Genomic DNA, 72,089 nt, shown 5'->3' with positions numbered 1-72,089 from the left:
TTTTTCATGTTACAAAAATATTTCTGTTGACAATTTGTAGAGTTTAAAACTTCTGTGCTTAACTTAGTCTCATATTTTAAGAGAAATGCTCAACACCTTGCACTTCCACTCACTCCAAGAAGCATACAATTCTACACAATGAAAGGCATTGTATTACTAATGGAGATAATCTCTAATCCACATCTATTGAACCTGAATCAGGAGATAATGTATGGCTGTCTTTGTTGTACAGAATATACAATCAGGGGACCATCTTGGTCCTTCCATTTTTTTGTTTTGTTTTGGGTTTTCTTTTTAACTCTATAGCTACATATTTCATCAGCTGAATTGGAAGAATTACCTGTATTTATGTAATGATATAATTTTCCAAGATACAGGAAGTAAATATTATAACAGAGACGGCATTCAAGAACTGACAGCACATAGAAGTATCATACTCGATCAAATTAAAGGTCCATCTATCTCAATACCCTACGGCAAGTGGTAGATGGGAAGGCAAGGTCTGCCAAGCAGCTGGTCCTTTGGGTTTCTGTAGAATCCCATTATAGGTGGATACCCAGCTATTCACTTGACTGTCTGTAAGATAGTACTAAAGGAAGAAGAATTAAATCAAACCCGAACCAAAGCAACCAATCAGCCAAACAAGCAAACAAAACCCCCAAGCCCCACAGTACCAGAAAAGGGAGGATGAGAAAAGTTTATTTTTTTCCCAAATGAAATGAAAAACAGTTTAGGAGTGTTAATTTCAATTTTGGCTAGTTCTGGCTCAGATCTTAACACTTTTCACAGGCCATCCCTACAGAAGTAGGAAGGTTGAATATTTCAAGTTAGGAGATCTGTCTAGACTTTATGTAAAGAAACGTTAGAGTTTACAATTTTTCCTCTATTTACCCCAAACAGAAGTAAAACAGTAGAGTTGTAGAAAATACAATCTGTTAAAGTCTAGTCTAGTTATGATATAATATTTAATCTGCTATAAAATTTGACATAAAGACACACAGACAAACCTGCATGTGCTTGCAAAATTTCAAAGGAACAGTGATACACTTTGTAAAGAACCAATAGTGCAGTAGGCCCATCCTCAAAATCCAGTAGCTCGTACATAAGAATACACAGACTATAAATGAAAGTTCATTTTGAATGTGACCTCAATAAATGCAGAGTGACAGCAGCAGATTAGCCTTCCAGACCCGTAAAGTATTGTTTAAAAGACTTTACAGTGTCAGTGAGGAAAATCTGCACATATAGTTTCCCCAACTGTCAACTTTTTAATTTAGTATGTAGTTTAACATCAATTCTATGTTTAAATGACCCAGTTTCCACTAAGTGTTTCAATTAAGTCATCCATAAGGTGATGCTGAAAGGGATGCATTTTTTAATAAATGCAGGTTTATATGCTCTTATGAATTTATATTTGTCCCCTAACTATTACAACAACAATAAAATCTTCAGGTTTACTGTTCATGAAATGTACAATCCTTTATATCAGATATGCTGTTATTTACTTTATTGGGTTTATGACCCCAAATGATGAAATTATATTTTTCATCCATATAAAGGCTCAGAGATTAAAATGTTGCACATCTGAAGACAGGCAAAAAGCTTTTTCAAATGCTGTGAAGAAATATATGTGAGCAGTATAAAGAATCTGATCAATAGGAAACAGAAGAGAGGACAGAAAATTAAAATTAGAGATGAAAGAGCTAATCTGGGAGCAGGAAACAGTTAAAGTTTGCTTCGCTGTGCATCAGAAACACAGGATCGATAAGGCCATTGCTTAAACTGAAAATAAAAATTACTTCTCTAAATGTGCTTTATTATTCTGGGCCTTTGTGGTTATGTGGTTTCAAGACTTCTCTGCTGCTGTTAAGTTCTGCGTTGCTTATTTTTTTCTTCTGCAACTCATTGGTGGTGTTTTTTTTTTTCTGGAAAGCTGTCTTCTGCAGGCTAAACCTGCTTGTCTATCTATATACATTTATCTATACTATTTTATAGAAATACAAAATATGATAACCAAGCATGGGAAAAAACTAATATTCACTCTGTGTTTTAGTTCAATGTATCAGGAAACAAGAAAACAAAGATAACTTTGAGACAGGATACAAGCCAGATATTGACTAGAGTTAAATCAGAGAGATCCATAAATTCATGTAGTCTCAGCCTCTGATTTGAGCTTTCACACTTTGTAGAAGGCTTACTGAACTTAGAGGGCAGCAGGACCTGCTGATGCTTTCAGTTCTCCTTAATGATTCATATTAGATGGATTGTATCACTTATAGATGTGTAAACTAACAAAAGTCAGCAGTAGGCTATAGTTCAGTCTTTTTCACCCAAGAAGCTGGGAAACCTTGAACTGAATGCTAACTCATGGAAAAAGCCATTGCATGCCAATCATACTGTAATCATAGTGGTGAAGAGAATGCAAGCACTTCTGTAAGATTTATTTTGATCAAAAACAGGTCAAAAATGCTACTTGTGAGGTGCAGGAACAAGTGGATTATGTATTCTATTTTTATTCTTCCCAGGATTGAAACAATACATAAAATTTTGTGTTTGATAATGGCGTGTTCCTGAAGAGCTCAGAAAAGAGAACTGAAAGAATCAAGCTCACATCCTTCTGTTGTGCAAAAATTAAGATTTAGAAGAGAAAGGTCTTTGGATTTATTAATATACCCAAGAATCTAGGAAACAGATGCGAAAAAATAATGAAACAAAGGCTGCAGATCAAAATGAGAAAAAGTCTACTGAATCAGAGCAAAGTTCTGCCCGTCTAGAAAATCACAAGGTTGATCTTTACAGGTGGTCAGGGTTGATCAAAAGACTGTGTCCCTCTAGGAGTAAATCTGGTGAAATGATGACCTCTGATTTTGACAGAAAACATCTGTGTGGTTCTTTGCAAGAGAGCAGGAATTAGAAAAAGGGCATCTTCTGTACTAAAAGCTTTTTCCATGTGTGCAGATAACTGGTCAGCTGTAGAGTGACTTTGACTGGGTGATTGCTCATGTTAATGACGTGTTGTCTGGAACCTCCTTTTTAAGTATGACATGAAAAATTTGTGTTATGTCTGATAGTAAAATATTACTTTGTGTTGGTCTTCGAAACATTTTCTCCAGTGTATTTTCACGGAATAAGATTTTTTGCATGGTTTTGCTCTAGAAGCAATTTAGAATTTATTAATAACTTTGAGATAGATCACAAAATTAGGTTCTGTAATTCTTAAGCATTAGCCAATTTAACAGTGATTCAATGGAATTTGTTACAGCCAAAACAGTGACCTTGTTAAAGATTCAGCAATAGCAAGGATCACCTGAAACTTACACCAGGGTTGTACATACAGGTGGGGTTTAAATCAAATCACACACATACACAGACAGACTGACAAACAGCTCTAAATCAAAAGCACACATACAGACAGGCAGATAAACACTTCAAATTGTGCACGTGCACACACACACCGAGGTTAACCTGTGATTAAAATTTCCCTTCTTGTGAGTTTCATTAATTACTCACTATTATGTGCCAGCGTTCATCAATGGATGAATTCATCAACCTTGCAAAGTCAGGCCTTTGAGTCCTCATGAAATTGTCGATGGATGATCCTTCAGGCCTCACAAGTTCTACCCTGAGAGGTGTCCCAGCCCAGGGGGAGACACGGGGTCACACAGCCCGCTGCAGTCCTGGAGAGCTCAGAAGGTCTCATTTTTGGATCACTATTTATAGGTTCTCAAGAGGACTGGATTTGGTCAGATTTCCCATTCTGGCCTCAATTTGTGCTGAGTTATTCTGGTAAACAACTCAGGCAGCAGATGGCCCAGGTATGGCCAGGGGGTGCCTGACACTCAAGTCACTGCACTTGTGACCAAGATAACAGCACAGTGGGAGTTTTCCCAAAACATGTATGTCTTATCCTGATATCCCTGGGTGGCCTGAACCGCCACATGTATCCAGCAAGAGAAACACCAAAATGATTTAAAAGGACAAAGCCAGTCTTAGAAAACTTCTGATGAGAAAGACCAGACACGAACATTTTCAAATGACATTCTAAGGAAATACCTTTTGAAAGATTAGAGGCCATGTCAAACTGTTGAACTCAGTGGTGTAAATCTGCTGTTGGCATTAGTTTTTTCACCACATTTCATATAATGAAAGTATTTGTAGAGGCACTGAGGAGAAGGGAAGGGAACCTTGCACACCTATAGAAACAATGAGAATGAAGATGATAATTCTGTCTCTTTTGCTTACACATGCCTATTACCTTTCCCTTGAGTTAATGAGCCAGATTCATTTGTCTTATTCCAGCTTCTTCAAGTGATCAGTAATGCTTTCTTTTTTTAATTCCCCTCAGTCTGCAAAGAAATACTTTGCTTAAATTAATGGTAGAGAGAAACAAGAGAAAGGAATGGTCTCCTTTATTCTGGGTCCATTTTTAAATGGATCAGTCACCCTGGCTTTTCTATCAGCAGGTTTCACAGTGTGGTAGCTTTAGCCTTTAATAGATAACCAAGAATTGATTATCTTAGAAGACCACAAGTATTTTAAATTTAGGAATGACTGATCTTTGGGGATTAAATTCAGGTAGTGATATTGGACAGAAAGTACTTATGCTTTTCAGAGTTGGGATTTTTTTCCCCCCTCAATTTAAATCTTTTTCCCTTTCCCCTTAAAAGCATGTTAGAGTTCCTTTAATTTAAATAAATGAGAATATAAGTGAGTAAGTGTCATGTTTTAACCCCAGCCGGCAAATAAGCACCATGCAGCTGCTCGCTTACTTCCCCCTGCCTTGGTGGGATGGGGGAGAGAATCAGAAGAGTAAAAGTGAGAAAACTCGTTGCTTGAGATAAGAACAGTTTAATAACTGCAATAATAACTGTAATGAAAAGGAAAATAATAAAAAGAGAGAGAAATAAAGCCCAAGAAAGACAAGTGATGCAAATGAAAACAGTTGCTCACCACCAACCAACCAACGCCCAGCCTGTCCCCGAGCAGCAGCCCCCAGCCAGCTTTCCTTCTCCTTTATATGCTGAGCATGACACCATATGGTGTGGGACATCCCTTTGTCAGTTGGGGTCAGCTGTCCCAGCTTTGTCCCCTCCCAGCTTGTTGCCCGCCCCCAGCCTGCTCGCTGGTGGGGCAGGGTGAGAACCTGAAAAGGCCTTGACTCTTTGTAAGCCCTGCTCAGCAATGACTAAAACATCCCTGTATTATCAACACTGTTTTCAGCACAAACATAGCCCCATCCTAGCTGCAATAAAGAAAATTAACTCTATCCCAGCCAAAACCAGCATGTTAAGGAAAACATGAGAAAGTTAAGTATGGTTCACTGCAGTAGATTGAAGTCTGTTCTGCTTAGCTTTTATAGTTAAGATCTGAATGGCATTTTGTAGCTATTTTTATTTTTCTGTTCATATTATACAAAAGATGATTTTCAAACGGGATTTTTTTGTGTTACATGAGTATTTGAATTAAAAGATTGCTGGAATGTCATGTGCATTAAATGTAGTGACTCCAGCTGTGGAAGCAGAATGTCTGAGGTACTGAAGCTCAAGAGCAAATGTAAATAAGGGGACCCTTAACCTAACTAGCCAACCTGTCAGAAAGTGGCTGCAATGCAGAATCTCTTAATGTTGGATAGTTGCCCTTGAAAATGTTTCTGAAATATTAAAGCATGTATGTGAGCAACCATGGGAATTATTGAAGCAGAGGATAAATATCAGTAAACAGTGGAGGGTTTAAAAAAAAGAACACAAAGGTTTTATTCTTTCCCCTGTAATCCATGGGGTAAATTTGAAGTTCTTTTTCAACAAGAGTCAGTCCTTGCAAAAATAGAGGGAAGAGGATTTTCTCTGCTTCAAAAGGTTTTCTAATGTTTTCCCAAGTTAACACTTAAAAGTGCTTCTGAGGCTTGAGGAGAATTTTAAAATTGGAGAGACTGAACATCTGTCCCTTGTTCTAGAATTTGAAATTTAACCCAATGGACTAAAGGCACCATAACTCACTTCTCTGGTAGAAATGTGTACCAACAGCTCAAGAAGGTCAAACTTTTTAATTAGTCTAATTACTTCAGAAGTTTCACTGGCTTTTAATCAGAGGTGAGCTGTGAAAGTGTGTTTAAAGAGCTACATTTGCACTTTAAAATTACTAAATCACCTTTGAATGCATAGTTCATACCTATAATACAGCAGAAAGCAAATAAAAATTGAACTGTTAGGATAAAGCAAATTTGTCAAGTGTCAGCTCTCAGAAAATTCAGAGCACAGACATCACAGGATATATTATGCTGTATGAGGCAGAAAGAAATGTAAAAGAAATCTAAGTGTGAATGGTATTTTAGAATTATTAAGAAACATAATTTTCATAGGCATTGATCAATAGAGGATGCATTTAGTTGTCTGGGAAAGTTTATTAACTGAATGTAAAAATTCCACAGCTACATTTTACAAAGGTAAAATTACACTTGTGCTCTCAATCTTATACATAGGGTACCATCTTGAAAGCAGTACTTACAGGAAATCAGGTCTCAGAGGAGCTTTGTTCTCTTTTTTGATCTATCTTTGCTATAATAAGGAAAAAGTTTCCAGCATTTCCCAGTCTACAGTAAATTACTTTGTGTGTCGATTAGCCATTTGGAAAGGCACGCTCATGTATAAGGAAACTGTTACTTGAAATAGGTAGACATCTCCAATGACCGTGCAAGACAATTTTAGAAAACCAACAGGAATATAAAACTGAAAAATGTCCTGGACAAGGGAGGTATATTAGGACAACAGCTATAGAATTGAAGCCAACAAGAAAGAAATGGAATCAGTATGTTTTTTTTCTGAAATATTTTTAGATGTGCTAAATACTCCTTGCCTTTCCGCATTTTTTGGGGCAGAATACTAAATTATTGTAACTGAAACGTCAGAAATTGTGAAGTTCACATCAGTTGTGAAGTTGTCCCTTTACATCACACCCAGTGAAAATTTCAGTAGCTGTGTATGGTTTTCTTATATGAAATGATACTATTAGGATAAAAAATAATATGAATTATCTTTCAGGAAACTCATATTGCAGGACTGAGAACATATAGTATCAAACATATCAACGATTAAAGCCAGCAATAAAATGTAGCTAAACATGGAGCTAAAATTAGGAATTTCTCTATGAGGAAAACAGAATAGGAAAGCAAAGTTTAAATGTAAAGGATGTAAAATGTGAAGAACTTTGATACAATTTTGCTTATTTTCTGAAAAACATAAAAAAGGGAGAACAGCGATGATTTAAGACAAATAATCACATTCAAAATAGGTGTCAGGAGCACTTTTTCTCATGTGGAGAGTGATGAATGTGTGAAACAGGCTGTCAGGCATAGTTGCTCAGGCAAAACACAGGGGTCGTATGAGAAAAATGAGAAGCCTTCCACAGGGGAGTGGAGGACTAAGAACGGAAGAACTTGGACAGGCTGAATAACCTTTCATCCCCCATGCGATGTTATGTTATCCTCTCAGTTGTCTTTTCTGTAATTGTTTTATTGAAAAAATCATTCTGGTTGCGGCTTTATAACTTTGTCAGAGTACTTCTGAATTCTGGCCGAGAATTTGCATTATGGTAGTGTATTTTGAAGGCTGAACATTAGTGTAGTGTTCAGCAATGCTGATCCTTTGAGCCTTATTCCTTGCAGTATTCAGGTGAATTAGTGTTCACATGTGTGAGGATGTCAGGCCAATCTATGTTATGGTTAAGTGTCATTTAAATGGTATGGTTTGCGTTCTACTGTGTCCTTTTAGTAGGAGAACTGGGTGCAGAGCAGTGAGGTTTTCAGCTGAACTGTGATGGAGGAAAATGTTGATACTGAGTTATGGTGACATTTTATAAAACTTTTCTTATTTTTTTGACAGTGTTCTTTTTTTAACCACAAGGACTTAATGACCTTGCAATCACTACTAATTCCAAGGTATTTTTAATACTTCACAGGAAAAAAAAAAAAAGATTATCTAGATTATAATCAACTTCATATGATTGAATAGCATTTAGTAGCTGTTTGCATATGACACCAAAGTAGGTCAGGGTGGATAGCAGTAGATACTCTTGACGGCAGTGCTGCTGTTCAGAGCAACCTAGACAGTTTGAAGTAGCGGGCCACTGGCAACCTTCTGAAATCCAACTGGGACGAATGCAAAGTTTTTCTCATGGGAAGGGGGAAACCCCTGCAACAACTCTAGCTGGAGCCTGGCTGGCTGGGGAACAGCTCTCCTGGCAAGGACCTGGGGAGGTGCTGGTAGCTGGCAAGCTGGGCAGAAGCCAGCAGCGTGCCCTGGCAGCAAAGCACGCTGAGAGCAACCAAGTGTGTGCTAACAGGCGCGTGGCCAGGAGATCCAGGGCAGTGGCTGTCCCTTTCTCGTCAGCTCTTGTGAGACTACATCTCACAAGAGATGGATTTTGGGGGACCTAACAACAGCCCCCTGTACGTACCAGGTCACCAAGAAGGCAGTGCCAGGCCCCTCACAGAGGGCCACTGTGGGAGAGTAAGAGTCAACAGCCATAACTGGAAACGAGAGGGTCCACCTGGATGTAACAAAAACCCACTGGACTCTCTGTTGTGATACTGTTACTATCTTCAATTTAGGGCCTCTCTGGAAGATGCTGTGAATTCAGAAAGCTTTTGTCTTTGAGTGTGAATTACCTCTCACACTTGTACCTAGGAATAATATTGATTGTAGTTTTCCCCAAGTCACTTCTTAAAGGAGGCTCTTTATAACTTTCTAATACCTGAAATTCTTTGTATGTTGTTTTCTGCTTAATTTCTTGCTTTTTCAGTTCTTTGGTTGAGATTCTAGGATCTCTGGAATGGGATTTTTTTTGAGGATATTTTGATTTAGTTAATATTTTCACTAGCAATATTTAAATATTATTTAAGTAAAAAATGTATCATGTAAGAATGCGTAACAAGGAGGGATTGAATGCCAATTATGAAATGTTTTTGTAGTGCCATGTTGCAACTGCAGCTACTTTCAAAGCACATGCAGTGTCTCCAACTTCTGTATATTTTTCTACATTTTTTCATTCCAATTTTTTTGATACAGCCTTGATACAGAAATTGTCGAAGAACAAATTTTTTCTTTTCTTTTTTACATAAATGCTATGCAGTGGATCAACTGAGCAGTGTAACGGTCACTTTTGTCTTTTGTAATAAAAATGTAAGAAAAACAACAAAAAGCTCAGCATGAAATCTTTGGGTCATTTTGATTATTGCAAAGAATGTGGTTCTTTCAAATCTGGGAATTAAATTTACAGTCTCTAATCCTGGACTTCAAATAATACTATTTAAAGTCCTGAGCCTCTTCTGTGTAAGCTAGTTCTGGAACTGAAGTGGCAAATGGGAGCACGTTGCAAAGATTTTGAAACTGGCTGTTCATAAGATAGGATGTTAACACTAGGAACAGGATTTCTGCAGCACAACTAACACACAGCTTGCAGAGTTAAATGTTTCTGAGTGATTCTGTGCTGAGCTGTGCAAAAATAACAGCTTAGAGATCGTTGCACCATGGTCCGTATCCTAATTAGACATGTAGTCATCTTAACTGAAATTTGTTACTTGTAAAAATTGCATTTAACCTGGCTGTGCCAGAGAAACACACAGTTACTTTAACATACTAAATGGCCAAACACTGTTATAAAACGGAAGGGCTGATGGAAAGCTGGCTATACAATATTCTGTTATTACATGACAGGTAGGAGAGGAATGGAAGTTTTACTAAATCTTCAATATCAAATTAATTTTAGTCTCTACTTGGCCTAGGAGGATTCATTTAGTAGATGTACTGGCATGTTTTCACAAGGCCTTCAAAATGAAGTCTTTTGAAAAGAGTTACTTAATGCAAATTAAATATAAACACAAAATGATACAGAATTATGCACAAAACTTACTTTATTCCACTGTTATAGTTCACTAATGCTGTCATCCACAGCGCTATGGGCAGTGAGCCTTCGTACCAAGCTGCAGGTGGCCTGAGTCACAGTTTTATAACTTTTCAGGATTTGATTTCTAAAAAAGCTGATTTTAATCTAAGCATAAATCAGGTACACTGACAGTTCAAAATAGTGTAAAACCACAAACAAACAAGGTGCACAGAGGAAAAACCCACAAACCAAGAACATCCCCACACTGAAGAAAAGGCATGTAGTTCTGAAGGTGAAGTGAACTTTCAGAGCTGAACCCCAGGTGGTAGCACAGAGTTGACCTTAGCGATCTTGCCTCCTGGTAAACTGAAATGTTTCCTTTTGACTATTTTGCACTTCATGATAGCTTATACTAGTTATCCTGAGGTAAGAAGAACAACTTTCTTAACAGAAGGAGAGAAGGGTGAAAGTGCAGAAAACATTGCTAAGGTAAAAAAAAAGAGAATTGTTAAGGAAGGGCTTAAGGGCAGCCTGTACAACAGTCAAGCATTGAAAATATCAGTAATTTGCATTGAGCTATTATATAGTCTTGACATAAAAAGACAATATATGATTCTACTTCGTAGTTTCAGTACAAGGGGCAGAGTTAGGTAATGATCAAGAGGAAAAGAAAATATGTAGCACAATATGACATGCAAGGCTTAGGCGTGTTGATTGTGACATGGCTTAATGCTGGAGAATCTGATCGTGCTTTCATCAGTCAGTAGTCAAATTATTATAAACTTCAGAATGAACAAGATGAAATATTTCATCGTGAGTTGAAGGTAGCATGCATTAGCTTGACCTCTTTCCTCTCTCTTAGCTTTAAAAACTGCACAGTTTTAAACAAAGCATTCACAATTTCATTATTATTTTAGGGATTAATCATGTAGTTCGACACCCTGTATACTGTTGTGCTTTTCTTTTCCTTAAGTATGAATTTCAAATCTGAACATCACCATTAACGTAATGTTTAGTTGTGAGCATCTGAATATGAGCAGTGAATTGCCATGTTTCAAATCTATCAGGGAAAAAAAAATTGGTATTGATGAGCAAAAGTGATTAGCTCCAAAGATGCAAAGGGGAGGCAGGGACAGTTTTTTCTTGAATCTGCATAGATATAGACTAAATGGCATCAAATCAGCCGTGGCAGTTACTATTAGCCTGCAGCTATAGCAACACCTTTTCCCCAGCAGGAACAGTTGTAGAGCAAGGAGTCTTAGCAGTAGTAGCCACAGGAGTATACCTGGAGAGAATATTAAATATGTCTGTATGCAGCATTGTCATTTGATGGTGAGCGCTGAAATGTAGAATGATTTCTCCAGCACAAAAAAAATCTATTAAAATTAATTCAGAAATACCTCTGGGATAGATTTGGTGTTGAAGAATTCTGCAAGATGTGCAAATACTTTCAGCTTCCATAAGGGAATTTATTAAAATCCAAGGGAAAGTGGGTAACCAGAAAATTGAAACTGCCACAAATTTCTACCATAGTCCAAGACAGTGTGAAAATATATTTACCTTATCCTTTTCATAAACATTTTTAATAAGGAAAACCTCATAACAATTACCAGTTTTCAGGTTCAGTTTTATGGACATCTAACTGTTTTACAACTAACAGACTGTCCAATGCACTCTTCTAACAATCTAATGAATGACTTGGGGATAGTCTGTATAATCATTACAGTTAACAGTGAAACAGATAGTGTTAACACTAGGGTTACTCCTCAGTGCTCTTAAATCCACATCAAGCCTTCTCTGTGTATTTAAGAGAAATCTTACTAAGAAAAAAATACATATTTTATTTCACTGATGTGTGTCAGGGAAAAGACTATGCATACTGTACTGTTAACTTCTAGAACCAGCGATGTCTGTGTAATTATTTAGGTCTGCATCTCATGTGGACAGAAGTATGCAAAGTAAGACCTACATATTGTTTGTCATGGTCTCAGTGGTCTAATGTGCAACAGTGTGCAAGAGTTTGCATGTGGTGGGTTAACACTGCTTGGATGTCAGGTGCCCACTGAAGCTGCTCTAAAGCTCCCCTTCTCAGCTGGATGGGAGAGAAATGGAATGAAAGGCTCGTGGGTTGGGATAAGGATGGGGAGAGATCACTCACCAGTTACCTTCACAGGCAAAACAGACTCAACTTGGGGAAAATTAATTTTATTTATTACCAATCATATCAGAGTAGGGTAATGAGAAATAAAAACTAAATCTTAAAGCATGTTCCCCCACCCCTCCCTTCTTCCTGGGCTTAACTTTAATCCTGATTTCTCTCCCTACTCCCCCCACCAAGCGGTGAAGGGGGACGAGGAATGGGGGTTGTGGTCAGTCCATCACGCGTTGTTTCTGCCGCTCCTTCCTCCTCAGAGGGAGGACTCCTCATATTCTTCCCCTGCTCCAGCGTGGGGTCCCTCCCACAGGAGGCAGCCCTCCATGAACTGCTCCCACACGAGTCCTTCCCACAGGCTGCAGTTCTTCGCAAACTGCTCCAGTGAGGGTCCCTTCCATGGGTTTCACTCCTTCAGGAACAGCCTGCTCCAGCGTGGGTCCCCCACGGGGTCACAAGTCCTGCCAGCAAACCTGCTCCAGCGTGGGCTCCTCTCTCCACGGGACCCCAGGGCCTGCCAGGAGCCTGCTCCAGCACAAGTTTCCCACAGGGTCACAGCCTCCTTCAGGCACATCCACCTGCTCCGGCATGGGGTCTTCTACTGGCTGCAGGTGGATATCTGCTCCATCGTTACCCTCCCTGGGCTGCAGGGGGACAGCCTGCCTCACCACTGTCTTCACCACAGGCTCCAGGGGAATCTCTGCTCTGGAGCCTTGAGCACCTCCTCCCCCTCCTTCTTCACTGACCTGGGTGTCTGCAGGGTTGTTTCTCTCACATGTTCTCAGTCTTCTCTCCTGGCTGAAATTGCTCTTGTGCAGTTTTTTTCCCCTTCCTAAATATGTTATCACTGATGAGCTCAGCTTTGGCCAGCAGCAGTTCTGTCTTGGTCGGCTGGCACTGGCTCTATAGGTGAAGCTTCTAGCAGCTTCTCACAGAAGCCACCCGTTGCTCCCCCGCTACCAAAACCTTGCGACGCAAACCCAGTATATCGCGTTACTAGTTTATCACTGGTACAGCTTCCTTTGTACTTTCTTTTACAGTCAACTTTTTTTTTTTGCGTCACTTATCAGAAATTTTCTGCGTGGTCCTAACTTCCATCAACCTCAAATAATGTTATTAAGATGGTGTAGTCAAACAGTCCACAGTGAAGATATGATCAAATTAGGATTTTAATCTTAATTTGGTTTACTTGTGTGAGCAGTCCTTAACTACATGATTATTTTGCACATCACCTTGCCTTATTAATCATGGGTTTGTAGAAGCAGCTAGCCAGTATTTTGTGTTCTCTCACTATTGAGTATGTTCCAAAGACCTCATTTACTGCACACAATTAAAATTCTACTCAGAAATAATTGATGTATGAGATTTTTTGGGGTGTTCGCCTCTGTAGTATGGAGTGCTTCAGGAACATTAATCTATCCTCACAATATGCTTTTACCTTAAACCTGTTTTTACAGATAAGGCTCAGGGACACACAGAGGTACAGGGAAATAGTATCCACTAGTTTTCAATGTCCTCTTTGGTACCTCTCAACTCTTTAGGATGAGTTAGTGTTTTAGAGCAGATATTCATTGTGCTGAGCTGTGATTTGCAGAAGTGCTGGCCACTTAGTTGACCATTCAAGGATAGAGAAATATCAAGTTAGTGATGAACTGTGGAAAAATGTGTGTGTGATTTACTATATATTTCATAAGAACACTGTGAAAAAATAGTGCAGTTTCAGGCATGCACATTTTTCAGGGTAACATTCTATTCCTTCATCTTTGTGAAGAGTATTTCTTTCCTCGTAATTTCCTGTTTCAGGTGTTGTGTAATTTCCAGCTACTGAAACAGAAAGTGGAGGGGAACCTACAAGTAATTTACACTTCTGTTTCACACCCTGAATATTTACCAAAATATTATCCATCCTGTATAAAGAATAAGGCAATACTGTAATATTGCAGTCTTCCTGTGTGCAGATCTCTCAACTATTTCACTTTCCTGCCTCTGTAATTTAGGGCTCTGGTCTCTTTAGTCTCAGAATCCCTTCCCACTCATGATCTCCAGGTTTGGTATTCTTGTCCAGCTGTTTTCAGCATCTTTACATATACCCCTCTAGTCTTACGCTTAATGTTTTCCTGGTCACAGTCTACTTTTTTCTCTCAGCCTCTCTTCTGCATATAGATCAAATACCGTCATTTCACAGACTGTTGGTACATGAGTCAATCAAAATTAGATTAAGATCCCATCCAGGATGAGAAAAGCTTTGAGCAGTTGTTAGAAGGCAAGTTGACATTTTTCCTGTTGTGTTCCTGTGTTCATCCCCAAAAACTGCTCTCCAAGTACTGCCATGAAATCTGGTCACCACTAGAAGGTGTGGAAAAGTACAAACATAGATCTTTGGGAATTTAACTCTGTGCTGAGCACATTGGAGTAGTTTGAAAGTTGCCTTAAAAGGCAGCGTGTGGCAATTCTGACTGAAAGGACATAGTACCATTCTCTGCTGGGCCTTTGTCAGCATAAGGTGGTCCAGCACCCAGATGCAGGCTTTCACCTATTAAATAATTAAAGTATGAAAGTCTTTCAGTTGGAACAGCAGCATCATTTTTCATTCTGGACCAAGACATAGTTCTCCTTGTTCTGCTTTCAGAAATAGGTACGATTTTGCTGTAAAATAAGATAAATAAATGTGTAAATTATAGCAGAATGATACAGTCTGTGTGAATAAAATTGAATTCAAATGATTAAAGCCTGATGAAATTAGGAAGGGTGAAAATGAGACCTCACAACAGGCAGAGTTGGGCAAACTTAATAAAATGAGCGGCAGCATTCCTCAGTTGCTGCAGTTGCAAATGGCTGTTGCAAACAGTACTTATGTTTAGGGTTTATATAGCTACCTTTGGACTTCTCAGTATTGTATTCAAAAGAAGATGACTAGGTAAAATTTGATTAAACTGCTTAACCGCTACCACTTTGGGAATGTACATTCTAAAAAAGATTGAAGTTATATAATTATCTTAAATTTCTTTCTTAACACAAGTCATGCTATGCAACTTCAGACATCTACACATAGTAAACACAGCAATTATTTTGCTTTTAGAAATATCTCTTACATTTTACTAGTAAAATTACTGCAGAATTCTGTTATCCTAATATGCCTCATTTTTTAGGTGGTTATCGTGATGGTATTTATTTTTGAAGTATTCTAATATTAAGACATTACTTTCACATAGTTGGGTGGTACAGTAAAATGCTGTTACATTTGAAAACACCAAATACACAGCGAATCACTGTTTTTCATTAAGTTAAGTAATACAAATCTTCATATGTGTTAACAAACCGAAAATACAACTATTTTAATTGCAAATAGAAGTAGAAGTGGTGTTCATTTATGTGAATATACACATATGTACAGTTTTTATAGATTTTAAAGTTTTTGCAGCTGTAGCAAGTTTCCATGTTTTCAGATAAGGAATTAAAATAGTCCTCTATAAAATTACTGTAAGTACAGGTAGGATCATGTCCTTGCATTAATGAAAAATGGCTGGTAGTGACATCTAGTTGTTGCATTAATGGTAGGAGTCTGAGGAGTGGCTAGGGGGAGACCCTACAGTTGAGTCATGAGGTTCAGACAGGACCCCTTTGCTTTCTAAACTCCTTCTTCGACAGTCTAGCTGTGGCTAAGCCCAGTCCTAGTCTCAGACTTGGTCAACATTTTATTTTCTAAGGGTTGTAGATGTAACCACCCATCAGAGTATTTGTTGATAGTAACTAATTTGGCAGCTTCCCCAGCCAGTAGCGTTCAATGAAAATGATCATGGCTAGATTAATGTATAGTATGATTTATTAAAGCAACAGATACACAGGTTCTTTGGATTACTGGTGATAAGATTGCTGGTTACAAGACACACAAATACTAAGAAGATGAGTAACACTGCTAGGCTACAAATGCATTAAGCAAATATGAAGCATTGGAGATGTAAAGTGAAGCTATAGAGAGGTTTCTAAGTTTTCCTGGGGAAACAGTTGGTATAGCCAGATGTTTTGATCTTACCCAAAGATGTCCCAGTGGGGTGGGAAGGAGGCTCAGCCCGTCAACTGGTCCCAGAAGTCAGAGTGGTACGTGATGGTATCTTCCCCAACACCCTCTTTCTCTTCACACATTTTATACTATTTTTTATCTTTCAGGTGGAGCTTGTGTGACTCTAGCCATACATACCTTTATTATGATTGGTGTAAAATTTCCTTGCTTTACTTTTAAAAGCATAGGCTAGAAGAAATTCAAAGCCCAGTGAGGGGTGGTCGCACCTTAGAGGCAGGTGGCTTTTGGGATGGAGGTGTGTTTTGGTACTATAATGATAATATAATGAGCAAAGCTCACCAGAAGGACAGCATTTTGCAAAAGCATGACGGACTGTTGGCTCAGGTTAGCAAATGTGCCGTGTACCAGCTCCATGGTACTGCGAGTTCCCATTTATCACAGAGCCTGGCCGTGATGCTCCACACTGCTCTATCCTCCAGACAACTCCTCTTAGAGTCAGTACGCCAAGTTCTCCTGACATTGCTGACATCTATGGTTACTAGGGAACTTCTGTGGAATGGATTCCTCACATATCAGCTGCGCTTCACCCTGACAGCTTCTTCCATGCTGTACCTTTTCTAAAAACATAAGTTTAATTTCTAAGTCACCTCCAGCGATTATTCCACAGTAGTACCTATAGACAGCTGGTGCGGCCTCACCTTGAGTACTGTGTGCAGTTTTGGGTGCCACAGTATATTAAGGATATAAAGCTACTAGAGAGTGTCCAGAGGAGGGCAGTGAAGTTAGTGAAGGGTTTAGAGGGGAAACTGTATGAGGAGCAGCTAAAGTCACTTGGTTTGTTCAGCCTGGAGAAGAGGAGACTGAGGGGAGACCTCATCACGGTCTACAGCTTCCTCACAAGGGGAGGAGGTTGGGCAGGCGCTGATCTCTTCTCTCTGGTGACCAATGACAGGACCCAAGGGAATGGCAGGGTGATGTGCCAGGGGAGGTTTAGGTTGGATATTAGGAAAAGGCTCTTCACCTAGAGTTTGGTGGAGCACTGGAAGAGGCTCCCCAGGGAGGCAGTCACAGCACCAAGCCTAACATTATTCAAGAAGCACTTGGACAACCACCTCAGAGACATGGTGTGACTTTGGGGTTGTCCTGTGCAGGGACAGGAGTTGGACTTGATGTTCCTTGTGGGTCCCTTCCAACTCAGGACATTCTGTGATTCTGTGATTCTGTGTGAGAAGTCCAACTAACTGACAGGTTTTTCTCCAAAAGTGACTAAATATTTCAGTTTAGGTGTCAATGTCAGAAAAAGGGGCAATTTTCAAAATCTTTGATTGTACTTTCTGTAAAAATTAAATTCATGTATGTCTTTAATGTTAGCCATACAGAATAGAGACATCTAAATTCATTAGTCGTATTTGAAATTGTTGGCTGTAATTCATTAAGATTTGTAAAAACCACTAACAATTTCACTTCAATTATTCTTTTTATCTAATCTGTTACATTCTCTATCCTCAATCTCTTATTTTACTGTGTTTATGAAGCAGTTTGATGTGATTTAAAGTTATTCCTTTGGATGAAAGGGACTGTATTATTAAAACATCTCTAAAGTTACTGAGACATAAAACATCCCATTTCAGTTGTCCTCATTTCCTTGTCTGCCTATGCATACAGGGAAGAAACATAAATTGCTACTCATGGATGTCTTTTCCAAACCACTGCTAAATTTGGGATTTCAGATCATTGCTCAGAACAGTGGCTGTATGAACTGTTCTGATTTGAAACCAACCCCGTATCCTTTTATAGTAGATACAGCAATTGCAATTTTAGGGAAGCTGATTAAAGGTGTCTCACCAAAACCTTTGTAGTTCTAGAATCCGTACTGAAATTTACTGAGTTTTGTCACAGCACTGTGGAGGGAGGTTAATGACATCTGAACACCTTTAAAAAGGGTTAATTTTTTAATCATAGGGTAGGAAACCTTTATTCATCTTTGTCATCAGCTCCACAAATAAATTCTCCAAAATGAAGTTGTTATCATGAGAGCTCTTCGCTGAGGGCGTATGTTGAGTACTGATTTCCCTTTCCAGTAAGGATCATACTATTTCATTATTTCATGTAAAACTACATGAAAATTTGCTTGAAATATGAACTAAGAAAGTATTTGAAACAGGGAAAAGAAAATTGCAGCGAAGATGTAATTAAAATCTCATTTGGGCCATTGTTTTCTGCATGTAGGCATGGGTAGAGAACTCCATGCTTAAAACTTGAGCTCCTCCAGTTTACATGGATGTTGTAAGGAAGATAAATATGACAATCTGTTTCTGCTTTCCAGAGAAGCTTAACTGCTTTAGCACCCAAGAATATTACTGTTCACAATGACCATGATGTTTAAACCAAGTCATTAAAGCCTTGCTAAGTTGTTAAAAAAGTAGCACAAAGGATTGAAATATTTACATTTTCTTTACTGGGACAAATTGTTTTCAGTTATAGCTGAGTAACTATGTGAAAAAGAACACACCAGGTTTGTGTATGTGTAGTCAACAGCAACAAGGATACTTGATTGTAATTCTGAGGACAAATTACGGTGACAATCATTTTGGTTCAAATCAGAGCAAGTCCTTTATTGCTCCTCTAGAAGTCCTTGGGAGCGAAAAACCTACATACTTGACATCTTGGTGAATTATGGTTCTTCTCATCATGAACCAGTGAGAACATTTTCCACCATCATCCCCTTTTTTATATATCAGCTATTAACTTAGGTTGATAGACTGTCATAGTTATTGACTTCATTTGAGGGTTGTAATACAAAGATAGCAACAGATGTGTATAATCTTTTTCATTTAAATACCTTTCAAAATCTGCAGATGAGTTGTTAAAATATAGAGCAGGTAAGTATTTTGGTGTGGCTGTGTGACATATGGTAAACAAGGAAGACTGATATGTGGTATGGTGCCTCCAGTGTAGTAATTTTTCTAGATTGGATTCAGTTTACTGCTATCCTATGAGTAATCCTAGCACTTTGCAATATTGCAGTCTAATATACCTTTTCTTTAAATGCATCATTTACCTCATGCAGGTTTCAGGCTGGCTGCAAGCTGCATTGCAGATTTCAGATTTGAGAATCAAGAAGTAATCAGGACCACTTGCTATGGGATTAATAGAAATTAGTAGTCAAAGCAGTTTCAGACATATGATAAATCAATTAGAGTCTGCTTTTCAGAGCAGTGATAATTCATAAATACATGCTAAGTTAATATGAACTTTGGCTACAAAATTGAGACTAGCAACATTTTTGATCTTAAGCAACCATACAGTAACAAGAGAGTGATTAGAAAGTGGCTTCATAAAGCCTTTCTTTCAAAATCACAGGCAAGAACAAGGGAAAACCTCTGCACTGTAGAATATGCAGTGTCCAATCTTAATGTTGATTCTGATTTGAAGTAATTTACGTTAAACTTATGCCCATTTATGTTAATTAATTTTTAACATGTTATTTGTTAACAAGTAAATGTTAACACAATCGTTAAATAATAAATATATTTTATTATTTAATATCTTCATATATCATAATATAATATAAATATACATTTGTAATTATAGAATATATAATTATATATTAAAATAATTCTATAATTCTATACTAATATATAGAAGTAATAAACAAAATGTTAACACAATAAATTACATTTATTAAGTTAAACTTATTACATTTATGTAAACTGCTATGTAAAAGAACAGCCCACATGAATACTTTTAATTTTCCATTTCAAATATCCTTGCTGTCTAAAACTTGCCCCTTTCCTTCCTCAATACTTCCCTGCTCTGTTCCAGATTCATCCATTAAAAACTGACAGGTTGACATTTTGCGCATTGTGCATGTTGGTATGTAGACTGATAAACCTGTGTCTTGCTACCAAAAAAACCCAGAGCAGTGCAAAGATACACAAATGCACATCAACTGTTATTTTCTGTTAACATCAGAGCATCTGAGTGCTTCAGTAGGCTTTTCCTGGGGGTTCTTTTATGTGTCTTTTAATTAATAGAAAGTAGAAAAACAAATTGGGAATATGGTCCAAATAAATAACAGTTTAAGGTTTTCAAAGATAAAAATGAGTGTGATAATCACAGATGAAAGTTATAAACCTCCACTGTCAACTCATTTTCCTTCTGTTCCAAAGGAACCAAGGCGGAGACTGGTTGTCACTGTACTCATGACTTCCTAAAGATTTAGTGACTGCACTCACTAGGAGTGAGAACAGTCTTTCGTAATATGATAAACAATTTGCTTCAGTCTTGAAGTACTGGGAAGAAAGAGCTTTAAACAGGATGTGAAGGGGGAGGAGGGTAAACCAGGCTTGCTAGATACAAACCTGGGGACAGCATGCCAGTGTTTGAGTGATGGTGTGCTAGCAAGGTCTTTTGGTCCTCTGTCTCAGTGGAGATAGGGGATGGAGAGCCATGTGACAGCAAAGACACGAGGGTTATTGACGTGTTAGAAACCGTCGAAGTGCTTGAGAAGGGTGATGTAGGAATTAGGGCTTCTACCCTCAGAAAGGAGGTGGGATCAGTAGGCAGAATTTGAGTCTGCTACAAGTCAGAAGTGGCAAAAAAATGCATTATGTCAATTCTGTTTTCATAAGCTCTTCTCACAGTTCTCCTACATAGATTGTATTTAAATACAAGCGGTAACTCCTCATGTCCTACGTGAACTTCCTTTTCATCCTAGCTGAGTTTTTTGGGTTTGTTTTTGGTTTTTACTTAAAGTAGTTAAAAATATTAATGTACTAGCACAAAGGAGTAAAGACTATAACTGTAATTATTATTCTTAAGCATAAAATGACTAGACACAGGCGGGTTACACTGCTGTCTGGGAGAACAGCTTAGTTAATGACCTGAAAGGAAATGCTCCCCCAGTGCTTTGGAAGATCTCATGATGAAGCTAACAGGCTTATGGAGATCAGGGTAAAAGCCAGTTACGGGGTTAAAAGGTACAGCCATCACAGTTTGATCTTCTTGAAGGAGTTACAGTTTTCTCTTCTCATGGCTGCCATACGGACATCTGAATGCAGTCTTCATATTATTCCAGCTAAAGTAGTGAAGAAAGCCTTAAGCTCACTTGATAACAAGTGGAACCGTTTGCAGGCTGAGCAGTCCAGCACTCGGTGCCTTCTGATGCTACTCTCTGAGACCCTAAGTTTTACAAATCTGAGTATTCCAAGAGAAAGCTTTCCACCACAGAGAAAACAGTGACTCTCGCTCACTCTTCTCGATCACTACTCAGTGTCAATATTACAAAGCTACAACACCTATGTAAGATGTCCACCCACTCGTCACGGCATACATGAAATCACAGACTAAATTCAGTCTCATTTTAACAGATGCTTTCTGTCCTTTCCTGGGCAGGTTTTCCTCCAGGCAGGAAACTCTACTGTGAATGGATCTAACTTCCGAAACCAGGGGCTACTGATGAACAGTCTGTAAAGCACCCAATAAATGGTTTTAACTCTTGCTAGTTCTCTGTTACAAGTCTTTTGGGTTTTTTGATAATGGGATGGCCTACACGGCACCAGGCTTGCTGGTGTCTGACACAATTCACCTTTCTCAAAGGGGAAAGAGGGTCTTTGCTCGTGAGCTTGCAGAGAACACTGACGGAGCTTTAAACTAGACTTGAAGGGGGAGGGAGTTAATATCAGGCTTGCCCGAGACAAGCTGAAGGATGACACGCCAAGGTTAGAGGGCAGGGTGCTAGCAAGGGCACTCAGCCTGTGCCTCCGAGATGCACCAGGTTCACTGGAGCACAGTCAAAGTTGTACAGAGATGAGCTAGGGGCTACTGAGGTAATAGGAGCCAAGAGGGAAATACCAGTGAAACACCTTGAAGGAATTAAGGGGTGTCACTAAGAAAGTGACACGGACGACTGCCCAGCTGAAGTGCATTTACACCAAAGCATGCAGCATGGGCAACAAGCAGGAGGAGCTGGAAGCCATTGTACAGCCGGGAAAATATGATATAGTTGCCATCATGGAAACATGGTGGGATGACTCGCACAGCTGGAGTGCTGCAATGGATGGCTATAAACTCTACAGAAGGGATAGGCAAGGCAGGAGAGGCGGTGGGGTAGCTCTGTGTGTTAGGGAGCATGTGGATTGTCTAGAGCTTGATGATGTTGATGATAGGGCTGAGTGTTTATGGATAAGAATCGGGGAAGGCCAGGCAAATATCATGGTGGGAATCTGTTAGAGACCACCCAACCAGGACAAAGAAGCAGATGAATTATTCTACAAGCAGCTGGGAGAAGCCTCATGGTCGCTAGACCTTGTCCTCAGGGGGGACTTTGCTCTACCAGATGTCTGCTGGAAATACAATACAGCAGAGAGGAACCAGGCTAGGAGGCTCCTGGAGTGTGTGGAAGATGACTTCCTGACACAGCTGGTGAGGGAGCCAGCTGGGGAAGGCATCTCGCTGGACCTGTTGTTCAGGAACTGAGAACAACTTGCTGGTGATGTGATGCTTGGAGGCCATCTTGGGCATAGCGATCAGGAAATGAGAGTTTTTGATTCTCACAGAAGCAAGGAGGGGCATCAGCAGAACTGCCACCTTGGGCTTCAGGAGGGCAGACTTTGGCCTGTTTAGGAGCCTGGTTGACAGAGTCCCTCAGGAGGCAGCCCTGAAGGGCAAAAGAGCCCAGGAAGGCTGGACACTCTTCAGGGAGCAAGTCTTAAAGGCGCAAGAGCAGGCTGTCCGCATGTGCAGAAGGACAAGCTGTCAGGGAAGAAGACCGTCCTGGCTGAACAGAGAGCTTTGGCTGGAACTCAGAAAGAAAAGGAGAGCTCTTAACCTTTGGAAGACAGTGCAGGCAAGTTAGGAGTATCGAAGTGTATTGAGGTTATGCAGGGAGAAAATTAGAAGGGTCGAAGCCCAGCTAGAGGTTAATCTGGCTACTGCCGTAAAACACAATAAAAATACTTCTATAAATACATTAGCAACAAGAGGAGGGCTAAGGAGAATCTCCAGCATTTATTAGACGTGGGAGGAAATATAGTGACAAAAGCTGAGGATAACGTGGAGGTACTTAATGCCTTCTTTGCCTCAGTCTTTAAGACCAGGTGTTTTTGTTGGGTACACAGCCCCCTGAGCTGGAAGCCAGGGACAGGGAGCAGAAGGAAGCCCCCATAATCCAAGGGGAAATGGTGAGTGATGTGCTACACCACCTAGACACACACAAGTCTGTAGGGCCAGACGGGATCCACCCAAGGGCACTGAGGGATGAGGCAGCAGTGCTCACTGAGCCACTTTTGATCCTTTATCAGCAGTCCTGGCTAACCAGGGAGGTCCCAGCTGACTGGAGATTAGCAAATGTGACGCCCGTCTGCAAGAAGGGCTGGAAGGAGGATCCGGGGATCTACAGGCCTGTCAGCCTGACCTCAGTGCCAGGGAAGGTTATGGAGCCGGTCATCTTGAGTGCCATCACATGGCACGTACAGGACAATCAAGCGATCAGCCTGACCAGCATGGGTTTAGGAAAGGCCCGTCCTGCTTAACTAACGTGATCTCCTGCTATGACCAGGTGACCCACTTAGTCGATGAAGGAAAGGCTGTGGATGTTGTCTACCTAGATGTCAGTAAAGCCTTTGACACCATTTCCCACAGCTGTCTCCTAGAGAAACTGGCTGCTCATGGCTTGGACAGGCGTACCCTTTTCTGGGTAAAGAACTGTCTGGATGGCCGGGCCCAGAGACAATGCAGTTGGTGGCCGGTCACAAGCAGGGTTCCCCTGGGCTCAGTGTTGGGGCCAGTTCTGTTTAATATCTTTATCAATGATCTGGATGAGGGGATCAAGTGCACCCTCAGTAAGTTTGCAGATGACCCCAGGTCCTGCGGGACTGTTGATCTGCTCGAGGGTAGGAAGGCTCTGCAGAGGGATATGGACAGGCTGGATCAATGGGCTGTCAGTTGTATGGGGGTCAATAAGGCAAAGTGCCGGGTCCTGGACTTTGGTCACAACAACCCCATGCAACGCTACAGAGTGGCTGGAGAGCTGCCCGGTGGAATATTTGGGGTATTGATCAACAGCCGGCTGAACATGAGCCAGCAGTGTGCCGAGGTGGCCAAGAAGACCAACAGCATCCTGGCTTGTATCAGCAATAGTGTGGCCAGCAGGAGTAGGGGAGTGATGGTGCCCCTGTACTCGGCACTGGTGAGGCCGCACCTCTAATACTGTGTTCAGTTTTGGACCCATCAGTACAAGAAAGACATTGAGGTGCTGGAGCGTGTCCAGAGAAGGGCAAAGAAGCTGTTGAAGGGTCTGGAGAACAAGTCTTATGAGGAGAGGTTGAGGGAGCTGGGGTTGTTCAGTCTGGAGGAAAGGAGGCTGAGGGGAGGCCTTATCACTCTCTACAACTACCTGAAAAGGAGGTCGCAGCAAAGTGGGTGTCCATCTCTTCTCCCAGGTTACTAGCGATAGGACAGGGGGAAATGGCCTGAAGCTGCACCAGGGGAGGTTTAGACTGGATATGAGGAAGTATTACTTCAGTGAAAGGGTTGTCAGGGATTGGAACAGGCCACCCAGGGAGGTGATTGAGTCGCCACCCCTGGAGGTATTTAAAAGACATTTGGATGTGGTGCTTAGGGACATGGTTTTGTGGTGGATTTGGCACTGTTAGCTTTGTGGTTGGACGTGGTGATCTTAAATGTCCTTTCCAACCTATATTATTCTATGATTCTATGTAACAGTATTGAACTGTAACACAGATGGATTTGCAAAAATAATTCTGGATGAATTACTCCAACCTCGTCTTCCCTTTTTATGGCCATCGTAGCAGCAGAATGAGAATAGATCAGAAGTTGATATAGTATCTCTAGACAGTTTTTGAGGCATTGCAAACAGTACATGACTGTTTCTAAAATACTGTTGTGATACTTGATTTTGAAGGCAAACCCACTTGAATGTCTGTTTGCAAAATGTGTAAATGTTGTGGATATAAGTGTATCTAAATTTTTCATGTGTTTGTGGAATTCAAGCCAGGGTTCTTGAGATTGCTGATGAAGAATGGTGAAGATACATAGCAGTTGAGAGGATGAGAACAGTTCCCCTTCCGTATAGAAAATCCACTAAATCTTAATAGAGTAAAGCTTGCAGTTGCCAGTATAGTCTGTGTGTGTAAGGACACTTAGCACATCCCCATAGAGGTTTGGCCGCTGGGGCTGGGGTCCAGTGTGGCCAAGGGCAGCCCCATGCCACTGGTGGGTGTTGGGAGATGCTCCTGGGTTCCCTGTTAAGAGGCCGTGGCTGATCCCCTTCCCATGGGGGCTACTGTCAGCCGAGGCATCGGCGCTTGGTCCATGGTAGATCCACAGCCCTGCTGCACAGCCATGGCCCTGGGTCTGAGCCCAGACCCAGAGGGGCTAGTGTCCCAACCTGACCTCAGCATGACGGCCCTGCCCAGATATCCCCAGGGCTGTGTTGAGCCTGGTTCCCTTCACCAGACCTGATCCTGACCCCCACCTGGTGGCTGGTTCTCTGGCACGGCTTTGGCCTGTCCCCAAGGAGGTGCCCAACGCCTGGGTCTGGGGCTGCCCCCAGCTGCACCCTGGCAGTTTGTATATTTGTCTAATTTGAACATTTATGATAATTGTACACTTTTAAGCAAGTGATTATAGGTAGAGAGTAATGAAGCAAGAAATGCCATTGATCTAAAAGAGTCACATATGGCATTTTCCACACTTTAAAAATCAGAAATGCAATACGCTTTTCCTGATAAATGTCTAGACCCTCTCCCCAGTGTTTGTGGTCCTTTCTCAGTCACCAAAATTGTTTACAAAGAATAACTCTTTGTTATTAAAGATAACTTTATTATCACTTTCATACTTGTGTATCCATGCTCCAACTTTGTGAAATCATCCTAGTTTCATCAGTGGGACAGATGCTGTTATCTGAAGGTGAGTGTTTGGCTTCACTTTATTATGACCCATCGTATGAGTTTAATTTGAAAATGGAATTAGGCTAAAATGACCAGATGTCCTGGTTTCGCTGACACAGCTGGGAAAATCATGGAGTGAGTCCTCCTGGAACACATTTCTGGGCACACGGAGGAAAAGAAAATGATTTGGAACAGTCAGCATGGATTTACCAAGGGCAAGTCATGCCTGACCAGTACAATTGCTTTCTGTAATGAAATGATGGGTTTGTGGATGACAGGACAGCAGTGGATATCCATTACATCAACTTGAACAGAGCTTTCAGCAGTGTCTCCCCCAATATTTATTAATGAAAGCTAGAATATTATAGTACGGGTGGGTATGCAACTACGTTAAAAATCTGGCTGGATGATCATCCTCAGAGGGTGGCGGTTAATAGGTTATACTCTACCTGGAGGCATGTAAAAAATGGGAGTACTGCAGGGACTGTCCTGGGACCTGTCTCAGTTCTCATCTTCATCAATGACCTGGAGGAGGTGAATGGAGTGCGCTGTCATTTGCAGGTGACACCAAAGTGTGTGTAGGGGAGGATGAGCTGTTGACGTACTTGAGGGCAAGGCTGCCATTCAGAGGGACTTAGACAGATTGAAGGGATGGGTCACTGTGGACCTGATGAGGTTCAGCCAGGATGAACATGAAAAGTGCCAACTTCTGCACCTGGGAAGGAAGAACACCCTGTAATGACACAGGCTGGGGCTTGACTGGCTGGGGAGCAGCTCTGCTGAGAAGGACTTGGTGCTGATAGCTGGCAAGCTGGGCATGAGACAGCAGTGTGCCCTGGCAGCAAAGCAGGCTGAGAGCTTCTTGCAGTGTACTAACAGAGTCAACAGCCATTAATGGAAATGAGAGCGTAGACCTGGATATAAGGAAGACCTTTTTCCACATGAGGATAATCAGGCAGTGGAAAAGGCTGATGAGAGAGGTTGTGCAGTCTTCATCCTTGGAGGTTTTCAAGATTGGTCTGTATCAAGCCCTGAGTAACCTGGTCTGATGTCATAGCTGACCCTACTTTGGGCAGGAGGCTGGATTAGAGATCTCTTGAGGCTCCTTCTAATCTGAATTATCCTATGATGCATAATCTAGTTTTAGCAGCATGTCCTACGTTCTGGCAAAATGCTTTAGGTCACTCCTCCCTTGTTCTTACCTAGGATTGAAGGCTTTACCCTTGCATATGCAAAAAGCAGCGTCCTGCACTATGCCTATTCATGGCATAGAGCAGTGAAACCCAGCTTCTGAACTGTGTTGTGACCTCTTTTGCAGAATACACAATCTTGGGAAATTGCCTTTGGCACTGATCACTGTATCGAATGGAGTAATCTAATGCAGTGGGAGTGCCTTCTGTAATGTAACCTACCACAAAAGTGTGCCCCCTGTGTCACTATAACTTACGGCCACTTCTGAGAATGAATTCAACTGTATTTGGAGGGAAACACAAAAGAGGTGGCTCCTGTGTATGTATGGGACACAGAAATGGTAATATGTAGATGCAGAGGGAGAAGTGTTTACAGTAGTAAGAGGTGAGAAGCCGTTGTGCATAAGAATATAAAACAGTATAAAATGCCCTACTAGGTCAGACTGATGATCCATCTACCTCATTCTGCCTCAAGCAGTGCCTAGAAGAGGTATTGTTCTGGATGAACATGGGAGCCTAGATACTTTCGGTGGTCTATTCCCCTTTTCTCTCATAGCTCTTGTATGAGAGTATACTTGTAGCTTGTCCTTTCAGTATACATTTATGGGTTTTTGTGTAGGAATTTTCTTCTTCCTGAACTTGCTGATATTCTCTGTCTCCTCAATCTCCTATAGCAGCACTGTCCAGAATTTTCCTGTTGACAGTGCTGTGTGAAGTACTCCGTTTACTTTTTAAGAGCATTTCTACTGGCCTGGAGTGCCCTGGGGTATTGCAGTGAGGGATTCAGTAAAAAGCAGTTCTGCATTCAGGTTATCAGTTGTCACATATGCGTATTGTAATATTAGTGTCTTTAAAATATTTGAGTTAATGATAGTTTTCAATGTGAAGACAGGAATATTGTCAGATGTGGAAAGCTGAACGAGGATTGCCTCTTAGGAGGCATGGTAGTGTTGGGTTGACAGTTGGACTTGATGATCCCCAGAGGCCTTTTCCAACCTTAATAATTCTATGATTCTAGGATATTTTAGCTAAAAAGAAACATTCAAAAAAGCAAAATCTGTATTGTATGAATACTAAAAGATTCTTAAATTCTTATCTTAATATTTCCACCACCCACAAGCTTATATATTAAAACACAACAGGGAGAAATTAGAGAAGATATTATTGTCATAGCAGTAGCGTGTATAAGCAGCAATTTACTATCCTACTATCAGTAATTTGAGAAATCAGAAGTATTTAATCCGTTTTATTTTTTTCAGAAAGCTTAACTGAAAAGGCCTGAATAGTAAATTTGCATTGTTGTAACAAATCATATCCCGTTACAACTAAGTTAATTTTTCTCTGACTGTCAAGAAGAAGCAATATTAGAATATTTGCAAAATATAAAAAAATGTGAATGGGATAAGTATTTAATTTTTATCAGAAAAAAGATTTTGGAGTTGGTTTTTAACAGACCACAAGATTCAACTGAAATAAAAAAAAAGTCACCTACAAAATAAGACAGTAGAAAGAGTGGCAGTGAAAGAAAATAACGTAGCTATGTTGCATAGTACCATATTAACAAGAAATGAAGCTTAATGTAACTTTAAGCAGTAATTTTTTTGCCCACCACACATTGATTAAAACCAAACCTGGTAATAAAGTTCTCTAGGTTTTTCTGATTATTCCAACAATGTTTATGAAATTTCCCACAGATAATGGAAGTAGTTCTTCACTCTCTGTCACCATTGTAAAAATTAATGTAATTATGTGGTAGGAAAAAAAAATCTAAGTCAGCATACAATTCTAGACTGTGAAACATGACACAAGTATTTCCAGTAAAGCAGGGCTAGAGTGAGAGCACCAAGCCAGTTCTGGTCCAGAAAAATAATTGCCCTGTTACATGGAACGACAGTAAGCTAATACGGTTTGCTGCAGAAGCCTGTGACTTGGAGTGCTGCACCCTATCAAAGTTTTGCATCCCAACCTGAGCTGGCTAATTAGACAGCAAATTAGCCTGTAGCTGCCTAGTCAGAGACTCTTTAAAACCTGCTGCTTGTAATTTTGGTTTCATGATTGGTGTAGGCAGAGGTCTGGGTACATCTCTTTAAACAGACATCTGAAATGTAAAACCTCAAGTAATTGTAAGAATTTTGAGTCAGTGGCAAGAAAGCTTAAATTCATGATTTTTACGTGAACTCATCCTCATAATTTCCCACTGCTGTTCTTCCCAGTTCATCTTAAAATCCAGTTGAAAGTTAAGAAATGGTGAAGTGTCTTCAAGTTCAAGACATTTTATTTAGCCACCGGTATAGAATTTCTAAATACCATTTTAGAATGCAGAAGCAAGTAGATTTAAGATCTTTACTGCTCCTGTAATTTGTTGTCCTAGTTCCTTGTGGCTGTTACTTCCCAAGGAAACCTTGTGTGCCATAGCGGGGAATAAAACCTGCTTATATAGTCCATAATACTGTAGGCTTCTGTAATTATTAACAGCTGAAAAATGCATCAGAGGTTTGTCCCTCACCAACATATCTTCAACATTTGAGGATGCACGTACATTTATTTTTAATTGATAATGTATAAAAATGGCCAGAGCTGAATACACGGCAAATGGAAGGATTCCCAGGTCCAGTCTTGATTCTTAAATTAATTCTGTACCTCACAGTCATTCTGTCAGGGTCTGATTCTGTCAGACTACAAGCAGCTTTACAAGAATGTTATGCACCTTGCTTCCCACGAACTTCAAGGTTAAGTTACTAAATCAAGAATATTTAGTACACTTTTAATGTAATATCCTTTTTCTTTTTTTTTTTTTTTGGACCTCCGTACATATCACTAAATAAACCTTGGGGGAATAAATGTGGAGGCACAAAAATAATGGATTCAGTTGAGTATTGTCTTCCACTGGTGATCGACCTTCTGTCTGTTTCAGCTTTGTATCACACCTTTTTTCCCCATATATTTCCTTACGGTCGACATTTTTGTGTGTGGGTGCAGACTGCACCATATATATTCTGTACTATAAAGTGGCCAGTGTGAAAACTTTGTAAAGGTGAATGCTGCACTCCATACCAGCTAATAAGCTCTTCAGTAAGGTTGCAGAAGGCTGCAGTAACATGTTAGTAACCTGCCAAAATATGTGTGTTCGTTTAACTCATATTCTTCTTTGCCTAATTGCTGTTCCATAGGGATGATACAGAAATGAATCCAGGAAAAAAAAAAGGAATTAAAATTCTTTCAAACAGGTATTTGCAACCAAGTAGATCAGGTATTAAAAAGAAGAACATTCAGAACAAAAGTCTGATTTCACATAACCTGGAAGGCATAGGAGTGTTGAACAGATCACTTAAAAAATGTTGAAATTTATTAGATACTGTTTTTATGAAAGTTGTCACAGGGAGGAGTATGTAATTTATGAACAACAGAAAAGATTTTAGATAATATTTATATGGCAAGTAACATAGTTATTTTTTATGATAATTCAAAAAGGTAAAGCTGTTTCATACAATTAGAAAATAACTGTCTTATCTATCTGTCTCACTTTATTGCATTTATACATAGATACATTTTGGATATAGATATGTTTGTATTGTTCTGTATATATTTATACCTGCATATTTATATATATAAAATACTCTGCAGTAAAAAGATCATTTAATTGATTAAGTTCATCTGGCCTTCTGGAAAGAATAGATCCATTACCTTCCTAGAAATTTCCTGAATTTCAGTGTATTTCTAGAACATCTGGTGCACGAGAGAGAAATGCTACTAGCAGTACTTGGGGATCTTGAGTTACAGCTATGGGTAGAATCAGAAAGACATACTTCAGCATGCCACCACTACAGAATTAAAACAGAGAATTCAAAAAATAACATTTCTCAGAACTTAATTTTACATTAAACTATGATTTTTATAACTGAAAGAAAATAAAATCTGTTTCAGGACCATTAGACCTATAGTTCTTCAGCAAAATAATGAGCTCAGGAAACTCTGTGTTGTGTAATATGTCCGTATTTGAAGGATGATGCTCTACTCATGTTCCACTTAAAGCTTCAGAATAAGAAGTTAATAATTTATGTTTTCTGCTTGCCTCCTGCATAGGGCTGATCTCACCTGAAGGACATATCAGCCATTATGTCAATAAATACTCTACGTAGATGGATCCTTTTGAAAGTAATGACAACATCTTTCATTTGGATAAAAGTAGTCTTCAAAAGTCTAAGCAGCTGTCAGCATTCCTGGGGTTCTTGTGTTGCATTCTCTCAAGTAATCTTAGCAGAGCTCTGAAGTACGGTAGCACTGTTGTAGTTCGTGATTGATGTTGGGTAATTAAAACCTTATCTGTCTGGAAACAAAGTTTGGTAAGCAGCAGTATTAATGCTGATGCAGGGACTTAACTAGTGTATGTGTTTGAATCTGTCTGTAGCGGCAGTAATGCAAGCGTTATTGATAGCATGGATTTATTTGGTAGCTATGCTGGGCCTGGGAGTCATATATTGATAGAATTTTTGCTGGTAGTAAAATGTCAGATTAAAAGAAAACAGCAGCATTCTTATTTTTAATGGTGAGTAAAACTTACTGCCTGCTGCTGCCTCTGACAACATAAGATAAGCCTAAAGGTACATGTTACAAAAGAATTGAGTTCCTTGTACAAAGGTGCTTGTCATCTAAACTCTTGATTATATTGGAATATCTTAGCTTCCAAAAGTATATCTAGCAAGACGGAAAATCAGTAATTGCTTTGTAGAGGAGCATAAAACACAGCTAACATTGTGAATTTAGTATGAAACTGAAAAATGGCCTATCCACTGACACAGTGCAGAAATGTTTGTTAACTAACTGCAGTCATAGATGACAAAGCCCTAGAAATGTCATAAAGTAGACAGGCAATACATATGCATGCGTTTACATTCACACACCCATATATATAACAGATGTCATGAGAATGACATTCCCCATTCACGTTGCCAGATATTCCCCTAACATTATATTCTTTAAAAACATTCCTCCTATTTCTATCTATTTTTACATACACAATTTTATTTTCTGATCTTCTGAATTAGAAGCAATCAGGATACCACCAGCAGTTCTTTTTTTGTTTTTGTTTAGTTTTTTCTTTAAAGTTTAAATAATCCCTGTTTTTGCAACAGCCTACCATTTTGCATCTCCCAGATAGAAGATCAGCTGGACTACAGGCTCAAAATTATTGGGCCAGAATCCTGAAAAAAAAAACCAAACAACAACCCCCCCCACCTATTTTGTATCTCATAGTAACGGCTTGTTAGTCAAGAATTTGGCACAACTGTCAATTTTTTAAGATGAAAATTATATACCTGTGTATAACAGTTTGGAGTCAACACATTGCTGAAATGAGTTTAGACCCCACAGGGCTGCCTGAATCTTCATCTTTTCTCTTATTTCTTTTGGTCACATTTTAAAAATTTTGTTAATAGCCATTACGATCACAGACTTGAACAAGCAATTACACACTGTTTTTTGTCTTTTTTAGAGGCATGTTTTTGGGTTTGAGGTTTCCTCATTCCATGTCCTTGCTTACTTTTAAATTGCATGTATCAGGTCCAGTCTATAGTAGTGAAAGTTAGGTGCATTTCACCAACTTTGCTACTCTATGCATTCACTTAACCTTCCTATTAATATGTGACCCTTTTAACTAAATGTATCCTAAAGCTTTAAACGTGTGATCATGTTTCAGCATTTGTCTTTGGAGATGTTAATAGGGTTATTGAGCAACAAAATGATAATCAGCAGTTTTAGAGGTCATTCATTATACCCTGTATAAATATTTCATAAATTCCCCACTGTTTACAGACAGCAGTAGTCTAAAAAGAGATTGCAAATGTTCAGTATCTAATGCAGCTGATCTAGTTCTTATTGATTGTTTTTTTTAAAAAGCTATCTGTATGTTTATGCAAATTATGACCTCTACATGACATAGTTTTGTAGCATGTTCCAGCAGAATGTCACATAGTAGAAGCTCCAAGGATCATTGCATTCGAGTTCGTCATCTACACTGTTAAAAAGAGATACATTTAACTTAAATTAAAACATGCCAAAAGCCAAATATCCTTAAATTAGCAAGTAAGTCTTCTTTCAGCACCTTTTGTGGTTTTTAGGTATTTGTGTTTGGATATGCAATGGATGTAGAGTCAGACATAATTTTCAGAAATAATGCCTGTTTTGGAGTTTAACGGTTTAAGGGTTGGCATGAGGCCTGTTTGGCACAGTTACTGGTTATACACTGAAGGGCAAGTACACATTGTGGGACCTTTTGCTATCTGATCTCCAGATGCTGGCTTTGTCCCAGCTGTGTGTAAGGCTGAGACATAGATGTCCATAATTCCCTGCCTTCCTTTAAAGGTATCTTTGGTGTATAAATACGGAAGGAGATGTGTTGTCTTCTGATAAGCTACTCAGTCTGGACTTAAAAATGCCAGGGACTACACCTGCTCTGGAGTACAAATTCAACTTGTGCTGCCTCAGATACAAAGCTGTAGTGTAGTAGGATAAATCAAGACAAATAAATGCTTCCTAAATTAGCTGATGACTCTGCTTTGTGGGGAGTCTGTGGGGTCTTCGTTGCCTGCTTTGAAGCCCTGTAGAAAAACAAGGAGCAAATTCCTGTCTTTCCCTGTTTTCCTAGGCTTGTCCTCTGCATTTGTACTGCAGAGAACTTGAAATACAAATGTTTCAGTACAGCAAAAAGTAAGATCTGGGGGGAAAAAAAAAAACCAAACCAAACCCAAAACCCAAACCAAGTAAAATACAACAACAATAAAGATCCAAACCAACCAATCTGCACTTTCATCTCAGTGCTATTGTGGAGCACGTTGGGACCTGACAACTCTGTGTCTCCTACTTTCAGTGTAATTTAGAACTTACTCTTCTATATGGGAAAAACGTTAGGGTATTGAGTAAATAGTTAAATAGTAAGGAATTATGTTTGGAGAAAGAAACAAAACTTGCTCTGACAGAATAAACTCTGTTTTTGGTGGTGTTCAGAGGTCCTGATAATTCCGCATAGGACATAATACTGCCCAATCATTCTAATTTTAGTAGTTTTCTAGGCAACTGCATTTCTTCTATGATAAATGCATTCTCCAGCTCGTAATGGAAATCAGTTATGCAGCTAGGGGTGGTGTAAGAAACACTATTCAGTCCAATGCGCGTGTGATCAGAGAAATTGTTCCTGTCACTAAGACAGATACTAGAATTAAATATTGTCATAGAAATATCTGTTGCCCCATCACCAGATGTCAGCTTCATGTTCTTAAATTAGAGTTTCCTATCCCAAGCCCTTAAAAATCACTGTAGCTTCTAGAGCTGAAATGAAGACCGAGCATTTCCAATCTGTAGAAGTGTAATACGGTTAGACTACAATATTTTTTCAGTGGGCAGGTTTGTGAAGAAACTATTAAACTATTAAATTCACTGATATGCCTTTACCAGCAAAGATATTCTTAGTTATAGACAGAGGTTGTAATGGCAAGTTATTGTATCTTTCTATATTCATACTGCTCAATATTTAGGAAAATTACTAGTGAAGGTCGACAAAGGCTAGAGATGCATTCTAGAGTTTTTATTAGAGTTATTTCCTTGAGTCTGTTCAGCTGCACATTGTTCAGCAACTGGCCATTTTGAGTCAAATTACCTACCTAAATGAGCTGAGCAAATGCTGGCTCAATTTAGTTACATACTATGAAATTTGTACATTGAGTTATTCATTTTAGTGAATAGTTTGCTGAAGACTAACATTCAAATAGCATTTACCATTATCTTGTTAATAGGCCTTACTGCTTTAAATCTACTAAGAATGCAAATAAATGATAATTCTGCACTCATTAAGGAAATCTCTAGTGACTTACTTTGGTTAAATGTTCCAACAGGCATGTTTAGCACTTCTTTGGGGTTGGTAGAGTTCCAAAAATCTGTAAATTAAAGTTCTGTGGAGTGCTATAAAATATGCATAATGAAGCCCTGGATGTAAATTAAGAAGATTTATATTGCAGCATTCTGCTTACATTATTCAATCTGAATGCTTCACAGGTTTTTATGAAGCAAATAAACTGTTCTTTTTCTTGAAATTCATTTTGAATGGTCACCATGGATTCACTGTTACATTACTTAGTTCACACATTAAACACTGAATTGTTCTTTTTAATCTATATATCATACTAAAGTTTTATTGCACAATGCTGTTGAAGCCTAGGTACTCCATCTGTAGTAGCAGTACACTGAAGTTGCCTATAGAAATAAGTAGTTGAAATAGAGCTGAAAACAATGTTATGAATATTCTTCTGCTTTAAAGTCATGTATTCACTTGAGTCACGCTTATGATTCCCATTATTCATAGCCAGTGAACATTAACTGGAAAAAAGTTTATTTCCAAGGGTCTTTAAATATTATTTATGGAAAATAAGTACAAAATCTCATATAGACTAGAGCCCCACATGGTTTTTCTGAGTGGCTTTCAGCAGGTAAAGAAGCTAAAGAGTAAGTTTGTGCACAGCTGCCACCCAGAGCTGTAGATATGTCAGAGAAACCATATTAGGGCTTTGGGTATGCCTGCACCCTAAAAAAGGGCAAAAGCTTCAAGAAAGAGAACCTGAGGTACAGTTGTATTCTAGGAAACTTGCTGCTGTGGAATTGTTTAGTTCAGGAGAACACTGTCTGCCACTGTGGAAGGTCTTACTTGGTATTTTAACAGATTGCTTCATTGATGATTGGTTCTAGATCAGCTAAACTAAGTGGTGGTCAGGATATTTCAGATCTGCACTGAAACAGAATTATTTTGATTATATCCTTAATTTTGTAGTCTTATTAAATTAAGCAACAAAGAGCAACTGCAGCCTTTTACTTTCAGGGTCTACATGCATATCTGTGTACACCTGTACCGTTTTTACAATGAAGACCTACAATAGAAAAAACTGTCTTTGGCTTCTAATTCTTTAATTTCTGCTTAGTATTTTCTGTTTTAAGATAAAGAAACTCACATTGTGGAATTCTGAAGCTGGTGGTATGGAATAGTGCAATCAAAGAAATTTTAAATTAGCCACAGAATTATGTGTAAATAAATAGCAATAATGTTGAGAACCCAAATATTGTGAATACAATAACAATGTTGAATGCTTGATTTTTAGATTTTGTATTATTCAAAGATCATTTGAAAAAATATTTTTAGAATTTTATTTTGGTATAGCTAAGGGATTTCCAGGATTTCACAGATATATACTGTAATATTTTATAGTGTTTTATCAAGCTGTTTTGTTACACTGCATTAAATATAGGCCAGATCTGTTTTGCAGTGTATGTTCAATATAGTCATTCTTATACTTTATGATAATAATTTCAAATTTTTTTACATGTTATATATTTAAAAAAATAATACTCATGTAGTATGCAACTAAACCACTGTGGTATTAACGCGTCATTCAGTTTGAACGCTAGGGATTATAAAATGGCTTTGGAAATGAGAGCCAGGTCAGATTGTTAAACTGTGTTTTGTAATGAAGAATAGAGGAACAGATTAGTATTTGAGCTTTTGGATCACATTATGCTATGATGATAGAGAACATCTAGAAACAATTAAGACAGTGATGAATATGAGAACAAACACCTTAGTTGAGGGACACTTATAAAAACAGTGTATGTAGAGCACTTCTGATTTGGAGTAGAAACACCCAAAATTAAAGATAAATGTTGAAGATAAAACCATTTAACATGGAATAGCTACACATACATTTGCATGTTTATCCACATATTCATTCAGAAATAAATATTGTAGTCTGTTAGAGGAATTAGTAAGGGGCAGAGTCAAAATAGAAATTCAGTAGCCAGAACTACAGGGTCCAACTGGATTTAATCTGTCATTCCATCCTAAAGAGTATTGTGGCTTCAAAAAGTAGCCCTCGGATTCGATAGCAGGGTGACATCCCTGGTATGATACGAGTAGACCAGAGGTATGGCCAAGGAGTGGAGAACACATGATTAATTCAGAAGACCTTGTGTGAGACAGATTTCTGATTCTGATTTTATGGACTGGGCTAGAATCTTTCTGCTTCAAAATTTCTTGTTGAAATAAAAAAAGAGGCAAACAGAACTGAGATTTCACAATTTTAGCATTTAAGTTTTAGACTACTGTCATTGTTTAGCCCCAGTCAGCAACCAAGCACCACGCAGCTGCTTGCTCACTCCCCCACAGTGGGATGGGGGAGAGAATTGGAAGAGTAAAAGTGAGGCAACTCATGGGTTGAGATAAACACAGTTGTAATGGGTAAAGCAAAAGCCATGTGTGCAAGCCAAGCAAAACAAGGAATTCACTCACTGCTTCCCATGGGCAGGCAGGTGTTCAGCCATCTCTAGGAAGGCAGGGCTCCATCATGTAAGGGTTACTTGGGAAGACAAATGCCATCACTCTGAACACCTCCCCCTTCCTTCTTCTTCCCTCAGCATTATATACTGAGCATGACATATGGTATAGAATATCCCTTGGGTCAGTTGGGATCAGCTGTCCCAGCTGTGTCCCCTCCCAGCTTCTTGCCCACCTGCCAGAGCATGGGGAGCTGAAAAAGTCCTTGACTAGTGTAAGTGCTACTTAGAAACAAGTAAAACGTCTCCACATTATTGACACTGTTCCCAGCAAAAATCCAAAACAGACTCCCGTACTAGCTACTGTGAAGAAATTTAACTCTATCCCAGCTGAAACCAGGACAACTACAAACAAATACACAATGAAACTGCATTGTAAGCATTATAGCAAGAACAGCTAATGAGAGCGGTGATCACTTTACTTCAGTGCGATAAGGATGCAACTGATCTGTGCCAGCTTCACAGAGTCCAAAGGTTTCTAAAAGTTCAGGTCCATGAGCCACATATACCTTGCATATGCCAAACAGGAGACTGTAATTCAAAATACATGTGTCTAAAATCTATGGCCATAGTCAAACTAGGACTTTCCAAAATTGGAAGAAATTAGTGAAGTTTAATACTTTTTAAATTCTTATCTTTATTCAGTGAATACAATTACAGGTTGACATCTGAGTGTGAGAATAGAAAGACCAAACATCTCTGACTATGGAAGTTAGGTGGGAATAATAAGAGGCAGGTTGTGTCTGAATGAGTAAGAGCTCAGATGTTGACAGACTTTATATTGCTAAAAGGAATGGCAGAAAAAAAAATAATTGTTCAAGATAGTCATTCCTTTGCCAGGCACTTCAGGTATTAAACATTACTGAGAGACAAAGTTTATTAGCTCTGCATAGCCCTGTATTAATTTTCTGTTTTGAGGTTCACAGAATCTGATTGGGTTTGGAAGGGACCTCTGGAGGCCCTCATGTCCATCTTCCTTGCTTAAGCAGGGTCACCTACAGCTGGTTGCCCAGGACCATGTTGAGATGACTTTTGAAGATCTCCAAGGACGAAAATGCCACAACCTCCCTGGGCAACCTGTGCTCAGTCACCCTCACAGTGAAAAAGTGTTTCCTGAGGTTCAGATGGAACCTCCTGTGTTTCAGTTTGTGCCCATGGCCACTGGTCCTGTCTCTGGCTGCCACTGGAAGAACCTGACTCTGTCTTCTTTGTTTCCTCTAAGGTCCCCCTTGACCCTTGCCTTCTCCAGGCTGAACAGTCCCAGCTGTCTCAGCCTTTTCTCATAGGAGAGGTGCTCCAGTCCTTTCATCATCTTCATGGCTCTTTGCTGGACTCTATCCAGTATCTCTGTATCTTTCTTGCACTGGGGAGCCCAGAAATGGGCACAGTACTCCAGCTGTAGCCTCACCATTGCAGAATGGAGGGGAAGGATCACCTCCCTTGTCCTGCTGGCAGCACTCATCCTAATGCAGCCCGGGATATAGTTAGCCACCTTTGTAGCAGGGCAGGTTGCTGCATCGCATTCAACTTGCCGTCCACCAGGACTCCCAGGTGCTTTTCTGCAAACTTCCTTTCCGGCTGTGTTGCCCCCAGTAGACTGGCGCCTGAGGCTGATCCTCCACAAGGTTGTAGGCTGCCAATGGTATACTCCTAAAAGTATGTGCAAACACATTTTTGTCACTGTTTCAGGAAGCCATCCTAGAAGAAAATTTAACATAATGCCGAAAACAGCTCTTAAAACTTGTCAATATTTAGGCTGCTCATGTTGTAGTCAGAAAGTGTAACAGCAGCAGCAGCAAACTTTTCTAAAATTCCCTAATGTAAATGAGGGCAGTGCATGTAGTTTTAAAGATACTTTCCTTGCTTAGTAGTATTAGAAGCATATAATTGGTCTTTGGATAAGAGAAAGGCATATAGTTCTTTGTGTGTGCAGTGCTTAAAAACTTCTACATTACTGTCAGTGTACATTCAGTGATCTCTTTTGGATGCAAGGACCCTGGTTTTCTCCTCTCATGAGACCCCGATCTTCAGGATGAAACTGTTTTCAAAGTTCACCTCTAGTGAATTTCTAAATGACTAAACCTATAGATCTCTCTACAGTTTAGTTTTTCTGTTCTCACCAAGTTCTTGTTCTACAGAGGGCACAATTTTAGCAGTTCATATATTTTAGTGAGTCAGGATATAGTGAAGGAAGGCTGAATTTACTTGCATGTTTTGTAGCAGGTGCTGAGGGTTTTCACATTATTTATATCAGAGGCTGACATTAACACAGTAGATGTCAAATATGGAAGAAGATTCAGTGATTTGCATGCACTCCAAGTAGTTTCTTAGGTTTAATTGGGAAGTGAACTCAGGGAGTCATCTTGTCTGATCTCCTGCTAAAAGCTGGGTCAAGTGAGATGGGTTTCTCAGGGGTCATAGTCAGTCAAGTTTTGAATACTTCCAGGAATGGTGATTCCGCAACTGCTTTGCATAACCTGCTACAGTGTTTGACTACCCTCATTGTGAATTTTTTTTTTGTTCTCCAGAGTGGAAAAAAAGATCACCCATAACACAGTTCATACTTAAATATACATACATACATGCTTTCATACAGTTTATTATGGCTAGATTGCAGCATTGCATTCAAACATAATCAGAAGGAAGCTTATTTACTGTGCAGCGATAGAAACAATGCCAAAACTATACTATAACATCGTTCAGTTCCTCAGTGCTAGTAGAGCTTAGAGGGGGTCTTCTCAACGTAGTAAGTATGCAATTATTTTAAGTTCAAGCAGTGCAGATACAGTGCTATGGTCATTACTGTATATTAGCCAGCTGTGTATGTATCATAGTCTCTGGAATGTTTTTACTCTGATGGTTAGCACATTTGAAAGCCACACATTCACTTTTATTACTACTCATGCTATTTAGATTAGGTTGTACAACCTTTTGAGGAAATGCATACATTAAAATTACATGTATTTGTAACCCTGCATGATAAGGCAGGTGAGGTATCTTACGAAGTGAGACTCATAATTAAATGCTTAGATTGTTATCTTATTCCAGATGAAACTGATATTTTGTATTAAAATCCTAAATACATTGGTCAACTAAAAAAGTTTCCCCACTGATTTTTTTAAATTCTTAAACGGAGCTCAATACTGGTATTACACTGAAACTGAAATATAAAAAAATTACTATTTTTGATTCATAAATGGAGCATCATCTATCTTTTGAAGAAGACTGCCTGACTCTCTTGTAGGCATTTGTGCTGGTTTTGGCTGGGATAGAGTTAATTCTCTTCACTGTGGTGCCTGTGGTGGTCAGGGACCTTTCCAGGTTCCCGTGCTCTGCCAGGTGGGCAGGGGGCTGGGAGGGGCGGGGCCAGGGCCGGGGCAGCTGACCCTGACTGGCCAATGGGATGGTCGTTCCATGCCATGTGACGCCACGACCAGTATATTAATGGGGGCAGTTGGGGTGTGTGGTTGGTTGGGGCTGTCACCATGTGTGGGTTGTTTATTCCCTCTTGGCTGGGGATTTGCGCCTCTCTCATTGTTTTCCTTTCCATTGCATTATTATTGTTTTTGTTGTTTTATTTTAATTATTAAAGTGTTCTTATCTCAACCCACAAGCGTTACCCTTCTGATTCTCTTCCCCTGTCCCATTCCCACCAGTGGGGGAGTGGGTGAGTGGCTGTGTGGGGCTGAGTTGCTGGCTAAACCACAACAGCATTCTAGATACAAGATGGGGTTTTCTTTCATTTTCGTTTATTTGTTTTAAGTTTTAGTTAGCTTTTATGTTGTTGGCCACCATTAGTATGAATCTGCCAGCTAGTGGAGTGCTGCAGGCTCTCCTTCCTGCGGGTACTTGTCTGCTGCTAGCTAATGTTTTGAATATTTGTTACTCAGCACCAGCTAATTCCCCTGGACAATTCTTGTAAATGCCATTTACATCACCTGTGGTGTTTTTTTTTTTGTTTTGGATTTTCTATCTTTAGTGTCTTTCCTCTTTGGTGACCTCTTACTGCTTGAAAACCCTGATGTAGCTTCTTGAATCAGGAAAGCAAAACAGAAGATATTTGGCAATTAATTGATTATGAAGGGGCCTCAAATTATCTGGTTGCCTGAGGGAAATGCTGTATTCTCCCAGAACAGTCACAAGCTGTTGTGCTTTGAAGATTTACAGGAATAGAATGATATGGAAGATTTTGATTAAGGGACCAAGGGCAGATGTTGCTTGAGTGATGGGATTCGTGCCACTCTATTATGTGAAAATTCAAAACTCAAGATAACATATGACTTCTGTCATTATCCTTTTAATGAAAGCTACAGTATGTGGCTGTGAACACAAATCCTGCTAAGTAAACTCAGGAGAATTAGTTCACTGTACACTTGAATTCCAATTACTATGGAAAAATATCTAAGCAAGAAGGAATCAAGCCAGCAAAACACTGCAAAATTTTACAGTAATGACATTATCAAGTACTTCTTTGTTTCATTGCTGGATTTCTTTATTCTTCTGCCTGCATTATATGAGAATAAGAACAAACAATGCAAATTTCTATGGCAACACTGTCTTTCAGCCAAGTAACTCAAATGGATTTTGCAAGCATTGACTGATCAAGTCTCACAGTTCTCGTGGTACTGGAACAAAGCACAGGTGTCCTTAAATCATACCTGTCTGCCTTAGAAATTAATGACAGATAATACAAGATATAAGAACAGTGAGAAGTAAAAGAAGCAAAGCTTGGCTTTAAGAAAATCTGTTTAATAGGAAGGTATCTATTAACTGTACTTCAAGTTCGACTGCTGTTCTAAGGTAAATCACCTCCTGGAGAATTGCTACACAGTTTTTGCCATGACCACTGGTAACACTGGTTTACCAGTTCCTGGACAAAGTTAATTGAGAACATTATGAGACACTTGGAATGAAATTTAGAACTGCTTTTCATTCTTCTTATTTTAACTAACTACCTCACCAAAGCAAGCTGTTATTTGTTATGTTAATCCATAAGAATATAGAACTTCATTGTTTTGAAATGTATTGCATTTTAAGAAGTGGTGGAAATGAGGAAGTGTAGGATATTAATAGGATTATTAACTACAGTAGTAATAATAACTTAGCCTCTTATAAATTGTATTTATTTATACTACAGCCTATTGCATTTTTCCCATTAAGAAGGATTTCTATTGGAATATCAGATATTCAGTAATAGTTTTATTGGCATAGTATAAGAGTTCAAGAATCTTTGTTTTCGAGAAGTCTAAAACAATATATTATACTGTACCTTAAGTTTTTTCTACTGGCACTGTATTTCTGGATGTGCTTTCCCATGCTGAATCAGAAAGAAAATGTTCTAATCTATCATTTATGCCATGAAGTTCTGTGTATTTATAACTTCGTTTTTATGATTTATAACTTCATTTTTATATTGCTTCATTATTCACAGGTGCATATCTTCCTAACCAAATCAAAAGGGAGTTCTTAATGGCTTAACAGTTCTAGTCAAGTAATAGACAGGAAATACGATAAGCTAAGTCCTGAAACGGTGTCACCATATTTGGGCAGACGGGTTAATTCCTAGCTTTAAGTTTTCCTTTGAGCATCATGACAAAAAAAATCCTCCTGTGCATTTCAATCAAAATCATTCACATTCCGGTTATAGTCATTATCAGTGGTCATCATTATATGTATGTAAAATACATGCATTGTACCTATATATCTATACACACAGACTCCTTAATATACCAGTGATATCAATTACAGAGATTCTCACATTCACCATGCTATGACTGAATATACATTTTAGAACATAAGGTTCATTTTAAAGGAATATTTGATTGCTCAAAGATGCTGAAGTTACTTGATTCTTGAATCCAATGTTATTGAAGGGAAGGTACTTGAATAAGCATGTCTGACATTCCAAAAAATGTTTTTACATTTACATATAAGTTATTACATTACCAAGCAAAGACCTAGAATTAAATTACAAGCAGAAGATGCAATCCCAAATATCAGAACAACATGAAATTTACATGAAAGTACCGTTTCAAGACAGTACAGTAATGGACAATTAACAATCACCAGAAGAGAGAGACTAATAATAAAAATCAAAACTAGTAAATGTAGAGATACATCAGGGTGACTACTCAAAAGAAGTGATTGCCTAAGAAGAGTGGTTTCTCAGATGGCTTTTCCTACATATTAGGAAATTACTATATGCATCAGCAACAGGAAATTAAACTCATTATATTTATGTATACAGTCATAAGTTTATATATGCAGTCATTCCTTGTTTGCCTTGGAAGAGAAGACTATTAATAACTGAGCTGTCTTTCTGAATTTTACAAATACGATCAATACTTTATATGTGGTGAAAATAAACTCTGTGTGCATGAATGTTTTTCAAAAAGTTGGCAAATTCAGAAGATAATAGCATTCCAGATGTCCAAGACCTTATGTGAATGAAAATACAGGGTAAGCTGTCCCCTTAGTGTTGGGTGACAGAAAGCACAAACTAAATTTTCTTTTATGAAGCTAGGCTTTGTAGGAGTGAAGAGGTGGTGAAATGGCCATGGTATGTGTATCTGAACCTGTAAGTAAACATTGCAGGGACAAGTCTTTGCTCCCATGTCTTCATGCTATCTTTAGTAGTGATACGAGATGTAACGCATATCAGGGTATTGTCGTGGTTCAGCCTCAGTCGGCAACTAAACACCACACAGCCACTTGCTCACTCCCCCCACCCCTCTGGGATCGGGGAGAGAATTGGAAGAGGAAAAGAAAAAAAGGACTTGTGGGTTGAGATAAGAACAGTTTAATAATTAAAATAAGGTAATAATGATAATAATGATGATTACTATAGTAATAACAGTAATGATAATATAAACAAAAGGAAAAGGGAAAAAGGGAAATAATCAGAAACACAAACAATACAACCACTCACCACCTGCTGACTGATGCTGCTGGTCCCTGAGCCGCAATTGCTGCCTCCTTCCCCTGGCCAGCTCCTCCCAGTTAACATACTGGGCATGACGTTACATGATATGGAATATCCCTTTGGCCAGTCTGAATCTGCTCCCTTGGCTGTGCACCTGGCAGAGCACGGGAAGCTAGAAGAGTCCTTGATAAGTACAAGCACTACCCAGGAACAACTGAAACATTGGTGTGTTACCAACATCATTTTCATACTAAGTCCAAAGCACAGCACTGTGCCAGCTGCAGTGAAGAAAATGAACTCTATCCCAGATAAAACCATGACAGGTATTTATACACTAACTGAACTAATTTTGCTAAAGACATACTTTTCTAATTTCTTACTTTTGTCATTTTGATCAGATAGGGTCTGGACAATATGGTGATGACAGTCATTATAACCTCAGTAAACTTTCCTGCAAGCAGATCAATCTCAGAGCAGTTGCAAAATAAATAGCTGATTAGGGTGACTTCCCTTAGAGAAGACCAAGTTCTGCTTTTCCAGTGCATGTCATGGAGTTAGTCTATCAAACTTCAACAGCCTACCTTCTTCCCTTGTGCCTGTACAGACCTCAGCAGTCGTCAAGGAAGGTGACAGAGAACACACAACTTCTCAGCAGCAATAGTCTCACTAATCCTTCTCCACACTCCCACTCAATTACTTTCCATTTATGTGAGTGCAAGTGGGAATCTTACAGAGAGAGAGGATAAAGGAAGTCATAAATTAAAGAAGATATTTTCCCTCATGCACATCCTTCAAGTCTCTCTGTCTTACTAGGGGAAGGTAAGGAAGAAACAGAAAAAAACTCCATATGCTAACACATTTTAAATCTTGATTTTCAATTATTACAGAGTGTGGTTGAAGCAGATTTGATTTGAAGAGCCACAGAGATTCATTCCAGCTGTTTTTATGGCTCCACATTCCTTATTTTCTGCTGTTTCTATGCTTTCTGTTGTATAATAAGTATCAAACATTTCTAATCAAGCACTAACTTGAGAAATATATTGGAGAATGTGTTAGTCTTTTTTAAAGATAGTAATCTACATTTGTGGAAAATGAAAAGCCAACAAATGTGAAGTACTGTTCAAGTCTGAAGTTAGGTTATAAGCATGCACAACCCTTTTAAAGACCTTAAAAATAGGAATGCCTGGTATGATTTCTGCAGTATATCAGATGAAAGGTTGCTTTTGATCAGCATCAGCCATCATGTCTTATCATCTTGTGACACTTATCCTTTAAAAATTGCTGTGTACAATATAGCAAGGGCATGAAAAGTCTGCTCTCCAGTGGGTTTTAAGAACATATCTTGCGAAGGATCCTACGACCCATGCAACAAATCTGATTTTTATCCACCTTTCCTATTATGCCTTAAAACTGCAAAGCTTTATCCACTACTGTAGGTCACTGTGGAAAAAACAAAAATACAGACCCCTCAAATTTTTCTTGGTCTACATATGTATTTCTTAAAATTTGGAAGAAACAGACCATATAAGGTTAACAGTCTTGCCTGTGCCTATCTTAGATATATTTTTATAGTCTGCATGAAGACATCTAGCAAAGTACTATTAATTGATACAGTCAGCATTATGCCATTTGGCAGATACACAATTCAAAAAATAAGGTCATGAGGAGTCTGCTGAAAGGACATGGGTCCTTACTATTTGTTGTTAACAGCTTGTAAAAGCATAATTCTTACAGTGTCAATGTAAGAATAACACATGCAGCATTTGTAGACATATATATGCCAGGTGTTGTGTACACCCCATTCACAAATGCTCTTGACAGTACAAGGCTACAGTTTCAATAGAAATCATGCTTCTTCTTTAATCAATATATAAATATACAAATATAAACCCTCTTGACATCACCACAAGTTTCATATCTTACAATGTTTCTTTGGTGTCCTTGAAGTAATGAAAGTACATGTGATATTTTAAGGCATTTTGTATGTCACGTATGGTAACTCCTCTAAAATTATGAGAAAGATTATTGTTTAGCAGATCAGGGTTTTTTCATCCTAAAGTAGCTTAGGCGTTTTTATTAAAAATAAAATCTTTTACTGTAACATCCAGAGTTGCCTACTTACCTGTCAAAACTTCATTATGTGAAATCAGAAGGGGTTAAATGTTTCAGGCTGGACTAAGAGAGGAAATGGGGAGCTCAGTTTCACTCTTTGTGTTATGCTTCAAATGTTGTTTGAATCCTAAGTAGCCAGAGACTGAACAAAAAGTTAGCAGACCTTCTGATACAGCATCTCAAGTTGTCACCACATCTGCCAAGTGAAGCAGGACTTGGCACAGCAAGCAACTATGTATAACCTCCAGGGGAACCTGAGTGCTGTTAGAATTGTGCCAGCAGAAGGAACTATTTCTTTTAATGTCAAGAAGCGCTGTTGCTTTGTTTTTGCCCTTTTAAATGAAACAAGAGTGGCACTGATCTAATAACCTGATATAATTTTTGGAAGTTGTTGTTCATGTTTTCAAAATTTTTGCTTAAAGATTGAATTTACGGCCATCTGAAATTACTTCAGCAATTCTAAGAAGCCTCTCTTCCATCTCTCTCTCTTTCTGGAGCTCTAACTTGTGCTATTAGATATCTGCCAGCTCAACTTAGAAATGGCTGTTCTCATCAAGAAATTTCTATCTAGGCGCCAGTGATATGTCAGTGGTACCCAGTAACAGGAGAAGAGGCAGTGGGTGCGAACTGAAGTACAGGGGATTCCAAATAAGCATTGAAGATGCTTTTTCGCTCTCAGAGTGCTCAAACACTGGCACAGATTGCCCAGAGAGGTTGTGGAGTCTCCGTTTTCGGAGATATTCAGAACTTGACTGCACGTGGCCCTGAGCAACCTGCTCTAGGTGACCTGGCCTTGAGCAGGAGGGTTGGGCTACACCATCTCCCAAAGGTCCCTTCCAACCTCAACTATTCTATGATTCTGTGATATTCTGCCACCATGGATTTGCTCTCATAAATGAGGAACACATGTTGCGCAAGTGAAGGTAAGCAATTTCGTTTGCAGAACCTCTTGTGTGGTTCATGTATACCATTTACTTCCACGCTGATAGCATATGGTCTGTTTGGGGGAAAAAGGAGTCATACATCATACAGTCACATTCTTTGCCCCAACTAGTTCACCCCTCAAAAAAAGGCCTCAGTTTGGGCAGGGAAGAGGCATGATATTCCCCTTAATGATTTCTTACATTCACATTTCAAACATGCACACACAGTTTTAAACTGCATGAGTCTGTTAAGAGTCAGAGGAGCCAAACCAAGGAGATGATGCAACAACTACACTGTGTTCATTATGAAAAATAAAAAGTTAATAAAATACCTAAGACAAAAGTATATGATTGGACTGGGAATTTTAGTAAATGCTGCCTTATCCCTTGAAATACAGCTACTGTAAAATGAATGTGTATGTCTTATATGTGGAAAGTATCCAATGTAATAAAAGAGAGCTCTTTCATGGCACACTCAGTGGGGTGTCCTAAGTCTTACTGGCATCTGCATAACACAGAAATTCTCAGGACACTTATCTCCAAAGTCTACGTGGTCAGTTTCCTGCTTGAATGTAAAACTCCTCTAGTTACCAGCCTTTCTCCAGAATTTGAGTAATACTTTGTAGAACAGTTTGTCCCCTAAAAGATGTGATGTCTGTCTGCATTTTTAAAAATATATTTTTTCATAAAAAATTGCGAGAAAATTAACACAATTCTTTGGGTAATAAATAAGCAAGACGTCAAATTCTTCATGCACTCCTTTGTGTTGTTCTTCCAGATTTATTTCACAGTAAACACTTATCTGAACTAATTCATCCAGACACATACCAATAAGGTATTCAGTTTTATTATATTACTGCAATATTAGTTATGTAATCGAGCCATAGGCTAGATCTAGAGTTAGCAATAAGGAAAGGAACATCTTAAGGGATTTTACTTTGTTCTTGTAAATTGTATGAAGTTGTGGATAAGCTTCAGAATCTTTCTGGTCTGGTAAGAACACCAGCCCATATTCATCACAGACTATGGAATTTCCCAAAAGCCTCAAGAGAAAAAAATCCAACATACTTCCCACCCACCTTTTTTACTAATTGCGTACTTCTGCCAGAGTTCTCTAAAGTCTCAGTGCAAATGTAACTAAAACTGATCTGGAGCTCTAGATACATATCACTGTATGTAATGAAAGTTCATATAATACTAACAATAGATTCATGAACACAGTCAGTATCTCATAGCAATAAAATTTAGAACTCGCCAAAACCCCACGTCACTTTACACTTTGCCATTTATGAAGGGCTATAGCATGATAATGTTTAAGATTTTTCCTGGCTGTTGGTGGGGAAGGAAAGACAAACATCTGTCACAGAAAATGACTTGCTGGCAACATCCTTTCTTTTCTGAAATAGTAAAGCATGTCTACTATTTCTAGTCAGTCTAGGAATGACAGCAGTAAATGAGGAGCATGGCAGTCTATTAAGTAGCTCTTTCCTTATCAATAAGAAGAGCTGTAGATTACAATAAGAGCTAGCCAGAAAATGGGGAAAATATAATAAGAGCTTCCCAGTCTTTCATAAAATATTTGATTGAAAGCAGTGGACAAACAGTTGTGAACAGGTCATCATTTTCTCTAGGGTTTTTCCGAACTTGCTATCTCTTTTGTTTCAGAAGAGATATAGCTCCCCTGCTTTATGGAGAATTCTGAATCTAATTTATACTATTGAGGGGAAGATGTAGGTTCATGTGCTTCCTTTACATACTTTACATACACTTCAATGAATCTGTTAATGGTCCCGTAGGCATTACTGAGCATAATTATTTTTTTACTCATTGTAGTTAATTCACTCTTCTATGAAGATGTTTAAAAAAAAATACTCAAACTGTAAGCATTTTCAGTGGGACAATGGAGGCTAATATATATCATATGTAATAATAGAAAGGGTTAATAACAGAAAGGGTGATTCTACTTATATATTCATATTTCCTGTATAGAGTAGACCATGAACTTTCACATAGTCACTTTCATCAAACCCAATAAATAGTAGCTAAACTAGAATACAATAGTAAGAAGCAATTCGGTCTGTGGAAGGCAATTGATAAAACAGATCCTGCCGTTGGGACCACAATCATAATCTCACAATGAAAGACCAATCATGAAAAGGCAATACTTTTAAACGTGAAAATGTGTTTAATTAATTTTAATATTTCAGCAAAAATTCTTTATAATCAATTAATGAACCAAAGTGTGCCAGCAAAGACATTTTATAAACAGTCGTTTTATAATCACAGTAAATGTAAGTATTTATGTTCACAATATATTTATACATCTTAAGGTGATAGCTTTGTCATTATTATCAGTTATGGAAGCGGTCATGTTTTTTAGTTCTTTTTTTTTCCTTTTTACTATCCAGTTGCTTTTTAATTTACCTTATACCGTATTAAATAACATTATTAATGAATCTCTGTTACTAAATGAAATATTTCATTTTGTATCAGTTGGTTAATCATACCCTAAAATCCCTACAAGAAAACTTAAGGAATTTAAAAAGAGGTGATGAAAGAACCCAAGTAGTTCTGTAGATTCTTAGTTCAGAGATGCTTGAAGTGCTATAGCATGAGTTTACAATACAAACAGGATAATGCTAAAAATAGTTGCTTATTAAAGTAACAGAACTTTAATGCATGTATACAAGGATGTACTTTAATAATTTCAAAGGTTTTTTTTAAAGATTGTTGAATATTGGTATCTGTTGCAGTGTGGAAGATGAATCAATGAAAGAATGAGGTCTAGGTAACAGAGAAGTATCACGCAGGATGGAGCAAATACACTAATGATAAGGGAGCTGTTTCTTTCCCTACACCCTCTCCTTAAGAAGCTGTGAGAAAGCATAGTCATGAGTTGAAAAACAAGAGCTTTGAGAAGAGCTAAAGGCAAAATGAATTTTAATTAGACAATCAAAACAAAGATCAGCGTGTACCTCCTGTAAGAAGTAAATGAGCAATAAATAGATATGATCAGCTTGCTACATCTGTTCTTGTATTTAGTCTACGTGTATTTGAATAAATGGACTACATTTCCTATTTAAATAGTTTTATTTCTTGAGAAATACTATGTTCTGAGTCTTTGCCATCCTGTGCTTTGTAATTTTTGCATCTTAAACAAGTTTTAGTAATTTGTGCACCTGTAGCAGTTTGTGGCTTTGAAACATTCTTCCGGTTCATTTTCAGTAGCCTCAGTCTTCCTGAGCTTCCTAACAGGGCCTTTGCTGAAGGTTTCTTTGGCTTTCCTACTGTTTTTTTTCCTCCCCTCTACTTACGTGCTTGTTCAGTCTTTTCCAAACTCTTCCTGTCTTTCTGTCAAATTTGAAAGACTTGTAGACAATGATGTCTTCAGTTTTACTGATCAGGCTTGTGAGCCCCCATTTACAGTTGCTGCTGTCTTTTTGTATTTTATGGTTCAGAATATCCCTAAAAGCAGTGGGTCAAAGCCTTGCCTATACTGTCTTGCCTTGTAGCGTCTTGGGGAGGAACTTTGCTACTTTAAGACTTTAGGGTTTTTTCCTTTTTAGTCACCTTCTCTGTCTTTTCTTCTTAATGCCTTTCTGATATTGTAATGAGTATCTTCCACAAATGAGTGTACTGTGAGAAAGGTGGACAGCCCTACAGTGGTGGTGTTTCCCCTGTGTGGGGAGATGGAAACTATCACATATGCTCAATTGGGAGAATTTTCTGTAGTAAAGGGAGAAGAATCTGCAAGGATAAAAAACCAGAAATCCTGATCAGAGGTGAACAGGTTGAGCAAAGAGTTTGACCAAAGAAGATTTTGCTACCCTGATGGCATGTCTAAGGGTAAGGGTCTACTCTGTAAGGGTAACAGAGTGTTAAACGGAGTTTTATTTACCAGGTCATTTGATTCCATTTTGAACTTATTTGATTGATTGTTTGTTTTCTCTTATAAAAGTTCATTGTATGGAGTTCTATTCTGATAGTAGCTAGGTTTCTGGATTCAAAGCCCCTGTGGTGGTATTCTGTATTTCTCATTAATTTTAAAGTCCAGTCTTTGTACAACTTGCTGTACTGATCCATAGTATTACAGTTCTCTTGTTCTGTGGATTTGGTTAAGTTGCGCTTATTGGTAGCAAGAGAGTTACTTAACAAACATGTAGGTTCAGCAACATGAAAACATTTCGTCTTTCTGGTAGAACAGAAAATCTGTTGTAGGGTCTTCCGATACTTTTTAGTAAGATTTCAAATGAATTGTGAGCTCTAGATGAGAATTATCGTATTGATTCCAGGTTATTTTTACATCCTTATTTCATATCTAGTCTTTCTTGTCTGCTGTAAGCTCAATGAATCTAGTGACGCAAAACCTGGAAATCTGTATGACACTTTTGGCAGATTGTGTGAAATACATGTACAAACAGTGTGCATGAAAAAAAAGATACTCTACCTACAACTGCTACTTAAATCCAGACTTTAAAGTCTGTGAGACTCTGATAATGTCATTACTTTGGAAAGCACATTCTCAAAAGATGCCGACGAGTTGGTCAATTTCAGAACACTATGGCGTTTTGATGACTGCATCTGTGTCATGCTTTAGCCAGATTAGTAATCTACCTCAAAATTCAGTCTGAATAAATTCTGAATCTTACAGTCATCTGCTAGTGTCTTCTGTGCCATGGTTGCAGCTGTTTAAGACCAAAAACTGTAGCGGGCCAAACAAACATGGGGAAAATTAATTTAATTTACTGACAATTAAAATAGATTCAGATAATGAGAAACAAAAAGTCAGACATTGAAACATGAAAGTTAAACAGTTCTTTGCAGATAACTGCTGGTGCATATTGAAACGGAAGTGTTCAAAATGCAGTAAAGGATACTGAGGTTGTAAAAGAGAATAATTTCTCAGTGCTGCACAACTGAGAGGGGAAGGACGTCGATTTAGGTCGTGTGTATTCCCCTTCAGCATTGTACGGTGTGCAGGGGCCCGGGTGCCGGCAGTGGTGGGGGCTGCGGGGCGGCCTCTGTGAGGAGAGCCCGGGCCTGCGCGGCCGCACACGGCCAGTTCCAGCCGGTTCCAGCCGGCTCCAGCGGCCCCACGGCAGGGCACAGCTGAGCCCCTCAGCCAAGCTGGTGGCACCTCTGGGAAAACATATTTAAGAAAGGACAAGAACGCAAGAGAACAGTGAGGAGCAAGGAAAAATATGTGAGAAACAGCCCTGCAAACAGCAAGGCCAAAGAAGGAAGGGGAGGTGCTCCAGGCATGGAGCAGGGATTGCTCAGCAGCCTGTGGGGAACCCACGCTGAAGCATGGAAAAAGTGTGAGAAAGGTAAAGTGAGTGGCAGAGGGATACGAAGTGTTATCCCCCCCTCCCCTCTGTGCTGCTTGGGGCAGGGATAGAGGAGCTGGAAGTGAAGGAGGGAAGTTGAGCCTGGGAAACGGGGGAGGAAAGGTGTTTTAATGTTTGTCTTCTTGTTTCTCACTACCCAAATCTATTTTAATTGGCAGTAAATTAAATTAGTTCTTCCCAATTTGAGTCTGTTTTGCTTGCAATAGTAATTGGTAAGTGATCTCCCTGTCTCGATCCATGATGTTTCTCATCCTGTTTGCCCATCTGGTGGGGAGGGAGGGAGAGAGGGAGGGAGGGAGCGGCTGAGTGGGTGTTTGGCTGTTAGCCAGGGCTAACCCCCTGCGGGTGGGCACACACCGCCACCAGCCCTACGGACAGGAACTCGGGGCGGTTTAAGAAGCAGACCAGCATAGAGCTGAGTGGTAAGCAAATGTTGAGCTGGCTTGGTATAGTTGATCTATATCGTGGAACAGTTTAGATTTTTAATTAGGAAGAGTTCAAAAGAAATATGTGTACTAGCTTACAAAGATGATGAACTCTTCTCACACATGAGCAGCATGATACGTTAAACACCTAGAGAGACCATGCATATTTTTTGTGTATAGATATGAAAATGCCAAGTTTTGGGAGTCCTTAAAGTAGACAGAGGAGGTATCTGCTCAGTTGTCTTGCTATTTTATATGTCTTGAAATACAAATTTATTTCACACATTAAAAGCATAAACTGATAAATGCCTACATAAAAATGTTTTGTCCATATATCTTTAATCACTGTTGTATTTGTTCCAACCTCATACTTTTCAAGGCTACATAAAAGTATTTATAAAAGCATGTAGTCACAAATTTACTGAAGTGAACTGAAAATTATTCAGCTCTCACAGACAAACATTTTTATTTTAACTCAGTTTAGATACTTTTTTTTTTTTTTCTGTCTGCGTACACATTTATTACTCTTAAAGGGCACAATTTGGAAACTACTTCTGGCACTAGCAAAGAAAATTTTACTCTAGCCACAATGAGTACCTTTATGAATTCATGTTCGGATAATTCCATAATCATTAGAGAAATATGAATTGATAGATTTTGTATATTAAATATGCCTGGTTATTCTTCATTAGTTTGTACTGAGTTAAACATGGATTTACATTTTTAACTGTAAAAAGTTATCTGTCTGCATTTGACACAACTACTTTGGAAACAGACTAAAATGGACACAAATGGACCCAAAGAAATACTTTGCATAGGGAGTAACTTTATTTTCTGGCTGACTTGTATCAGAAATCTGTTTTGTACATGTTCTATGGCTTGTATAAAATGCACAAAGTAATGAGGCTCATCATTATCATGCTATTGTCATTTCAAAGCATTGAAATGCAAAAATTAGCATTATCATTAGTTCCACAAGTTTTTTCCACATAATGAAAACAATTAATCAGTATAAACTGAATGTTTCAAGTCACTGGCAAGAATGAATTCATTGACTCCTTGCAAGTAGTACTGGCACAATTTTTTTACTTCCTCCATTACACAGGTATTAAGATTTTAGATGTCTGTTCTGGTCTCCAGTCATAAAAAACGAAGGGAAAATAGAGTACATTCAAGCCATTTGCTTACCCTAAGGCAGGATCAACTATATCTTCCTCAGTCCAGGTTAGAACATATTCAGATTTATATGATTTATATAGCTCTGTAAAATCATAGCTTCTCTAGGATATGTATATCTATGTTCCTGTTCTTACTCGAGTGAAACCTGTTTGACTCTGCATGGGCTTGGAAGCAGTTTATCCACTTACTCTTGAAAGTTTATCATGTTCCTTTGTCCTTCTTCTCCCTAAGCGTAGCAGGCATCATTCATTCAATCTTTCTTCAACAGTGAAGCCTTAAAGCCTCTGATCATTCACGTTCCTCTCTTCTGACTACCTCCAGCTGATGCCTAAAACTAAATTCAGCACTCTAAATGAGACTTACTAATGTGAGAGAAAAAGATTCATTTTTATGTTGCAAATGTAGCATGGGATCTCCCTCCTGTGCAAGATGACACTTCAATTTCTGTTCAGTTTATATGTACTCAATTCTCAGGCTGCCTCTGAACTACTTCTGCCTGGCTGGTTACTCCCCACTGTAAGCAGGCAATTTATTTCTTTTTTTTGGGTGTGGAGTGTTGTGCACACTGAGTTCTGCCTCCTTCCTCCTCACATGCCACTCTTCTGGCTGGTCTGTCTTGGACTCTCCATTCTAGTCCTCTCTTCTAGTCCTCTCCTGGGCTTCACTTTATGTGCCACTTTTACAACTATTCCCTTTATTTTGCCATTCACAAAAGCAGTAGTAAAAATAGATCCTTGCCTTGCAGTACCACTCCTGATATAGCCCTCCTTTTTGACAGGGAACTACTCATAAATGCTTTCCAACTACAGTTTTCAGTTGGTTTACATCCCTTCCATCTGCACCATGCTTTTCTATCTTGTTTACCAGAATGTCACATCAAAAGAATTAGGAAAGTCAAGTTATGACATCTGCTGCTTTTCCTCTCTTCTTAGGGTCTCCTATCATGTCAGAGAGGGAGATCAGATTGGCTGACAGTATGTGTTCTTGATAAATTCATGCTGACTTCTTCTCATGTCTTTCTGTTTCTCCCTATACTTAAGGCAGTTTGTTCTAGTTTTTTTTTTTTTTTTAATGAATTAATTTCAGGCAAGAGGTCTATAAATATAACACTTGGTTCTTACCTTTTAAGGATGGGAAGTATGATGCCACTTTTATTTTCTGAAATTTCAAATGTTCCTTAGAATTTCTCCAAGACGAGTACTAAAGGCTCCCACTTTATACCAAATGTTGTAGGGATCTTAGGTCTGCATCAGCCTAAACAGACTTAGAAGTACATAACCTATTTAACTGCTCTCTAAACTACTGCTTTCTTCATCTTGCCTATTCTTACTGCTTGGTATTTTTTTTTTTAAATTTACTGGTGAAATATTTATAAGTAGATATATTGCTGTAATATGCAGTCTCATCACAGTTGTTTTTCTCAGATTTCAGGTACTTTATTTCAGCTTTCCTATTTATAGTCTCTTCTTTGAATGAACATGATTTACAGAGAATAATAAACTATTATGATGTATATAAAATAAGCTTATGAAAGCATTTAGTCACGTACAGTTTGCATAGAATATTACCCTTTGCTTGAACTGCAGTAATTGTTTGCACAAGAGTTAAAACTGGTTTAAGATTTGCATCATCCACATATTCTTCAGGTGACTGATGCATTTGTCTAAAGGTATTCAGTTTTAGTTAGATAAGATCTGCTTATTGTTTGCCAGGTAGTTTGATTTCTTTTTAGAAGTTAAAATCTCTAGAGAAAAAACATTTATTGGTGGATTTAAGGTGAGACATTCTCTAATTCAGTCTTTTCATATGCAACACATGTATTACATCCACTTGATGTGTATTCATTATTGCAAATAATGAAAAATGTTTTTTGAGAGGCTCACAAACACATAAACCACACCGTTACATCCCAGATCATGGTATCTAACTGTATCCTGAATTAAAGATTGAAAATGTATGAAGTACAGCTGAGTTTTTAAAGACTACAGTGTTATTTGTGTTAACCACTTATCAGGATAGGAAGGCAGTCTGGATTCATACTAGAAACAATGTGATTTAAAAAAAAAGAATGTCGAGGTAACATTACTGGAATGTGTAAGGGTTTGGGCAAATGAGAGCTACAAGTTCATTATATGTTTATAACTATGGGAAATTGTTTGCAGTCTTGGAGCTGTAAGAATAAATTATATTTCATCTGAAGATACAAAACAAGCAATCATTCCATCTGAAGTTAAGATACTCATGTAAAATCATGTAGAATCAAGAGGTCTTTTCTTAATCCCTGGTTGTGGAAGGTTGTTTGAACCCTGGTTATAGAAGTAAGTGTTGATATTTATTTAATATTAGCTTACGAATGAGCTCTTTTATCTCTTACAAATACATTTCTAATAACTTTTCAGCAGCAGTCTCTCTTAATATAGTACATGTGTACACATCTAGGATGTTTGAATGCTAAGGCCTAACCTCAAGTAGGACATCTTCATCTATGAACTGAGTGAAATGGAGGGACCTATGTTCAAATTCGCAAATTCAGATTCAAGTGGTAAATTCTGCTTCAAGGGAAATAAACAGGGAGTTTTTTTCCCTCTGATTCATCTGTTTTTCTGTTACTTCAGAGCAGCTACTACCCCGTACACAGCTCCCTGAAAGGCTTCACTGGAGTAATGTCAAGTGGGTTGTGCTGAGCTGAAACTTGCTGCTGCTGGGTCAAAGCATGATACAGTTTCAGAAACATATGGAATTTCAGTGGTTTGCAGTCAAAGCAGTTTATTAGCAGCTCATGAGGTAGTCTAACTGTTGCAATAATACTTGAATTCATTGTACGTTGCGGGCAGGGGTTAACTTAATCCCACACACATTGCTGACCTGATCTGACAGTCTGTTCAGAGGTGTGAAGCAGTGCGTAGCGCTGTGACGGGACAAATAGATTCAAAGAAGTGTATCCATTTTAAATCTTCTACTTATGAGTTATCTTTTCCTGTGAATTCATATCTAAGTAAAAGTAAGATAAGGAGTTTTTTTTCCCAAACTATTCTGAAGTGCTGTTCAGCTATGCCCTGGCAGTATTAAGTTACAAAGTAGGCAGCATGCTTACCTCAGTGATTTCGCATCACACCTTTATTTCACAAGTTAGTCAACACAAATACATCCTTTTGGACCTTAATCCTACAGACTTTCATCGGGTGCATTTGCTAATGACAGGCGTTGATAATGTAATCACATCTAATAACTGTAAACTAGGTATATGGGGAGTATAAATGCTGTGAAAATAAATTTGATAATGATGTAATTGACAGTACAAGGGGCTGCTAACCCCTTTAAACATTGTTTTATTAAACCTGCCAATAATGAGAAATGGTCAAATTGCTATGTGATTGTTGCTGTAAGCTATATATTTCTATCCTGTCTAAATATATATTTACAATTATAGAGTCATGTAAGTTGGAAAGGACCTTCACAGGTTACGTAGTCCAAAGCAGTTGGACTACAAAGCAGTTAGAGCAGGTTGCTGATGGCAGCCTTGATGTTATTTTACCTGTCAAGTTAACCCACTTAGGGGTTAACCCCACCATGAGTTTACTCATCCCTCCTATTTTGCGCTTAGCTTTGACACTGTGGGGATTTTTGAAAGGAATGGGGAGTATGAGAATTTAAAGGAAGAAAATTTCTGAAAACAAATTTTTATAAGGATTACTAAATTTTGAATATTGGAGTGGTTTTCTGTAATTTAGTAGTTAGGGCTTCCTGCACACTTCCCCCTCCTTGATCCTTGCCGTGCTCCTGAATGTGTCATTAACTGATTGCTTGTTACTAGATCTGTAATAAACTGCTTCAGTCCTGATTTGATGAAAAACACAAGGGTTGAACATTTTTTCCTGTGACTGGTGGCAAACAATGCTTTGCTGTGTGCTTGTGCAGACACATGTGTGCAACATCCATTTGCTGCGAAGGAGCATGTGGTGGTGATGGCGGTCACAAGCTGCGTGACTTTTTTTGGGGGATGTTCTGGTGGCTTTGTAGTCTCATGAAACCTGGTGAAGCGTGCCTTGCACCAAAGTGGCAGGCACCTGCACACAATTGCCATTGGCTCTTTCATGGCTCCTTAGCACAGTGGACAGTGTCTGCAAACAAATGAGCATACAGTTTGTGTGGCAGAGGCTGTGGAATTTAAGATCCTGAGAGGAGTGAGCAAGACAATACCAGAATTACAACTCTGGACTTCAGAAGAGCATATTTCAGCCTGCTGAGGGAGCTGCCTGGGATGATCCCATGGGAAATGGCCCTGGAGGGCAAAGGGGCCCAGGAGAGCTGGCTAATCTTTAAGCACACCCCTTCAGGGCACAAGAATTGTCCCGTCCTGTGAAGCTGGCATGGTAGAAGGTGAGCATGGATGAGCATGGAGCTCCTGGCTGAGCTCAGACATGACAAGTAAACACACAGATGGTAGAAGCAGGGACAGGCTACATGGAAAGGATACAAAGATATTGCCTGCTCATGTAGAAATGGAGTGAGGAAGGCCAAAGCTCAGCTGGAGCTCATGCTAGTGAAGGAGGTGAAGGGCAGCACAAAAGGTTTCTCTAAGTATATTGTCAGACGAGGAAGGTTAAGGATGGGGTGGGCCTATTGCTCAGTGGGGCAGGGGACCTAATGACAAGGGTCAAGGAAAAGTCTAAGGTACTCAGTACTTTTTGTACCTCAGTTTTCACTGGTAGTGCTTGTTCTCTGGCCCCTTGGGATGCTGAGCCTTCAAGCAGAGTCTGTGGGAGTGAAGCAGTGCCCACAGTACAGGAACAATGAGTTAGGGATCATTTAATCCCCTTGGAGGTGTACAGATCTGTGGGACTAGATGGGAGGGATCTGAGTGTGCTGAAGGATCTTGATGATGTCATTGTGAGGCTACTCTCTGTCATCTTCAAAAGGTCACAGGAATCAGGGAGCTTCCTGATGGGTAAAAAAAGGGCAGACATCACACCCATCTTCAAGAAGGGCAAGAAAGGGGATCCAGGTAGCTACAAGCCAATCAGCCTCACCTCAGTCCTTGTGAGGTTTACGGAGCAAAGCTGTTTCTAAACACAAGAACAACAAAAGGTGATTGGGAGAAAGCATTTATCAAGGGCAGATCCATGATGACAGGATGGAGTGCACTGTCATCATGTTTGTGGGCAACATCAGATTGAGTGGAACAATCACTACAGTGTAGAGCAGGGCTGCTCTTCAGAGAAATATGTACAGATTGGAGAAACGGGCTGAGAGAAGAGTATTGGAGATCAGCAAAAGCAAGTACAAAGTCCTGTACTTGCGATGGAATCATCCCATGCAACTGTACAATCTCAGGGCTGACTGTGTGGGAGGCAGCTCCGCAAAAAATGGGTCTGGGTGTCCTGCTGTACAAGTTGAACGTGAGTTGGCAGTGTGCCCTTGCAGCAAAGGAGGCCAACTGCATCCTAGGCTGGTTAGCAAGAGTGTAGCCAGCAGGGCCAGGGAAATGATCCTCCCGTCTATTTGGCACTTGTGAGACCAACCATATCTGGAGCACTGCATCAAGTTTTTGGGCTCCCCAGTTCAAGAAGGATATTTATGTTCTGGACTGAGTCCAGGAGCCACCAAGATGGCTGAGGGCTGGAGCACAAGGTATATGGGGCGAGTCTGGGGGAACTGGGTTTGTTCAGCCTCAGGGAGAGAAGGCTCAGAGCAGACTTCATTGCTGCCTACTGCCATCTTACTGGACGATACAGAGGAGATAGAGCCAGACTCTTCCCAGAGGTGCACTGTGATAGGACAAAATGCAATGGACATAAATGGGAACATAGGAAATTTTAATTAGATATTAGAACTTTTTCCTTTTATAATAATGATGATCTGATGCTGCAGAAGGTTGTGTAATGTTCAAGGCTTGACTAGCCAAGGCTGTGAGCAACCTGATCTGCTGTAGACTTGCTTTGATCAGGGGATTGGCCCAGTTGACTTCTGGATCATCTTCCAATCTAAATCATTCTATGATTCTATGAAACCTGTGTGCTGGGTGGGAGAGGGAAGACTTAGGAATGGCAGTATAAATAATGTAACTAAGTAAACAATAGCTGAAGGCGTAGAATGATGAAATTTAATTTTTTTTTCTTTCAACAGCAAATTTTTCAATATGTTTATTGTGGAAAATAGTTTTGAAATAAGTATTTTTGTCTTCGGAAAATGGGAAAAAAATTTCAATTTAGCATTGCTTTTGCAAATTTCTTTGTTTTCTGTTGGCTTTAATTGCCTGAATAATCTTAGCCACTGTATTTCCCAACACCTGTTTTCTTGCTTTTATTTTTGTATGGTCTTTCCTTAAAATACACAAAAATCCTTGTTATTTTCATACATAAAAGCTTTTGAACATTTGTAGAAAAAAATCAAGAATGTTTATAATGCCATTGATTACCTGTGCTTAACGCTGTACTTTATTTAGCAAAAAATAGAATGACTCAATAATGGGTCAGAAGTTCCAAGCTAATTGATCTTCTTTTGTCCAATGAGATTGCTTTAAACAGTAATGAGTTCTCGCCGTACTTCGGGTATCCAAGTGGAAACATTGAACTGTGTCTTACATCATCACAGGCCATGTATAAGCAGAGTTGTTTAAAAAAAAAAAAAAAAAAAAAAAAAAAAAAAAAAAAAAAAGGAACTTTAGTCATTCCATGGCACAGAAAAAGTAACACTAAAGAAATGAGAATTCTTAAAGCTGCGTGGTACTACTGTGGAAGAGACCAACTGAGCAGAAAAATTTATTTTTTGAAACATAACACCTTCTGTCCTGAACACCACAGGCAGCTTCACAAGTATAAATTATCTCTCCACTAATGAGCATCAGGGTCACTCTTTACTTGAGATTCTAAATCCATGTCATTATTCTAAAATGTGTTTGTGAAGAAAGATTCATTTGCTGTGTAGTGAAGGAGCTTTTAGGGATTGCTTTTAAGTGACTTTGATTAACCTCAACAAGAGCTTAAAATACTCCAGTGTCGGAACTTTTCACGGAGGTTTAAGATTTCCGTAAATGAATCAAGGGAGAAAGGAATCAGAAAACTGGACCAGCTATGGGGTGATTGTGTAAATTAAAAGAACTGCAAAACTATGATTAATAGAATTATAATCTGTTACAGAATTCTTACAGAATGACAGTCATAATTATATACTTTTAATCCTTTCTAAATAAAATGGTCCATATATGTGTGTGTGTGTATATGTATCTTTGTGTATATAATTTCTGAACTTTTGATGTGACTTCAAAAAGTTAAAATCTAGCAAAGGAATTAATGAAGACACATTGATGAACACCAGGTTCAAATGTGTCAAATTGTGTTATTTCCCAAATGTTAAAATAGTACTTAATAGCCTTTGATGCAGCAAAATAAAATAGATGTTTTCTTTGATATGCATGTGCAGAACAAAGATGGCTTTGAAGTCTGTTTTTGTGTATTCCTTTAGCAGTGAAAAACTGAGATAGGATTGTAAACTTAGATTATTTGAAAGTATGAAAGCACATGAGAATTCAAAGGAAAAGTAGGACAATTTTCTTGACAGAAAAGTAATGATACCTCAAGTGTCAGTGAGGTTAATTGACTGTACTTGAACTTCCCCAAGACTTTAGGTGATCAGTTTGTTTAAACTAAAAGATGCTATTGTGAATAGACTTTATAAACCGTAAATGAGGTAGAGAAATCATAAAATGCAGTTGGCAGAATGAATGATGTAAAAGTGACTTCTGAATCGTTTTAGTTACAGCTGTTGTCGGTCAGTAGATCTTTGGGAACACCAGCCACCACTGGAAAGCAATATGTAGGTATGTCCCTTTTGCGCAGTCTGAAGAAGGACGCAGAAGTTGCTGCGTCTCCTTGCCTTGATTAGCCTTTTGTGAAGTATGTAAACAGGTATTTGAAAGGATATATCTCCTCCACAAAGATTAAAAGTGAAACAGCAAACAAACCTCCCTACTGCTTCACATTTTTTAGATATGATCCCAAAACTCTCTATTCATTTCTATTCATTTCTATTACATATATGCTTTGTATTTGTTAATCAGACACATTTTCGATTCAGAAGCCCTTGCTAAACTTTCTGAAGGACAGCCAAATGGCTCTTCAGATTCTGTGCCTCTGCAAATTTTTTTGCAGATCAGCAACAATTTCACAACTGTTTTGTATTTACTTTTTGATGACTGATGAAAATACGAAATTTCTTCCACTTCCACTATGTTATGTCTCTATATCCAAAGTCTAAATTAATGTTTCTTTGGAGAACCTTTGCTGTTCTTGTTATCCTGTTCAGTGGCATTAGTTATACGCTTATCTTGTGGTTCTCAGTCAAATCAATCTGCAACAGAATAAAAGAAATAGCATTCCTAAAATGCAGGTTATGCTAACCTGAAGATTTTGGCTTATTTCCTCCAAATACTTGCAAAATACGATTACTCTTTCTGTCCCCTAGAATCTTCCCCAGTATTTTAAGATCTGGTAGGGAACTGGTGGCTCACAGATCTCTTTAACCTATACCAATCTCTCAGGCTACTTCTGTGAAGTCCTTGGCAGTGGTGCTGGTGAACATCAGACAGATGATGCAGACTTACTCCCTTCTGCCATCGTCCATTTTTCTCTCTGCCCTTTCCTGACCTCCCACTCATGAATACAGCTCCTGCACTCTCTGTCCCCTACAAAGAAAGTCATTTCCCACTCAAAGTAGCCCCTCCCCCATCTTACAGATATGGAAATTCCTCTCAGTCATAATTCCCAATGGCGTTATACAAGGTCTGAGGCCTCAGTAGTCAGTGACTACCTTGAAGGAGGTTTCTCAGAGCATTCCCAGTCTAAATTACATACAGAAGCAAAAATAGCCTGGCTATCTTCACTAGTATCAGCTTCATGAATACTTTCCCAGACTTCTGAGTAATCTGCCAGGACCAAAATATGCAACTTAGCATGTGAATGCCTAGACTACATCTGTTGTTTTTGAAGACTAAAGCAGGAATGCTTAGGTAACAATTCTGCATTAGGAGCTCCTACATAATCACGAGCATGAAACAAGTGGTAGATCAGCATTAGTGATGTGTGATTCTGTTCTGGTTTGTAGCTTAGACTGCAGCATAAAAGGGATCAGGCAAGGGCAGGCAGGGCAAAAAATGAAGGAAGGAGATGATCCCTCACTGCAGTCGGAAAAGTATAGGCTTAATGTTCTTCCTTGAAACTTCTTCATGTTTCCATCTTATTGCTCTAGAAAATGGTTTTGGCATTTAAGATTAATGGTAGCCAATTTGCTATGCAGGCCGTATGTGCCCTGCCACTCCCTGTCGATCCAGTGGTGGATGCATGTAATGTCTTCCAAAGGATGCTATGATCAAAGCAAGCTTCCAGTGGTTCAGCAGTACCTAGAACAACAGCTGCTTTAGGATTTTAGGTAAATCCGCTATTTTGAGTTGGTTCACAGCTGGCAGGCAGTGAGTAAACTGTGCCACTAAAAACTCAAAGTTCAGTCAATCTCTGACACAGGTGCCTCCCCAGCCATGAATGGCATGTTGTGCAATGGCTCTTACTGTCCCTTACTACGGCCATATACGGATTCACTTTTATCATGGAGCCTTGTCTTTTCTGCTGGCTGCCTTGCTCCTTGGTAAACCTGCCCAACCCTAGTCAGTTCACTACTGGAAAATGGGTAGTCTGTGGATAAAGGAAATAGCCACTATGCTTAAAACAGGGGAGGGGATAGTAATTTCTTGAGAGTGGGAATATGTGTCTTAGAGGGGCCAAGGCTGGAATGGAATGCAGGTGAAGGGAGAACCATACAAGGGAAGAATATGCAAAAAATGTCACTGTTCCACTACAATCTTACCCTGCAAACACACCACACAACAAAGAAATGAGATATTTTTTTATTTCTATGGTAAATCAAGATGACAATATAGACACACCTCTAAATACTTATCATTCAAGCTTACTGAATATATGGTGTCTAATGATTTTGTCACTTGTCATTTACAAGGTAAATTTTCACACATCTTATTGCAGATACTTTGAAACCTTCTTTTTGTCAGAAATTTTATGTCTCTCAGACTCCAAACTTTCAGGCCATGACAATTTCAAATTTGAATAAGAGAGGTACCTCACTGAATGCAATAGATGCGTTGTTTGGTAATCTTCTAAAGCTCTAGACTCTCTAATGACAAACCAAAACCAAACCAAAACCCAAAATTAACTGAAAAGAGCACTATCTCTAATTTATTTTCACACACACGAAACAGACGATGCTTGTCATGATCAGGAAACAGAAGCAAAATATAAGGATGCTTAACAGCAGAAAAACCCTAGCTCTGTTTCCGAAGGAAACACCTAATGAAAGTACCTGTGATAATACTAAATGAAATTCCTGTGAGTGAGAATGAAGTTTCTGTAGTAAAATGTGGACTTATTTACACATCGAAATACATAAGGATTTAGGGGGAAGGGAAAGAAAAGGGAAGGGAAAGGGAAGGGAATGGAAGGGAAAGGGAAGGAAAGTAAAGAAAAGGGAAAGGAAAGGAAAGGAAAGGAAAGGAAAGGGAAAAAGGAAAAATACCAAAAGCATATTCTTTAGTCTTAAATATTTTAAAACCTTTCACTTCTTCTGAGAGGAAAATGTAAATGTCAAGGTAGGTCTTGTGATGGAGGGGAGTGGGGAATAAATGAGAGAACTGTTATTAGGTGGTAGCTCTGACATATGTAGTGTATGTGCAGGTAGCAGTATGTTGTTGCTTTGAGGTGTCTAGGCCTACCTGAGACTCCCTAGAGTATCTGAAACATTTGTAGGTATTAGTTTGAAAATATTTGTTGGATACCTAACAAAACAGTGATTATTTGCATTTGGAAGACCCGGAAAGACATGTATTTTTCTTTTAGTCTTGGTGTAAACACTTCCTTAAACCATTTTTAATTAATCTTGGTTACCAAGTATTTGAATATTCCTGTTGGAAGGAAAAAGGTTACAGTTATCCTTAAATGTGGAAGAGTGAATCAAGTCCAGAAAATGCGATTTGTGACATTTGAAGTATTTTTGTCATTGAATGAGAACTTGTCTAAGAAAATGAATGTTGTATATGGTACAAAGACGGAAACAAATCAAGGTCTGCATTCATAGTTCCTATCCTAGTAAAATGTCTCTGTAATAAAAATGTGTTGGTGGGAGACCCAGGTTTATGTTTGTTTTAAACTCTCAGAAAATTGCTTTGACTTAAAGGTAAAAGATCTCAATGGGATGAAAAGTTAAATAAAAAGATTATGTTATCTTGAATTCTCAATGGAAGCTATTGTCCTACATAATTTATAGCAAGTTTTTCTTTGATCTTCTATATTTGCAGAAGGTATTAATAGTGAATGCAAATTTGAAAGCTGAAATACTCCTGTTGATTCTACAGTTTATACTTATAATAATTATTTGGATTTAGTTTATCTTGAGGGAATGTTGTAGTAACAAACTAGCCATTAAGAAATAAGTTTGTACTTCTACATGTACTTGCAAAATCTGCATACAAGGTTTCCACCTTAATATCTAGATCAGATTGTGTAGTTATGACAAGCTTCCAGTTAACTGAAAATGAAATAGTCACTGTTTTAAGCTAATAAAGTACCTGTTGTTCATCTTCCTGCTATTTAGGTTTCCACTTATCTAGTACCCTTGGGAACTCTGACCTATTGGTCTTACATGTATGTTGCTCTTTTTAAATTACCAGAGCACTATTCCAGCAGAACAGTGAAGCTTGCAGATGAAAATATCTAGTTCTACTTGATAATTGCAACAAGAAAAATTTCTTAAAGAACTAAATACTGTGACCCAGACTTGGCATATGGGCAAGAAAAATTAATAAAGTCATATCATTCCATCACTGAGAAGCACAGACTGGTAAATTCTACAAAATACTATTTCCTACAGGCATGTCTGGAAATTTGTCGTAGTTTTCACAGGCAGTTATCAGTCAGAGGAGAATCACTGTATCAAAGTACTTAATTTACATCAAAATGTTAACATTAAAGTAAAAGACAACTATGCATGCATAAAAGACTGGAGTCATGAAAATTGGATGAGGATTCTGTGCCTTTATTTCAAACAAACAAACAAAAAAACCACGACCAGCATTAAAGACCCTGTCCATTTTCTACTTAGTGCAGACTTTTGGTGATTCCTTCTGCTCAGATGTCTGGCATGGGTTTTGTCAAGCAGGAAATGTCTAACTTTAAAGGTGCCATTAAAGGAACTGAAATGAAAGGAAAACTAAGTCTTAAGATCCTTTCCCTTTCACTCCTTGGTACAACAGAGTGCTGTCAGAACTCATCCAAGTATAGCCCTGCTCAGATGATGATATACGTATTAATAGCTGCATCAGTTATAGACTCAATCTAGCTCATGACATTGAAGGCCATAAACAGTTCAGCTTCCTTTGTACCTGAAGCACATGGTCATACTGTTCTTCGGAAATTTATGTAGCTGAAAAGGACTTAAATCTTTGATTTGAAAATTTGAGTTTCAGTCCCTAATCTCCCAAACCTTTATCCGTGAGAACACAGTTCTCCTGAATGGACTTTAGAGACTGCAGCATGGGATATAGGTCTGGACAGGTTGGAGAGCTGGGCCGAGGGGAACCTTGTGAAATTCAGTAAAAGCAAGTGCAAGGTCCTGCACCTGGGGAGGAACAACCCCATGCACCAGTACAGGCTGGGGGCTGATCTACTGCAAAGCAGCTCTGTTGAGAAGGACCTGGGAGTGCTGGTGGACAGCAAGCTGACCATGAGCCAGCAGTGTGCCCTTCTGGACAAGAAGGTCAACGGTATCCTGGGGTGCATAAAAGGGAGTGTGGCCAGCAGATCGAGAGATGTTATCCTCCCCCTCTACTCTGCCCTAGTGAGACCACATCTGGAGTACTGTGTCCAGTTTTGGGGCCCCCAGTTTAAGGAGGACAGGGAACTGCTTGAGCAAGTCCAGCAGAGAGTTACCAAGATGATCAAGGGACTGGAGCATCTTCCATATGAGGAGAGGCTGAAAGACTTGGGTTTATTCAGCCTGGAGAAGAGAAGAGGGGAGATTTCATCAATACCTATAAATATCTAAAGGGTGGGTGTCAGCATGGTGGGACTGGACTCTTTTCAATTGTGCCTAATGACAGGCCAAGGGGCAATGGGCACAAGTTGGAACACAGGAAGTTCCACCTGAATATGAGAAAAAATTTCTTTCCTGTGAGGGTGACCGAGCAGTGGCACAGGCTGCCCAGGGAGGGTGTGGAGTCTCCTTCCCTGGAGACATTCAAAACCCGCCTGGACGCGTTCCTGTGCCCCCTGCTCTGGGTGTGCCTGCCCAAGCAGGGGGGTTGGACAAGATGATCTCCAGAGGTCCCTTCGAACCCCTACCATTCTGTGATTCTGTGATATCGGACTTCATGGTTGTTGCACAATTATTTGCACAACTTTGAAGAAGCAGCAAAATGCAATAGAACAGGAAAATAGGAAAACATTTCCGATTCTGGCTGAAAAACTGCTTTAATTTATGTTTAAAATTTTGATATGGCATACTATTTTTGGAGATTAATTGGATTTCCCTTTCTAACAAACAAACTATGCTAGTGAAACTGGAGAGAAGAATATTCGCATTGTCTGTTAAAGATTTCCTCTGTATTAATAGCCATTCAGTATCCCTTGCTCTATGCTGGATAAGTATTTTAAAATATTAGCTTCTACAGATAGGTTGCCTTATTTTTTAAATCAGTAGCCATGTTTGCAAATTGCATTTCTTTTTAAAAACTGGATAAAATAAAGCATTCATAGGGGAAATACTGATAGCTGATTTTTTACCAGTTTGCAAATTAGATGTACTTCATCTTTTTCATAAGTAATGAGCACTTGATTCTAACAAAGTAAGTACATTTTTACCAGTTGTGAAGCGTTGGATAAAATGTAGTATATGACCCAAGTATTACAAATAGCATAACAGTACAACAGGTAGCTAAACTCAGTAAATAATGCCAAAATGGAACTGTTTAACTCCTGTGGATTTAGATCTCACCAAGACAGTGAGGTACAACTCCTTTGCACCCACCGAAAATACCTCAGGTGGGGTCTAATTCAGCGCAGCCAGATTCCCAGTTCTCCAGCCCTGCCCCAAGCTGGGTGCTGGAGTCCATGCAGAGGTTCTCTGGAGGCTGCTGCGTTACAAGTTCACACAGTAGGGTCCCAAAGGTGTCTACTAAATGATCAGGTTTGCACTTCAGGCTAATGACCCTGGAAATGCTCATGTTTCTTTCAAACTTCCGGCCAAAATTTCAGTAAATTGTTTCAGCATTCATTAAACTAGCTTAAAAAGTATTCTAGCATAATTTGAATATTTCCTAACCTGGCTACTTATTGCTTTGTCAAGATTTAGGCCACAAAGTTTGAGACATTATTTTGAGCAGTTTATTGTATGAAATGCAGTTTTTATTTTTTATTCAGGTTAAGACACTTCAACTCAAGCAAATTTCTTACTCTTTGCTGAATAGTGTGGTATTTTCCAACTTACGGCTGGAACATGGTGCTCAGTATCAATAGTCTCTTATTTTCCATTTCTGGAATAATAAATGTAATGAATCTTTACCTATACTGTGACAGTATTGCCAAAACATTTTATGAAGTATTCTTGTGGTTTTGCTTTAGAAACCTCTAGCATACTGGTCGCTCCCCAGTTTGGTATGATGTTCAAAGTTGTTGCAGGTACCTGTTTTAAAAACAGGCATAATATTTACCTCTTCCCCGTCACCACTGACCTTCATGAAATCTCTAGGTCTTCCAAGGGGGATAGAGAGCAGCTGTGCACCTCCAATGCCTATCTTCCTTAATATCCTTGGATGAATCCTGTCCAGTTCCAAATAATTAGTACCAAAGACTTTGCAGGCTCTGTTCTGCTAGGCCTTGGAAGTAAGTTCTATCGTGTCGTATGCTGGGGAAAGTTAATGAGATAAAAACTTAAGAAGTTATGGTTCCAGCTCCCAGAGGAAAAAAAAAACACATCTGAATTGTGTGATCGAAGTTCAGTTTTCATCCTAAAGATAGGATATATAGGTTGGTTTAAAAGAGAGAGTTATGTAGGATTCTTAGTAAGCATCTTTGTAAATCTTAATGACTATGAAGTGTCTGTCATGTCTCTGAGGCAGTAATGTCAAAACTCTGATGTAACACAGGAGGAGTGTTTAACAAGACCATGCATTGCTCTTTCTCTCTTCTCTTCAATGAATTCTTCAATGTGAACTAGACATCTGGTGCAGGAACAGGCAATTTGTGGAGGCCTAGAGGATAGGACACCCTCACTAAGGACCAGGGATCTTTCAAGATTTCCTGCAGTTTGGCCTAGAAACTTCCTTGTGCTAAGACTCCTTTCTGATGGGTCTTCAATGTGCCCAGGGCCTTCAGGAGTTTTCTGGGTGTGCTCAAGCGTGTGTTGGGTATTCTCTGGTTGTGATACATTTGCCAGGGAATTTATGGCAGAAATTGTTCTTCTGCATCTATCTAAAGATCATATTTAAATGAGTTTTAGGAAATAAAGGTTTTTATAGAAACCGTTGCAGATTCTCAAATGAGAGACTTCTCACCTATTTTAAAGGATACGATGTCATAATAAGATCCTATGGATCTATGTTTAAAAAAAAAAATTTAATGAGGATGGGATGCAGTATGAGTATATCTTGCTTCAGTATGACAGGTTCTAGAAACTGCTAAATTGTCATACTTCTTGAATGGCATTCACAAATGGGATTCAATGTAATACTAGGTGGCATTCTGCATTTTACACAGTTATTTCAGGTTTACGTTAAAGGCAAAGCAGTTAGGATAATAAATAATTAAGAAGTGGAAATATGTTAGTCTAATGAAACAATAAAAGATATATATATATGGCATGTAAATTTAAATTATTAGCAGATATCCAATCTGGCCTCCCACCCTGCTCGCTGCAGCTGTATGTATGAGTCAGCTCTATACTTGATTATAAATCCTTTTAATTCGTGTTTCTTTAAGGATTCCTGAGGTTACAAGGTAAAATAAAACCATAGATTGATTGAATCTTTATCCTTCAACATAAATACCTTAACAGGAACCAAAAAAAGATGATCATCGCTATAAGCTTATAGGTTCAGGTATAAGCGATCATTTCACAGGGTTAGTCAGATTTTGAGACAGTCTGATCACTCATAGTTAGGGATACTGACAAATTTGCAAGACTCCATATCTGCTATACACTACTTCCAGGAATATTTTATGTTTCCGGGTTGCAAGAACAGCTGAGAGAAACTGTTTTGTGGTACAGAATAGCAGAGTTTCCAGGTGGGTAGAAACTCTTTGGCACCATGTTATTATGAAGAGTGGCTTAATGAAAGCACAACTGCAGCCTCTGTCTGAGGAGAACAGATTTAAAAAGGATTTTTGTTGCCTTTATTCACTAGAAGAAGCAGAATCAGCCAGTCAATGAACCAGAAACTATATATCTGACTGAAGTTCTGTGCTGGGTCTCTTAAATAATTCCTTCAAACAATAAAAAGCAGGTTAGATCTGGTGAGTGGAAAAACAATCCTTTGATGTCAGTCTTTTCTCTTGGATAGATAAACTTGACTTTTCCAAGGGGCAGGAGGGAGAAGGTAAACTCAGGTTCAAAATTTAGTGTAGACTGTGGCACACTACTAGCTTTTCTGATGATGTTCTACTTAAATAAAATCAATATAATTTTAAAACATTTTGTGATGTTCCTTTGTTGATAGTAGAATATAATTATCTTCCCACATATTTGGAAACCTAGAGATTTATTTTATTAGAAAGGCATTTTTAACTTCAATTAATCTTCTCCACAATACTATAAGTTATATATCTATTTTTATAATTATGTTCTCTGGAAACATCACTTTCTAACAAAAAATAAATCTTGCAGATAGCAGAATTCCACTTAAACCATGAAAGTAAGTTGCTAATAATGGGTTCCAAAATTAAATTTGAGTACTATGATCATTCATTAACAAAGTTTATCCATATGCAGAAATAGAAACCTACAGGAAAGAATTAAAAAATATTTTTCAGTCACTTTCAATTATTTTCAAAATCAGCTTTTTTTTGCTGTTATTAAGATGCTTATCCTAAAAGTCAATAGTGACTTTGAAAATATGCATGTTAATTCTGAGCATTTTAATTTTCAGTTACTGTTTTTGAATTTTTTGTAGATAGTTAAGTAATGTAAAATTAAAACAAACCTGCATTTTTGAGTGAAATAAAACAATTCAGACTGACTCAAACTGATTGTTTTCCTATTTCTTTCTCCTTCATTATGCCAAAAATGCCCACTAAAGTAACATATCAAAATTATTTTTCAAGTCAGCTGCTCACAAAATAATACCTCTTTTGACCTGCATTTCAATAAGGATCCATATTATTTAGTTTTTATCTTGAAATCATGCCAGATAATCATTGTAAAGTGACATAATGCCTTCTGTCAAGCCCTGTTAAAGGAAAAAATTGTGATGGATACTTGTTTTTTAATAATATAGTTTAAGTAACAAATTTTAAACTGTATTAACAGCAGATGTAGAAAACTGGCTTAGTTTGCTAATGTCCTTTCAATTATTCATTGATAGGATGGTTCTAAACTAGTTTAA

Source organism: Phalacrocorax carbo, chromosome 4 (genome assembly GCF_963921805.1).
Source record: "Phalacrocorax carbo chromosome 4, bPhaCar2.1, whole genome shotgun sequence".
Classification (NCBI taxonomy): Eukaryota; Metazoa; Chordata; class Aves; order Suliformes; family Phalacrocoracidae; genus Phalacrocorax; species Phalacrocorax carbo.
Note: the sequence above shows the minus strand (reverse complement) of the source record.